The 72,089-nt window shown below is 32.1% G+C and overlaps 2 protein-coding genes and 1 long non-coding RNA gene across 5 annotated transcripts in view; 2 read left to right on the top strand and 1 right to left on the bottom strand.

Annotated features, from left to right (window-relative positions):
- The window catches only part of LOC143076776 (uncharacterized), a 12,262-nt gene extending 8,857 nt beyond the window's left edge, over positions 1-3,405 (bottom strand). The window contains exon 1 of the mRNA XM_076252649.1: positions 2,915-3,405. Coding sequence (XP_076108764.1) covers positions 2,915-3,051 — 137 coding nt within the window. The 5' untranslated portion in view covers positions 3,052-3,405. The remainder of the gene's footprint in view (positions 1-2,914) is intronic.
- A 10,696-nt stretch (positions 3,406-14,101) lies between these two features.
- On the top strand, positions 14,102-40,166 carry LOC143076775 (protein moonraker-like). 3 transcript variants are annotated; one of them, XM_076252646.1, is made up of 20 exons: positions 14,102-14,168; positions 18,326-18,483; positions 19,397-19,727; positions 19,850-20,011; positions 23,190-23,398; positions 23,796-24,020; positions 24,652-24,817; positions 25,288-25,338; positions 26,247-26,428; positions 26,851-27,101; positions 27,556-27,681; positions 28,293-28,314; positions 29,138-29,175; positions 30,052-30,136; positions 30,650-30,721; positions 31,814-31,984; positions 36,503-36,572; positions 37,301-37,376; positions 38,067-38,324; positions 39,049-40,166. In XM_076252646.1, exons 1-20 carry the CDS (start codon positions 14,111-14,113, stop codon positions 39,476-39,478), a joined length of 3,141 nt encoding a protein of 1,046 aa, XP_076108761.1. In that variant the 5' UTR covers positions 14,102-14,110; the 3' UTR covers positions 39,479-40,166. The 3 variants fall into 3 exon arrangements, with proteins under 3 accessions (XP_076108761.1, XP_076108762.1, XP_076108763.1); XM_076252647.1 differs by lacking the exon at positions 14,102-14,168 and adding an exon at positions 14,295-14,417; XM_076252648.1 differs by lacking the exon at positions 14,102-14,168 and adding an exon at positions 14,308-14,396.
- Positions 40,167-54,596: 14,430 nt separating this feature from the next.
- Positions 54,597-57,482, top strand: LOC143074854 (uncharacterized). Its single transcript, XR_012978127.1, has 3 exons — positions 54,597-54,851; positions 55,884-55,971; positions 57,004-57,482. It is a non-coding gene; the product is annotated as an uncharacterized LOC143074854 (long non-coding RNA).
- Positions 57,483-72,089: the final 14,607 nt, after the last annotated feature.

The following is a 72,089-nucleotide window of genomic DNA, read 5'->3' as shown; positions in this document are numbered from 1 at the left end:
GGAGTGAACAATGTAGTCATTCGTTTGGCATTTTTACATTTTCCTGTACTGACGAGTGCTGTTCCCTGGCTTGATACCTACTGTCTATATCGACCAGATTTGAGACATATTTATCAGTTTTACACTCCCCATCCGTAATTTTTAAAAATTAGTTCAAATCGAAAAAAGACAACTTCTGAGTCTGTCCTATTTCTTGCTCGCCAAAGCTATAAATATGCACATAAAAAGCTTCCGGAAAGTGTTTTAATACAGCCGTTGTAACATGTAAAGAATTATCAACTACGATAATTCGATGTTCATATGAAATACTGATATCAAAATATTTAAACATATTTTTTTAATCATGCCTGCATATAAAAAATATTCGTAGGTTAAAAAACTATTACACCAAGAAATGTTTGGAAAACTGACAAAGTGCAGATCACATTTTGCACGTGTTCCACGTGCATCTCTTTATTCTCGTGGCAATTACGGAATAATATCAACATTCTTCATCTGTATCGCGCTCAGTAATCGGTCTGTACAAGGGGTTTGTCATCAATCTTAGAGTTATCAAAGACATGTCTTAGTCACAAGTATAATCTTTGAAACCTGATGTGAATAAACACTAGCCTAGTGTGTTCTGACTGATCTTCGAGGCTCTACATGGAATAGGACAAACGTGAATTATTACTGAGTTATGATTATAGACTTTAAGTAAACTCCCTGGAAACCGTAACGAAGTAATCATGATAAATAACTGTCTTGGGTTGGGAGGAGGACAATATACTGTAATAATGCGTATCGGATAACACGTTTTGGGAAGATGTTACTCTGTAGTTTGATTCTAGTTTCGATCCTTAATTAAAACAGTGACGGATCCAGGGGGTTGGGGTTGGGGTTGGAACTCTCCCCCTTTTTTACGATCAATGTTAAATGGTTGGGCTGTGGCAACCGTTGTCTTGATCGAAGTCTTCATAAAGCCAATAAATTTCTATTTAATAAAGATAGACCTGCAATATCCAAGCATCATCACAACAATTGTGCAGGAATGTAAAACAAGTCGAGTCATCGATCAAATTATAACAGTAAGATGAAATATGAACGCATTGTTGACATACTAGAAATGCCATCCCGGTCGTGACCTTCACACATGCAAAGTGTGCGTATGCATGCTAAGATTTACATATAGAAACTACACATCAATTTCATATAGAAACTCTACAAGTTTTACACATGTCTATCATTAAGACAATTTTCTTGTTTACAAACAAATTGGTTTTGCTATGTATACCTTAAGTAACTAATAATACAAGTGATTTTGATCAGATTGTATGATTTCCCTAACAACAAAGCTATGATTAGTCTCCGCAGAGATATAAAATCACATCACACTTAACATGCTTAAAGTGGTGATAAATTTCATGTTAATGAGCAAATCAATTGCATTAGCCTGACCCCCATAGGAGATAGGTGTAATTAAAGCTCGCGAATTGGTTTGGTTTATTGTAGAGTGTTGTGTTATTTTACGTGTAGGGAGCGATAATTGGCAGGTTGGGTAACGGGTACATTAGTTCGAGAGGTAATTAAAAACCAAAGTAAAACCAAATATTTTGTTCGATTTTTCTCATTCTTAGGGAACAACCATTTAAATGATAAAAGGGGGGTTTGGTTTTTGTCTCAGTTTACTTTTTCGTCGCTATCAATCAAATTATTTGTTTCTTCAACATTTAACACTATAAGGTATGGTGAAAATTTGGATTCAGAATATTTTGTTGTCATCTGCTTGATCACAATATTTATTGCGTCAAACTAGGGATCAGAATATTTTTTTAGGAGAAAAAAAATAACACCCCCCCTTTTTTTTTTTTTTTTTTTTTAAAGTTCCCTATTATTTTAGAGTGTTCACCTATGTTTTTAACTATACATACAAACAGCAACAAACATTGTTTCAATATTTTGCTAATATCCTAGCCATGTAACGACAATCAACAGCAATCTATCTACTAAAAACCCAAAAAGACAACTAGAGCTCACTTTGCAGTCTCCCAAAACAGACAGGTGATTAGAGCCACAAAAATATATACCTCTTTCTAAGTAGAAGCTACACTGCACCTACTTAGAAAAAAAGGTATATATCTTACTTCAAACTTTTTAAAATTTAAATGCAAACCCACTTTTACGTATACCAGCGACATATGTCTGCTTTTACGAAAATTTAATTTATATACCATTTTATATACTGCATGTACTGGTAACCATGCCGTGTTTATGAAGCATGTGTTATTTTTATTACAACGTTTACTACACTTGTATGTTATTGATATGCAATAAACAATATACCACAAAAAGTAAATACCCTGTGGTCAAAACCAAATAGGCTTATGTTCCGATTTTATTAATAGATAAAAATAAAATATTTACCCTCGGTCATTGTGTATTGATATTTAATGTTTTTTCTAACCTACTTTTATAGATAAAAATATTGACATTAAATACGAGTTTGTTTTCAATGTAAAGATAGATCTGTCTTTCATATCAAACATTAAAGGTCTCTTACATGTTTTAATAATTGTTGTTTTAATATCAATTGTAAAGGGGGGGTACATGTTTTGAAGCATGGAGTATACACTATTATATCAAGCTCATACTTATCCGCCACATTCAATACAAAAGTTGTTGAATTTTATAAGAAGAAAAAATTGAGGAATCTAAAATACGGCATTGTTTTTTTTTAACTCCAAAGAAAAGGGGGAGAGAAAATTGTTTAAAGTTGTGCCGTTTTACTTGAAATGTACAAGGAAATACTGTTATAACATGTTCAAGTCAATAAACATTGAATACTTTTCAGAATTGCAAGATTGCATTTATCTATAAAAAAAAGTATAAAACAGTTTAATCTTGTTCTTCGAAAGTACTCTTGGTCTATACATACCTTCCAACGGCGAGAAAAACGGTTCCAAGGAAAACAAAAAGACTTCCAAACGAAATAAAGGCTAGGACAACCTTCGGAGGTATTAGCCAACCATGAAAGCTACATATCCGTTCGTACTCCTCTCCGGGTACCCTCATAATGCTAATTTCCAGATTACAAAAACAATTGGAATTCTCTACAGGTCGTCATTTTCTCAAAAGGTCAAAGTATTAATCCATAAATGTCATATTCAAGTCATTATAGTAGCTCCGTCGTCCCGACTGTGGAGTGTAAATTTTTCCCAGTCAATATTAACCTCACTAACGTTTAAATACTTTTGTTATTGGAGATTCTTAACCGTACACAAACTATTAATATCAAACTGTTCCCCAGATAAAAGGATTTTGATATAAACTCTCAGGACAACTTTGGGCGGTGATATTTTATGTACACAGTTATTCACGCGTTTGTAACGGATTGAAATGAAACAGTGATACGCTATCTCCTTCACATTTCGAATGACTTTCTCAATTATATTGTTGCTATGGTTACATATTTTGTGTATGGGACGTGGTTGTGAAAACGATTGTTTATGTCTGTTTTACAAGGAAATTATTGCCAGCTTGCACCAATCTGCAGAATAAGCAAGCTAATTAATTTACGGCTTGTATAATAAATTCGATTATCAGCGTTATTACACATTAGGTGAAAAACTGTTAATAATCCAAAGGAGAAATTAAGAGGTTTGTGTTTTAGGAAAAATCTTCATATCTTTTTCACATATTTCTAAAAGATGTTTTCCATAAAACTTTTACCTAAAAAGGCGCTAGTGAAAGTAAAATTTAAAGAAAATATTATTGGCATTTTTGAAAAGAAAGATTGGCCTTTAATGTCCGGCGAAAAAAAACACGTACTCGTATTCAGGACGACATGCAGTGATTAAAAGATAAATCAGAAATCTTTTTTTTTTACAAGACTCCCGATAAGATAAGCAGTATTTTTTCGCGTGCTTGATCACAACAAAACCTTCCAGACCACAGGAAGAAACCACCTACATGTATATTCTCATCGACATGCCACTAGCATCTTGACCAAATCTTATATACTTCGTCGATAGGGTGATAGCGTTGGCAAGTAGTGAGCAAGAGCCCGCATTCATAAACCACTAGAGTTGAGAAATCCAATGGTAGTACTAATTTATCGTTGGACATGTGGAAAAATGCGTCCGTCTGGAACAAATCTTAACTTAAGTAGTTGTATGTTTACTGGCCCCGGACTCCAGGCTAACTTGCCGCGCGTGCTTGGTGGAGAAACAGCTACTATACATTTTAATGTCTCTATATATGCAGGCTGAATTGCCATTAATCGAACTCCCGGTCTCTCGACTTGAGGATACCACGCCACACGATATGTATCAAAATTATTTTCCAGTACATTGATAGCTAAAACGCAAAGCGTCTCAAAGGAATTTCAGGGCGTTTGTCCAGTTAAATCCGGTATTTTGATAGATAATTGATCACTATATTGACGTAGTTCGTGTTACTCAATTTGTCAGTTTTCACTGTTTTGGGGACATGAGTTTGTCGATTCTCACTGTTTCTTATTGAGGTTGTGTTTTTTCCATCGGTTTTAAATACCATTATTTGTACACCCTACTTATTATTTGTGTAGTAGAAGATTTTTTACGACCACACCACGTTCGTGTCATCTTCGCTAGCCAAGGGTTACGATCCACTCCCGTTATTTCCACGTTGAGAGAGCGGGAGTGGATCGCAACCCTTGGCTAGCGAAGATGCGTTCTTGTAAGGAAGAAAAGAATCAAACTTATGTTTTCTTTATTTGGTACGCAGGTTTTTCTATTATATAAATATCACCTGTTCTTGTTTTGATACCCGTTTAATATTTGTCAATGGACATTTAACACTACTCGTCATCATCATCATCATCATCATCATATATTTTCGTCAAATGTTCATGTTCATGTATCTCGCGTTAAATGCTTAATATTTTTTTTTTAAATCATTTTTTTTTAATTTCTCAACTCGCCAATGTATGCATTTTAGTGAATTATCCATTACTTCATTTAAGTTCATATAGAATATTTTGTTGTAACTTGTAATACACGTATACACTGTTATATATACAACACAGAGGTGGCTTGCATTTATATAAATAATTAGAAAACACACTGTGTTCATTTAGTGACTTGAGGATGTTTCCACCTTATTAAACATAGTAACAGATTAAAGAAAAAAGATGTTGTCCACGGGCTACCTGAATTGATGACTTTATGAAACATTACGCAAATATCTTGTTTAAGGTTACTGTAAACATATTTTATTAAAGAAATCATTATATATATAGCTACAAAGATAAAGACATAAATACGAAATATACAAAAGATTCAATAACTGGGATTAGGAAACAAGAGCAGTGCTCTTATATAAATCTGTCTCCCTAAATTCGAAAATAAAATTACAAGCTATGAACACATGCTGAATAGCAAACGAAGAAATATGTAACAAAATACAGTCAATGATTACAATAACAAAAGGAATATTCACAAGAAAAAATATATAACAAAGGAAGGGGGTGAAAGGCGTTTTTAGAAAAATGAGAGTGTTTTTAAAGAATGAAACAATATTTTTAGCTCACCTGGCCCGAAGGGCCAAGTGAGCTTTTCTCATCACTTGGCGTCCGGCGTCCGTCGTCGTCGTCGTCCGTCGTCCGTCGTCGTCCGTCGTCCGTCGTCGTCCGTCGTCGTTAACTTTTACAAAAATCTTCTCCTCTGAAACTACTGGGCCAAATTGAACCAAACTTGGCCACAATCATCATTGGGGTATCTAGTTTAAAAAATGTGTGGCGTGACCCGGTCAACCAACCAAGATGGCCGCCACGGCTAAAAATAGAACATAGGGGTAAAATGCAGTTTTTGGCTTATAACTCAAAAACCAAAGCATTTAGAGGAAATCTGACAGGGGGTAAATATGTTTATCAGGTCAAGATCTATCTGCCCTGAAATTTTCAGATGAATCGGTCAACCCGTTGTTGGGTTGCTGCCCCTGAATTGGTCATTTTGAGGAAATTTTGCTGTTTTTGGTTATTATCTTGAATATTATTATAGATAGAGATAAACTGTAAACAGCAATAATGTTCGGCAAAGATAGATTTACAAGTAAGTCAACATGACCGAAATGGTCAGTTGACCCCTTTAGGAGTTATTGCCCTTTATAGTCAATTTTTAACCATTTTTCATAAATCTAAGTAATCTTTTACAAAAATCTTCTCCTCTGAAACTACTGGGCCAAATTAATCCAAAGTTGGCCACAATCATCTTTGGGGTATCTAGTTTAAAAAATGTGTGGCGTGACCCGGTCAACCAACCAAGATGGCCGCCACGGCTAAAAATAGAACATAGGGGTAAAATGCAGTTTTTGGCTTATAACTCAAAAACCAAAGCATTTAGAGGAAATCTGATGAGGGGTAAAAATGTTTATCAGGTCAAGATCTATCTGCCCTGAAATTTTCAGATGAATCGGTCAACCTGTTGTTGGGTTGCTGCCCCTGAATTGGTAATTTTGAGGAAATTTTGCCGTTTTTGGTTATTATCTTGAATATTATTATAGATAGATATAAACTGTAAACAGCAATAATGTTCAGCAAAGTTAGATTTACAAGTAAGTCAACATGACCGAAATGGTCAGTTGACCCCTTAAGGAGTTATTGCCCTTTATAGTCAATTTTTAACCATTTTTCATAAATCTAAGTAATCTTTTACAAAACTCTTCTCCTCTGAAACTAATGGGCCAAATTAATCCAAAGTTGGCCACAATCATCTTTGGGGTATCTAGTTTAAAAAATGTGTGGCGTGACCCGGTCAACCAACCAAGATGGCCGCCACGGCTAAAAATAGAACATAGGGGTAAAATGCAGTTTTTGGCTTATAACTCAAAAACCAAAACATTAAGAGGAAATCTGACATGGAGTAAAAATGTTTATCAGGTCAAGATCTATTTGCCCTGAAATTTTCAGATGAATCGGTCAACCTGTTGTTGGATTGCTGCCCCTGAATTGGTAATTTTGAGGAAATTTTGCCGTTTTTGGTTATTATCTTGAATATTATTATAGATAGAGATAAACTGTAAACAGCAATAATGTTCATCAAAGTAAGATTTACAAATAAGTCAACATGACTGAAATGGTCAGTTGACCCCTTTAGGAGTTATTGCCCTTTATAGTCAATTTTTAACCATTTTTCGTAAATCTTAGTAATCTTTTACAAAAATCTTCTCCTCTGAAACTACTGGGCCAAATTAATCCAAAGTTGGCCACAATCATCTTTGGGGTATCTAGTTTAAAAAATGTGTGGCGTGACCCGGTCAACCAACCAAGATGGCCGCCACGGCTAAAAATAGAACATAGGGGTAAAATGCAGTTTTTGGCTTATAACTCAAAAACCAAAGCATTTAGAGGAAATCTGATGAGGGGTAAAAATGTTTATCAGGTCAAGATCTATCTGCCCTGAAATTTTCAGATGAATCGGTCAACCTGTTGTTGGGTTGCTGCCCCTGAATTGGTAATTTTGAGGAAATTTTGCCGTTTTTGGTTATTATCTTGAATATTATTATAGATAGAGATAAACTGTAAACAGCAATAATGTTCAGCAAAGTTAGATTTACAAATAAGTCAACATGACCGAAATGGTCAGTTGACCCCTTAAGGAGTTATTGCCCTTTATAGTCAATTTTTAACCATTTTTCATAAATCTAAGTAATCTTTTACAAAACTCTTCTCCTCTGAAACTAATGGGCCAAATTAATCCAAAGTTGGCCACAAACATCTTTGGGGTATCTAGTTTAAAAAATGTGTGGCGTGACCCGGTCAACCAACCAAGATGGCCGCCACGGCTAAAAATAGAACATAGGGGTAAAATGCAGTTTTTGGCTTATAACTCAAAAACCAAAACATTAAGAGGAAATCTGACATGGAGTAAAAATGTTTATCAGGTCAAGATCTATCTGCCCTGAAATTTTCAGATGAATCGGTCAACCTGTTGTTGGATTGCTGCCCCTGAATTGGTAATTTTGAGGAAATTTTGCCGTTTTTTGTTATTATCTTGAATATTATTATAGATAGAGATAAACTGTAAACAGCAATAATGTTCATCAAAGTAAGATTTACAAATAAGTCAACATGACTGAAATGGTCAGTTGACCCCTTTAGGAGTTATTGCCCTTTATAGTCAATATTTAACCATTTTTCGTAAATCTTAGTTATCTTTTACAAAAATCTTCTCCTCTGAAACTACTGGGCCAAATTAATTCAAACTTGGCCACAATCATCTTTGAGGTACCTTGTTTGAAAAATGTGTCCGATGACCTGGCCATCCAACCAAGATGGCCACCACGGCTAAAAATAGAACAGGGGTAAAATGTAGTTTTTTGCTTACAACTCTGAAACCAAATCATTTAGAGGAAATCTGACAAGGAGTTAAATTGTTAATCAAGTCAATATATATCTGCCCTGAAATATTCAAATGAATTGGACAACCGGTTGGGTTGCTGCCCTCCAATTGGTAATTTTTAAAGAAATTTTGCTGTTTTTGGTTATTATCTTGAATACTATTATAGATAGCGATAAACTGTAAACAGCGATAATGTTCATCAAAGTAAGATCTACAAATAAGTCCACATGACCTAAATGGTCAATTGACCCCCTAAGGAGTTATTGCCCTTTATAGTCAATTTTTAACAATTTTCATTAATTTGGTAAATTTATGTAAATTTTTACCAAATATTTTTCTCTGTTACTAATGGGCAAAGTTCATTATAGATATAATTGTAAGAAGCAAGAATGTTCAGTAAAGTAAGAACTTCAAACACATCACCATCACCAAAATACAATTTTGTCATGAATCCATTTGTGTCCTTTGTTTAATATGCACATAGACCAAGGTGAGCGACACAGGCTCTTTAGAGCCTCTAGTTTATATAGGAGAGGAGTGAGTGATTAGAATTATTTGATTGTGGATGTGAATCGATTGCTACTTATAATAAAGTTTTGCACAGCTTTACATATCAGTATGTTTTGTTCTACTGTGAGTCTAGCTATCGAAGCCAAAAAGTAAGACATTAGTAGAAATTTTGATTGGAATCTGTATTAGTTGTGAATTTGTCTTTGGCGAGGTACATTGAATATTTTGCATTTTAATAAATAGTGATCCGTTGTTTCAGGGTCTTCACAAACACACTTCGGGGATTGTATCAAGTTTCTGTCATAGGTTAGCATTACTATGATAGTTTTTGCATCTGTAGTGTGTAACGAACAGAGGTAAAATACTCATAAAAGTCACATCAAGGCTGATAACCAATATATCAGCCTTATATATATATGACGTCACGTAGTCGGGCTGATATGGGGTTATCAGCATGGGCGCGTTAGTACATTGGTAACACTACTAGTAATGCAGGTCCTTTTTCATGTCGGCCCGGTCATCATTCCTCCACCTTTATATATATCGGCTCTTGTATAACGTTTTGCTTATATATATAGGGGTCTCTGCATGGATGATACCCGTCCCGATTTGGAAAATTAAGGCGTAATTAAAACTTTTATCACTTTGTCGTCGTCATAACATAAACGTTATTAACAAAAAAGAAAAAAATACCATATGACTGCTTTCCTTGAGGTCTATTTTTTTATATTACTTTTGAGTCACTTTTAGGAATGTATGTCGGTCCATCCGTCAGCCGCTGTAGTTTGTTCTCATCGGATTGATTAAAAAGTGTCTGCTGAACGCCCATCGGTAATTATAATATACAGTCTTAGATGCATGATTTTTTATTAGTTGTTAGTGGCTTTGAACTAGCTGTCAGATAACTGCGAGTACTCTCAGATCTGTTTTTGTGTCTTTTTGTGTCGGGATGTATAAGTACCCGGCCACGTCCACTTGTATTTTTGTCCATCTGAAGAGTTAAGCCTTTTTCAACTGTTTTTATAGGTCGTTCTTATGTTGTACTGTTATACCACTGTCCCAGGTTAAGGGAGGGTTTGGATCCCGCTAACATGTTTAACCCCGCCACATTATTTATGTATGTGCCTGTCCCAAGTCAGGAGCCTGTAATTCAGTGGTTGTCGTTTGTTTATGTGTTACATATTTGTTTTTCGTTCATTTTTTTTATATAAATAAGGCCGTTAGTTTTCTCGTTTGAATTGTTTTACATTGTCTTATCGGGGCCTTTTATAGCTGACTTTGCGGTATGGGCTTTGCTCATTGTTGAAGGTCGTACGGTGACCTATAGTTGTTAATGTCTGTGTCATTTTGGTGTCTTGTGGACAGTTGTCTCATTGGCATTCATACCACATCTTGTTTTTTATACATCCAGTATGAGAATATGCTTACATTGTAACAATAGGTAAGACCTTGGCAATGTTACATATTCGTAGCCACGACTTACTAATTCGTGGCCGATATCTATCTTTTTTTTCAAGAACATATATAGAATGACCCAAAAGAGCTTTTATAGTTTCATCATAGGCACTTGTCTCAGAAAAAAAATCCTGTATACTTTTTAAAAAATTCTGATACAAGTGCCTGTGAGTCAACAGTCAATTTCCGACTCATGCGAAGAGTTGATGTTTGGAATCTTTTATTTATGAATGAGACCGGACATATAGTGTATTATATACAATGTACTTATGCGAAAAAATATGAACCTAGTACCAAGTGTCCAGAGACCAGAGAGAACCTCCCGAAAAATCTAGATACCCACACAATTGCATATACTCAAGCTATCTTAGGGAGTAGTTTCTTTTAAGAAACAAACACTAGACTGTGGTATTTTCAAAATTATTAAAAATGATAACAAAGTTTTAAAAGTACATGTATCATGTATGCATACGCCACCGTCTAATGTTCAAATTGTATTCACATTAAATCCTATTTCTTAAAACTAGTTAGTAGCTGATTTAAGTTTTTGGCGGTCCATCAACTTTTTTTCGTTTCTTTTTTAATTATATAAACTTTGGAACCCCTTTTTAAAATCGGTGGATCAGTGCCTATATATGTCCATCGGTAAACTAAGAACTTTTAAACTTCAATTACGAAAAATTCTATCTAACAGTGACGTCATCACAATCGTGGGAAGAAATTCCCAATGCACTCAATTTTAAATTCATCAATGTGTCTGGTTGCATAGGAGCAAACTAATATTTACAATGTATGAACATTGCACTTTTTTTTTAAAGAGATTCTCTCAGCTGTTTTATAGCATTTTGTTTTTAGATCGCTATCATATGATATACACATCAGGTATATATATAATTCAATCATCTACTTTTTACTCAAATCTGAATCTAAAATCTGATTAACCATCACAAGTTTATGTCTTTATGATGTATCTTTTTAATCATAAATATATTTTATTTTACAACCTCTTTTAACTACGAGTAGGATAGATGTAGTCAGAGATGAATTTTTAAATGGGGGCGTAATTCCATAAAGGATATAAAGAAGATTTTATATGGAACACATATATATTGAAGATTTTATGCTAAAAGTCATATGAATCGTGAAAAAACATGATATAACAATTTGATAATGTCTAACGAATATGCAGACCTTGCAATAAACAATTATACTAAATATACTTATCCTAGTACTCATCATAAATTAGTATTTCACATAAAAAAAAAAGGTTTTTTTTGACAGACGGAAAGTTCGTAGCATTAGGCACCTACATATACAAGGTATGAATATATACAAAAGAAAGATGTGGTATAATTGCCAATGAGACAACTCTCTACAAAAGACCACATGTCACAGAAATTAATAACTATAGATAACCGTACGACCTGCAACTATGAGCAGAGCCCATATCGCATAGTCAGCAGCTATAAATGGCCCCTAAATGGCAAATGTAAAACAATTCAAACGAGAAAACAAACGGCCAATTAATGTACAAATAATGAACGAAAAACAAATATGTAACACATCAACAAACGATAAGCACTGAATTACAGACTCCTGAATTGGGACAGGCACATACATACAGAATGTGGCGGGGTTAAACATGTTAGCGGGACTCCCCCCCCTCCCCCCCCACACACTTATAATTAAACTGGGACAGTGGTGTAACATTACAACATAAGAAAAAACTACAAAAATCAGTTGAAAAAGGCTTGCCCATATGCATCAGATAGGAACAAATAGAAATGAAGCCTACATGTCTTCTACCTTCTGAAATAAAAAGCTATCTTCATACACATAGTTTACGCCGCCGCCACCGAATAGTAATCGTCATGCCTCGTATTCTTTCGTAACAGGCGAGACAAAATAAATAAGCATGCATAAACCCGTGTTCAGCTAACTTTAGTAGATTCATTCATAGTTGTTGTCTCATTGGCAATTGCATTTTAATAGTGTACTTTTCAATCATTAGTACTAATTTTAGAATTTCCTAATGGCAAATAAATCCCAACTCAGTTTATTAACAAAGAAAGAAAGAAAGTTATTTTCATTAAAACAAACTGGATCTGTTTAGATTGAACCCACTTTATGAGTGTCGCCCATGGAGTCCTAGTCAAGAATCGGATTGACCGTGGATATAGTAGAAATAGTAAATTTGGTTGTCCACTTTCGAACGTTCCCTTCTTATCCATGGTCACGGAAAGCCATTAAAAAGTTGTGAGTATTATTGCTAATAGCATTGAACAGTCTTAGTTGTCTACCACTGTAGACCTTAATTACCATGTGGCTTCCGGGAAATGCATGATTCGGCTCTCAGGCAAAATTATCGCAATGACTTTAAAATACGGTCGAAATTCCAGTGCGAGTCGCACACAATATATCAGAAAAACGGGAGTGCTGAGAGGTTTGAATTTTAATCAGACTAATCAATAGGAATTACAAAATCGGGACTATCGTCTCAACTTTGAGATATATACTCCATGTGCAGGTACTGCTGGAATGCAATTGTAGCTACATAGAAATGTGAGGTTAACAATTGGGAAGTGGAAATCATATCTTTTTGAGTAAAGTTTGGTTTTAACAAAAAATATTGTCAATTTCTAGATGTAAGTCAAGATGTGAGGCCTACATAACTGTATCTGCATGTTGTGTTTGTTGTATCCTTATTTCACAAGTTCGATGGACATAAATTGTTAGATATTATTTTTATGGAATATTTGTACATGTATGGTAAGTAGGAACACGAAAAAAATAATGAAATATAACTAGCAACACACTACCATTTATTACAATTAAAATATGGTCAAATACAATAACTTTCTTCATTTATAAAACATTTGATATGTTTTTGTTTATAATAATTGAATTTTGATTAGCGACCTGTGTTTTCTGTACGATATGAACAACAGATTGTATAAATTTTCCCCTTTCCTTTATTATCCTTTATTCATTCTTAGGGTCTAAATCGGGAAGTTATGTTAACCTGATGGAATTCAGTAATAAAGGGTCTATATAATATTAGCAAATTATCAGCAATATCATAGTTCCTTACAATCAAAATTATATTCAGCGCTTCACAATGCTGTAGAGGACAATATTGAAACTTGTGTCTACCAGAATAACCTATAAATGTCAGTCTTTATAACGATTGACATCCTTTGTCTACAGATTTCTGGAAAAGTTGTGGTACGAAGGTTTTTACAATAGAAAGTATAATGAGGACCAGCAGCTTTTTTTCCAAGAACACCCATCAGTGATTTTTTTCTTTCGAGAACTCTGTACATAAACGAATATAGTGTCTGAAATACAATATAGAGATATTTCCAATAAAATTGCAGTTATACATGTTTATAAATGATATTGACAAAAATCTGTTAAACTGAATTCTTAAATAAATGTTAATATACTTATCATTACTTTATATACTTTTATTTTATAAAATGTTCGGCAATAAAACACAAAAATATATTTTTCCCGAATCATATACACATATGAACGTATGACACTGGGAATATTTATAAATGAAAGGTCAAACGTAACTGATAAAAAGAAAAAAAAAACTGCCTGACCTATTTTTTATTTATTCAGACTTAGACAAGTTTTAAAGACAATAAAGTAAATCAAAGCATTTTATTTATGTGTGCTCCTGTCATCTAGTACAGTCATGCACCTCCTGGTTCAAATATAGATACCAAAATTTCTGCCAGAATTCTGACATATACAGGCCTATATACTGATTTTCCAAATATATGCTCGGAACATGTTGTGCTGGTTTTAGGCCACTTTTTTTGTTTTGTTTTCAGCGTTGTAAGTAAATTACTTTTTTTGGTCCAATAAAATAGTAATTAATGCGAACAGTTAATTATTCCCTTCTAAACAATCACGCTAAAATGATTGGTTACATCACTTATTGTACACTTTTAAATTTAAAATGTTTGTTTACAACTTTTCAATGATGTAAGCGGGATAATTTTGTAACTTGAAATTCGGAAATCAGCGATAGAAATACGACAACTGAAGTTTATTTATGTTGAAGCATGTATTCTTCCAACAATGGTAACATAAATAAGTTAATGTGCTTTCTAAAATTAAGTTTCGATGTTTTCAAATTAATCGAAGTATTGCTTTTTATTTAAAAATATATCTTGTAGCCTAGTTTTCATGTCCAAGCTTGTTTTGCATATTTCGTTTCTCCTCTCAGGCTTTCATATTGATATACAGTTCAATCTTGGGTTTTCATTTAATAGAAAAAAAAGTTAAAGAATATATGAATTATGGATAACATTAAATTTTTATGAATCAATTTCCTTTGAATCCTTGATATATACATGTATTAGTCAGAGAAAATGAATATAAAAGTCTATGATTATTATGTTTGTTTTGCCCTTTAAAATTTACTCAGGAGTACAGACAAACCTCGACGTCTGCAAACTATCAACTGAGATTGCTCTAAAGTCCAATAACAGCTGTGTTGCCAGACAAGATGGGGTGACACTACCATGACTACCCTAGCTTGTATGGCAAAACAGCTATACACCTTACCGCTATTCCCGTCTGACCCAAGAATCTGCCCTGTTTGAACTATTGAGTCATACAACAAATCACTTATCCATTGTGGCGTCAAATATTTCATATTGTAACGTTAAAATTTTACGGGAACCTGTGTGATTTCCAGTAAAGGCGGACAAATATTGATAAGGTCATGAAGGTGCATGAGATGCTTTCGAGACCAACGGCCATACTTCCATGACGGCCCTAGGATGTGTCGGCCATACCGTCATATCGTCCATGGGACATATCGGCCACACATTGTGAGACGTATCGTCCACACTTTTAATTTTCTTTTATTTAGTTTATTACATAAAATATAATACAAAAAATAAGTATTTGTTCATAATAATAACATAAATATGATTGTGTAGTACTTTTTTTCTGTACAGAAGATTTTATTTATTCTTGTAAGAGTTCTCTTTGCTTGATCATCATCGCTCGTGTTTACAAATAAGTCTTGTTGCGGCCATATTATGTAAGTATATTGATTATTTCTTCATTATCAGTTGTAAACATTTTCTGAAGAATCATTTTTATTGTAATGTGATATAAAGGCATCATATTTTATATGAATTTTAAACTATAGGAATGTTCACTGTCGCTGTCAATGACGATATATGATATATAAATACAAGCACATGTTACAGATCTTTTTATTATATCTGTAAAAAATATATATTATTCTAAACTATAAAAATCTTCTCAATCTCAGTCTTGGTGAAATTAAAAACAGGACTCAGTGTAAAGGTTAACTCTAAGGAAGGCAATTCATCAAGTTCTAGTTATATTTGTCATGATCATCAGACACGTTGTTTAATAATTCTGATTTTTTTTTCTTTCTTATAGTTTAGAGTCATTCTATTTGCTGAACATCTTTCCAAGACAGAGACTACTGCAGAATTTTCCAATAACATAACAAATTACCCGTAAAATCTGACAGGAATGTGCACCCGATTGGCTAATTACATGATAAAAGATGGCCAGTTTCATTTTTATCATACTGAATGTTCTTTTTGCTTTGTTCATTGTGTTGAATTGTGTTGAATACTATTTGTTGACAATTTAAATGTTCTCATTTTTGTGCATTTGTTGATCATGGATAATTGTATTATGGGCAATCATACCAATATACTCTAGTATAAGAAACAAAAAGATGATATTTTTTTAATATATTTTATTTATTCATTCAGTCATACAGATAAACAAATATAGTACACCAAACATATAAACCTTCTTCATACATACAACATACACAAACCATTCATATATACATTTCGTTCATACATGTAGGACATTCATCTTATATACATTTTTTAAATTAACAATCTCGTAAGTTTTCTCTCATATCTCTTGTCACTCATTCATTTATTCCACTGCATACACATGTCTCCCAATATTCAAACATTTATATTCACACTCGCACATATAACCTATTTCATAAAGCACTAAAACATAAAAGTCACAACATAAACATGCAGTTATAAAAGTCACAACTGAAACAAAACCCCTAAAACATACCAAAATCATGCACTATATTACGATCATGAACTCATTAAAGTTACTATTTTAACAAAGCACTAGTATACACATAATAAGCACAATCAATATGTTCATCAAGTCACTACAATTAACACTTAATCAGACTCGTAGTCGGAATCTTCAGAGTCGGACTCTGGGAGGGTCTCTGGTTGAGGAACAGGTGGTGCATACAGATGGCCTACGGAACGGATAAAGTCGGATGTTCTGATACTGTCTTCCTCGTACTGGTCCCACAGTGAAGTTAGACGGCCTTGAAGCTGCTTGTATGTGTCTCGTCTCTGGAGCCTAAACGAAAAACATATGTATAAAAGTCGTGAAACAAAATATAATTGTGTATTTTTGCACAAAAGAAAAGTAAAGAAAAACGTCAAATATAATATTATATTATAAAAAATATTGTCAAAATATATAAATTCACATTAATATTTGTAACATTGTTTGATAATTGGCAATCACAGAAACCAATTAAAGGATTAACACCTCCGTAATTTGTTTACTTTGCATTAAATAGAGACACGCGCCCAATGATTGGATTAATATGATTTATTATCGGTCTTTTATAGGTAATCATACATTGTCATAAGTATAACGGTTTGAAAACAAAATGTATCAAATATGACCGAAAGTACGAAATATGATTCAAAGGAAAAACTAAATTAATAATAAATTTGTAAATACCTGTATTGCAAAGCCTGTGTTGCCATTTATCACAATCTTCACATTGGAGAGCTTGTTGTCTTGGTCGGACTTGCTGGTCACATAGCACACAAGGGTACGACATGATGAACAACAATTTCCCAAATGAGTGCCACCGACATTTCTGGTTACTTTTATAAAGCAAGGTCGGTACATCAAAAAGACTGCTCAAACAGCTTGTATTTTCACAAGATTTTCACTACCAAATGTATTTTTTTACATTACGCTTGAACTCAGCTTGGGAGTTGTGTTTTTATAGTGATCTTGAATTGTATTTCCTTTACAATTTCTTGACAAAAGCATAATTAATACTTGTGTTCATCAAAGAGGTAATAATAAGCAATCAACAATCTTATTAAATTTCCAACTTAATCATTACTTGATTTCAGCTGATTACCTTGTTTTATATTTCAAAACTTAACTCATTGTTTTAATTATGACAGAAATTAGTCTCCCATTCGGATATAGTCATTAATATTTGTTCAATTCGTTCTATTTGCTATACGCAAGATATCAAACAATCATTTAGAAAACAATATGATATTTTAATATTTTATTAGATTAAACACATTCATTTACGTAAATATAAAATGAGTAAACAAATGATATAACAAAAATTAAGATGAAAAATAATGTAAAAACAGTATAATTTATTTAAAAGTTATAATAATAACCATCTATAAGTATCAAAATAATTCATCTAGACTATAACATTTAAAAAAAAAAAAAAAAAAACCATGGACGATACGTCTTTACAAAGTATGGCCGTTTTTGTACTATGGCCGTTTCATCTTTTCGGGGTATGGCCGTTTCATCCTATGGCCGTCATGGTAGTATGGCCGTTACGTCTTGCATCGCATGAGATGTACAAATGATGTACATTGTATTATTTTTTTTTTTAATTTTAGAATTTAAGTTTTCGAGTTTTGGGCTTTTTTTATATATATGTATATATACATGTTATCTATTGGGGAAGTTTTTAGGTCTATTTTCAGCAGGAATGAAATCCTTTTAATCTGTTGGAGATGTACATGATCATTTACAAGTACATGTTGGTGTGATTTAAAAGGTAGGGCAAGTTGGTGGATAGTTGGGCAGTTGCCTTAATTCTTCTGCCTTTGGGAAAAAAAACACAAGTCATTGCTGTTGTGTATATTTGTGATTTTTATCTATTACAGCTATTTTACACAGTAAAGCATCAGTGATGATTCCAGGACAGAACCAGTTACTGTTTAATCTAGATGCACATCCTCAACCTTACAAATCTGCAGTCCAGTTTTATCATCCCAGAGCAATAGTATTGGACAAAGGGGGACCAATGGCACCAGACTTTCAGGTTAGGCACATTTTTGATAACCATAAAATCTAATACTGTAAACATGAAGTTTTGATGGGTTGTTATTTTCACCATTTCTAATTTTCTATGCATAAAATGTACAGGGGGAGGGAGGAGGGCAGGGGTTAATTTGTAAAATTCACAAATTATGTACATGATGTACAGGGAATGAAATATTTTATGCTTTATATATATGTGATCATGAAATAAGTAAAAAGACAGCCATGCCACTTAATTGAAAATTTCCATGTTCACAGTTTTGAAATTACATGTTCATATGAAGCAAGCATTATTAAATGTACTTTATCTCATGATTTCACCAGTAAATATGGTTAAGAATATGAATAATTGAATACTGAAATATATACATGAGGCCAAATAAAATAGTATGTGTGGTTCTAGTTACATCTGAAAATAAGTTAGGGTAGGTAGGTAGGGATTTTTTTTTTATTTTATGTTTTTTTTTACATTGAGTCTATGGGAGCAATATTCTGACTTTAACAGTGCTTGATGAAAAATGACAATAAAATCTAAAGTTAGGGTAGGCTATTTTTAAGACAAAAATGTAGGGACAGTAGGGTAACTGGAACCACACATATATTTTTATTTGGCCTGATATATACATTGTGTACATGTAAGGCCAAATAAAATAATTTGTATGTTTTCTATTACATCTTTGAAAAAAATAAGGTAGGTAGGGATTTTTTTTAGTTTTACATTTGGCCTATGTCATGTATGTGTGAAAAATTCTGACTTTAACAGTGCTTTTTTGAAAGTGACCAAAAAAACTTTTAAGGCAGGCTATTTCTAAGCTTTAAATATAGGATAGGTAGCTATAGGAAATTAGGAAACACACATATATTTTTATTTGGCATAGAAATGATTTTATATATTTTATATATTTTTTTTTCAGCATATTAACCAGCGTCATCTCAATGAAAGTTCTCAATCAGTAACTGGAGGGATGAATTTCTCATCATTATCTGAAGATCGTTTATCATTAGCTGTAAAACTAGCCCAGAGAGATTTAAGGAAAAAGAAGGAAAGAAGTCAACAGCGAAGTCGATCACCTTCTCCAAAGGGAAAAACCAGAATTATTCCTGGGAAAAGATACTGGGACAAACAGCAGGCAGCAACAAATAAATCACGGCAAATGAAGATAAAAGAACATGATAAAAATCGTCATCCAAGAGATGCTAGAACACAAACACCTCCCAGAATGCAACAAAATAGAGCATTTCCTGGTTTGTATTGCACTAGACTTTTACATTCTACAATATTCTTTGCATTTGAAATTTAATGCTTTACCATATAAAATTCCCCTGCTACTTACAATATAATTATACAATAACTTATTCTATTTCAGCAACAACAAATTCACCTCCTTCTAGAGATACAGATTTTAAGTTGTATCCTGTCAAACGATCAGCACCAATAGATCAGCCAGCTAAAGAGATAGAGAGATTACAAAGAGAGATGGAGGGCTATTTACAACAAATTCAGGTCATTGAGCAGAGAGTTCTTAGAGGTTTGTATACAAACTATCATGACTGTCAATTGACAAGAAATTGCACACCTAAAACATCTGTATAATTAGCAGTCTTCTCATCTGTGTCACTGTGTGAATAGTTAAAATTGAAATTGATTCTTAGTTGTTGATTTTCCGTTTTACAATGATAAAAACCAAATTATCAGCAGTTTAGTGTTTTTGAGTGAAGAAGAATATTTACTTATATTACATGGTTGTTTTTATTATTCCCGATCTAACAGAAGAAAATTAGTTTTAATCATATACTTATTAGTTTCCATATTTTAAAAGCAATACTAAAATAGCTTGAAATGGTTAAATATATTGATTTATACTATTTAACGAGAAGACCTCATTTTGTGTGTCGCTTCTTTTCTTTCCACAATAAATTAATCAACACGCCTCTGTGTCCTATAGGTACAGTGCATAGTCGCATTTGTCATCCATTCATATGATTAGGCCTAAATTAAAATATTGTTTGTTTGCCCTTTTCCGACCCTATGTTTTGAAACAGGGTAGGTAGGTAGGTAAAATATTTTATTTTTTCCCCAAAAAAAATAACTTGGCTCGGTATATTATTTTTCATGGGTAGGCAGGTAGGTTTAATATTTTATTTTATATACAAAATCAGCATAATGTCATTTTTTAGATATAGAAATATCATTTTTGTCTGTTTTGTTTTTGCAAATAAGTTTTCTGGGACTATTAGTTTTGAAGAAAAAAAATATCACGTAGAATGTGAAGCACATATATTCATATGCACTACTATTTTGTTTTCAAATATCAAAATATAGAGCTGTGCCTCATATCTTCAACTTTTACATGCCTGGAACTTTGAACTTGCACTTATATTCTGTACTACGTACCTTGTACGCTTACCTAAGGTTTTCTGTAAGAGATAACTTTGTACTGGTAAGATATGTCCGGACAGACATACATTACTTAAGTAGAAAAAGTCCCTAGAGTGTTAAAAATTTCGTGTGTGCCTTTGTTTCCAATAAAAATGCTACAAGAATTAAAACTCAATTGTCACGTAGTTAACATCGCATTTATAAATGATTTGTATGGAAAACTTGGCGATTTTACTGCCAGATATTCTCTTCTTTACAGGGTTTTGTCACTTTTGGTTCATGTCAGATATAAATAATATAGCGGCATCGTTAACTTAATCATCCTGATCTGCGCATCACAAAAGGCCATTCCTACATAGAATACAACGTCCGTTTACAAATTAGTTTGTACACATGTAGATAATTTTGTATCAAACAAACTTTTTTTTATAAATGAACCCTGCTCTTTAAGTATAAAGCCTTAAGATACAGAGTAACGTACGTTATATCATGATTTCCTCAATCTCAAACAAATGCTTTGAAACTTCAAATGCAAGTGTTCATGTCAAACGCCCAGGTGATACCAAGCGGACTGGACCTTATACGTTAAAGATAAAACCCTAGGATTCCGGTAAAAAAGTTTTGAGCGGGAAATACAAATATAAGATTTTTGGTAGGAACGAAAAAATAAAATAAAATAAAATCTTGCTGGTAAATACAAATAAAAGAATTTCAGGCGGAACGAATTTATAGGGTCGGTCGGTAAAGGGCAAACAAACAATATTTTAATTTAAGCCTTATTCAGATTGAGTTATTTTGGGAGAAAAACGACAAAAAAGGAGTCCGGATATGATTCCGTCATCAGACTGACTTTTAGTCATAGATAAGACTTCCGGTTTGAAACATGCACAAATACAACCAATCGTATTATAGATAACAAAAATGTGAAATAGATAAGCCAATCAGAGCGTTCTCTATATCATGGTGTTTAGATCGCAAGAACCACAACTGTTATACCTCTTTAGAGAGGACAATTATTTTTCGCGTTTTATATCTACATGTAAACTATGATTATACTACTTTAGTATATAGAGACTCTCTGTATTCTGTCTTCCTTTTTTTTTTTTTAAATATTTACTATTTAAGGGGTCATACCAGTTGCATTTATATTAAAATAAGTAAAACATGTGACACAAGTACAACCAATCGTAGAGCGTTCTCCATATCATGGTGTTTAGATCGCAAAAATCACAACTATTATACCTCCTTAGAGAGGACAAATAATTTTCTCGTTTATCTACATGTAAACTACGATTATACTACTTTAAAATAGTGAAAAAAAAGGGAAAATAGTGATTTGGCAAAAATGAAAGTAAGGTAGAGATTAGAGGGAGGCAGGACCTTTTTCGGGGCGTCGGGATCGGGTGTTTTTAAGCTCGGGATTTTGGGATTGATCCTTACGGGATCCGGGAATATATTTTTTGATTTCAGGATATGAATTTCTTTAAATTCTGCATCTCTAGATTTCATGGTTTTAAGCCCAGTATTTCGGGGTCAGGGCCCCTCTGATCGACAACCCCTCAAATTAGCCTTAGTCAGTATTAGTCATTTGTACATGATTCAAATTCTACCATTGGCATTTAATAAGGCTCTCAAAAAACAAAGCACTGATGGATTGTCATAGAAGCATATTTTTAGATGATAATGGTCTATATATTAAGCAGTTACATTTATTTCAGGTTTGAAACGGTGCAAATTTTTAATTTGATTTGACTTTTACCAAAAGAAGCATTGTAGCAAAGAAGACGAATAATTGTGGTCGTAGGCCAGAAACATGATTATAATTGAATTTAACAGAAAGGAAACAATTATCAGACTTTAGATAAAGGGAGATACCTTTAATGTAATTCTCCATACATAATATCTTTTACAAAAAATCATCCTACAATAGTTCACAAGCTGTATATGCCCGCGATTTCGTGGGTGTGTTCTAGTAATGTTTAAATGAACTGATTTGGTTTTTCTAACACACAAGTTTGTTTTTGAATGAAGGTTGTCAATTTAAAATGATATGTCCATTAAAAAAAAAACCACCATGTCAAAAAAATAAAGATCAACAACAAACACAAAACATAACACATCTAACCAAAGATTGAGCTCTATGAAAACCCACTAAAACCGGGTTAAATCACATATACCCAGGACCGGTCATTAGTTTATACATGTAGTAAATTTATATATACATGATATATATAACAGAAAAAGTAAAAATAATTCCCTCAATTGAATGTGTATCATCAAGATATTAAAAAACACTGTACAATGTATAAAGAATAATTTTTTTACAGATCAAAATGTAGAATTTCTCCAGCCTTCAAAAAGTCGTAAAAAAGATGGATACTTGCCACAGGAAGAAGATGCAGTGAGAAAGAAATTACGATCAGAGGAAACAGCTACTCGTGCTGCCAGACAGATGTACGTGCTCCGTCAACAAGTTCGACAGATACAGCAGGAACTAACAAAGACAGGCACCGATAAAACTAAACACACGAAAAAGGTATTATAAAGTTTGTACAGTCAGCTTTCTGGATGCCCTAATTATAGAAAAGCATATACAAAAAACACCTTTATTGCAGAATTTTAAATGATTCTCAAGAGGATCAGTTGAAAGAGACTACTTCCACAATCATTTGACAGATGATTAAAGTTTCACATTTCAACTATTCAATGCACATTAATACATACAGATATGCTTTAAGTAAAAAAAGATCTTCAGGAAAATGTAGGTAGAATTGGTTAATACGATATCATATTTTTTTAACATAAATTGGCAGTGATATATATAATTTATTTATAGGGAATGTTAAGAAAATATTTTTAAATGAATTAATAAAAAAGATTAAATTCTATCAGATTTTTCATTTTAATGATAAATGTTTATAATTTAACTACAGAGTCAAGCCATGGCAAGACTAGCAGCAGCACATCGTTATGCAGTGAGAACTATCCAGGCATTTGTAACCAACCTACCCAACACAGATTTACACAGTGGTCTCCCCTCTTCATACCATGAGTTAGCTCTTTTGATCCGCCAGATGTCACTACTCAGTACACAGCTCAGTAGTGATGGGAAATCAACAGTACAAGAAGACCTAGTTAAAATGTTGGACAGAGTAGATGTAAGAAAGTCATGCATTTTTAATCAGCACTTGGCTGCCATTTTGAAACTCATAAGTTATCTCCCCTTACCTTATTTTGTCAAACAAACCATATTGCTCAGTTGACCAACATGATTGTTAAGATTAGACCCTGATAGGTTTTTTTTTATCATTTTTAGAAAATTGATTTTCAATTTTTGCTTTCATAATATGAGAATTTATTGGACTAAATGCAATCCTTGAATACACGTATAAATTTCCAGAAGTCTAGCAAATTGTTAGATGCTTACGTTTGTATTCAGTTACTTAGTACTAAGATGTGGTATGAGTGCAAATGCGACAACTCTCCATCGCTATCACAATGTTTTAAAAGTTAACAATTAGAGGTCAAAGAACTCCTTCAACACAGGGCCTTGGCTCACACCCAACAGCAAGCTACAAAACGTATAAAGAGCCCCAAAAATTAAACTTTATATAACTTTTAAAAGTTCAACTGTTTATGTTAAACCTAGAATTTATTACCTTAAACCCCATTCTCAAAGAGAGGCTTGAACTAAAAATTATTACACAGAAAAAACAGAAGCAAGAAATAAGAGTAGTGATGAAAGATAAATGTATATATCACTTATTAAATTATTATTCCATTTTAAAGGAGCTGAATAAAGCATGGTGTGTAGAGGTCACCAAGCCACCTGTTATTGAGACAACACAAGAAGAGGTTACCAGTAGAAGAAGGAAGTCACCTGTATCCCGACAACTACCTCAGCCTTCCTTCAGACCAACTCCACATAGAGGGAAGGAAAATAAACCTGTCAAAGGTAAATAAAATAAAATGGAAAAGAATATTTATCTTTGCTTGATAATATGAGAATGAGAATTTCTATTATATTTAGCAGCAGATTTATTGAATGAAGGAGGTTGCCTGATTTGTTTCAAATTAAAAAGCTTTTTAAACAACAGTTAGAAAATGATAGTTTATAATAACAAAACTAAAAGTGAAAATATAAAGGGTCGGTGTCCTTGTTAATGAATAGAAGCTGTTAAAAATTTGGCAAGGTATTATTTTCACTATACATTTTACAAGAAGGGGTTAGTGGGTAGGTTTGATGTTTTATGTCACTACATGGAGAGGATTCTAAATGTCTGACAAGAGGTCAAAATAAGGCTTAGTTTGATATAATAAATACAGTTTATGTTTTAAACATATGCAAGTAATGTGTACATCACAATTATCCACTGATAATTTAATATCAAATTTTATTGTAAATTGTCCATTTATTTGTTATAGGTGTTTTAAAGAAGCCAGCTATTAAAAGAAGTAATGTACAAAAACAGCAAGGTAGGAACAAAAAATAATTAGTGAAGTGAAAAATGACAATTGAAATGGTAAAGGCATATTTAAGATGGTACTTAACACTACAGGGAGGTAACTCTGTAAAAATCAAATTCTTTTGTGAAGAAAATATAAATATTCTCAAGGATTAAAATATGTGTTTGTCAAACTGCTACATATCTAATAAAATTTTCCTGATAAAGTTTGTGGTTCAAGTTTTTGAAATTTTTATATTTTTGTCAAAAGGTGAAAGAAAATAATTTGTCAAAATTTTATAAAATTTACATAAAAGAGCCAAATTAATTTTAGTCAAGGTGTTTAGTACTACCTTGAAGCTTTATATTATAGAAATTGATGATAAAAATAATTTAAGGATAAATTCTTAGACAGAATGAAGAAGTGAAAGTCCATATTTCAAGACTAGAAGAAAATGTTTCGATTCAATTGTTGTTTTGGTCTAAGGACAACAAGAAAGTCCATAATCTGTATCAAAAGATTGATGACAGATAAGATAGAACGTTGTGCCATAGGTCAAAATCCTTGAGTTTCTTCTGGTATTATATAGAGAAATTGAGATATTTTTATTGTGGAAATTATTGAATTTACTTACAAATAGAGTAGTATATCATTTCAATATAGAAAAGAAGAGTGAACAATTTTATGACAATAAATTATATTAATTTTTTTGACAAACTTGTGTTTTTTGTCTGTAACTAATCAGCATTATATAAATTATGTAAATTTTGGGATATTGCAGATTATTGATTCTAGAAAAAGAGTAGTGAATTAACTTTTTGATATAATTTTTGTTTTGTTTTATAAAAATTTGTTTCATTTGATTTAAAAATTAATATAAAAACTCTGAATATAAAAATGTTTTGTATATCTTTTAATTAAAAAAATACATCTTACAGTTGCCTGGAATACAGGAACTCCAGAGAGAAAGGCAATGCTGAGGGCAGGTATAGAGGCCTTGATGGATACCAGTGATGTCCAGCAGGGCAAAGCAGGAATGGCATGGAATGTGCCACTACAAGAGGAACCAGTTAGGAAACCAGCATCTAAAACAAGTCTGATATTACCAGGAAGATTACAGGTAAAAAATGTGCCTAGTTCACATTCTATGCTTGTTTGAGTTTTTCAAAAGACAACCAAAATCTTAGGAGCCAATTGGGCCCTATCATTAACAACTTAAGAGCCATTTTTTAAAAATTTAAGTGAAAGGTTGTCTACAGTTTAATTCACATTCAGACATAAAGATTATTTTAACATGTCACCTACTAACAGCTTCTGATGAACAGTGACTTTTTAATCTTAGTATATAACACAGGATGTAAAACGATTATCAATTATTTGAATTGAGCAATTCTATACTTAAAATTACTTTTATTACAGTTTTCTTTTTCTAACAATAAAAGAAAAAATCTTCACAAATTAAACAAAAAAAAATCAAGAGAAGTCATAATCTATATACAATATTTTATGTTTATGAGTGATTACACAACCTATTTTTTTTAGAATCAGCGAATTAAAGCTCAGAGAGCTGTTAAACAAGTTCAACAGCATCAGCAACAGCAGAGATCATTGGCATGGCAACCACAGAGACCAGCACTGTCCAAGCAGACGTCAAAGCCTCATTATGAATCAGACCCAGATGTACATTACAGAGACCCAACACTGTCATCAAGTTTGAAGGCTTTGGACGCTAGAGATAGATCTTTGTCACCATATAGATGTGATAGGTCATTCTCAGCTCCACCATCTCCAAGGTAAACAATACTTGTTGTTAAGAGTGTGGGGAAATCAATAATTTTCTTGCATTTAGTCCTTTTTGGGTATATAAGTCCTAAAGTTGCAGCATATTCAGGCTTCTCTGGCCATCAAAAATTTAGTTTTGAGCATTCCTGATGAAAAGTATTCAGAAAAGTGTGTCAGAGACACATTAATTTAGTGTTTGTTTTATGTTGTAAGAAATATACAATATTTTCCTAAAATCAGATTTTGGAAGCATGGAAACATATTTCTTTGTGACCCTGTGTGTATCCGTCACCATATAAGTTTTAGCCTGTCTTAAAAGATACATGCATTTAAAAAGGACATGATTGGTATCCCCATGTTGAACCCCTTTCAAGATTAGTTCCCAAACGCAATATATTTTTTAACAAATCCATCTTAATTTTAAACAGATGTATTTCTAATGAGTGTTTTTCTTAACATTAACAGCTCAGAGAGAGGTCACAGCCCATGGATACCAAGTGGTAAACCTAAGGGTCACCAGAGGAGGTCAAGGTCACAGAGTCCTTACAATTCATACAGATATTTAGATCTTGATGGCAGTGATATAGTTAAGTAAGAATTGATTTTTCTTGCAATTTGGAATGCTGACTTTGTCATAATCATGAAATAAAAGATACAAGAAATTTCAATTTTTCAATAATCCTCAAAATTGGTATTCATGAAAGTAAATCAATATACAGCACTTTAATTTATATCAGAGACTAGATTTTAATTTTGGATGTCGTTGAAGTGCAGTGACCTTACTAAAATTCCTCAAGTTAACTAAAGAGTGATTGATTGGGTTTGAGCACAAAAAAACAAGAGTAAAATAGAACATTTGTTGTCCTAGTGCACAAGAAAACAATGTTATTAATTAAGCATGTCAAGTGTTGCTTCCAGAACAAAAAATATTAAATAATATCTTTCAAATTCAATTGTAGTAATAACTTGTTTTTATACACCCTTAACGGGATGTATTATGGTATACCATTGTGTGTCTGTCCATCCATCGTCAATATGTTGGACATTAATTTAAAAATGCTTTAATCAATTTGCATAAAACTTTAGTGACTTATTTTTATTTTTGACGTCAGCTTCCTTTCGCTATTTTAAATATTTTGACTTTAGGTTTCTGATTTATGGTATTTTTAGTCTTTATATTTTATATTTTATTGATATTTCAGGTCACTTTTCCAAGGAGGTCATGTAAGTTACCTATACTTTGTTATTCAAAAAAGAAAAATGAAATTTGCATAAAACAAAATGGAATAAATACATTAATGCAACAACAATCCAAAATCACAGAACACATTTTCAAGACAATATATGGTCTTCAACAAATGGGACGAGTGTCAAATCAGATTAAAATTCAGATCCTCCCTTCAGCTTCACAGATCTGATATTACTATTTTGTACTTTCTGTTCTGGTGATAATTGCATAAGTCTATGAAAATTCAGCCTCCAACTGATTGAAAGTGTGTATCATTATGACAAAACTGGAGGATCAAATTCCTCTTCAGAAATTCATTTTAGAAATAAATGATAGAAATTAGTTCTAATTAAAATATTATGCATTGTCAGCTATATTTGTAAAGAAATGTTCACAACAGCCAAACTATCATATATCAAAATGTCGTTTTGATTTCACAAACACAAAATCTGGACAATGAATTTAATAAAACATTATTAACAAGATAATTTTGTATATTTAAAATATTGTAAAACATTGTATAAATTGCATTTTAAAAGTAATTAAAAAGACAGAATATTATGAATTTTGAATTTAAAAAAAATAATTAAATTTAAGCTTTATAAAGTTCTGTACCTTGATTGGCTTTCTTTGTTTATACGGCAATGTTTTAAACTGATTAAGAGGTATTCAAATATTGTTTGTATGTTAATACAAGTTGAAATGCTGTGAGAATGACAATGTTGAAAAATGTATTTTTAATAAGATTGTGAACTTTTGATAACATTTTAGTTTGTTTGATGCTTGGTTACTTATAGATTTGATAATCATATTTTACAGGAAAGTAGACCAAGAACAAGAGGAGGATCACCAGATAGGTAAAACTTTACCGTTACCTTCACTATTAAGTCATTGTAAACAAAAGGGGGGGGGGGGGGGGGAGAAACAATCTAATGAATGTTATTACATCTGTGTCAATGGAGAGTTAAAATTTTCTTTTCAAAAGTTGTTCTATAATAATAACATTGCAACTATACCAAGCAGTCACCAAGGCTTATTTAGTCTAGAGCTTCTTATAACAATTTTACAAAAATTTATATAATGAAAATAAATGTTCATATTTTCTTCTTCCAATTATAAATTTTAGATTATATAGTATACATAATATATTATGCATAGTCAAGTTTTAGCTCACATTCCCCAAAGGGCAAATTTAGCTTTATGCCATCACAAGGTGTCAGTCGTCATCCTTATTCACTGTCCTTTTACTTTTACAAAGATTATATTCTCTGCCACTACTTGACCACAATCATCAAGGTGGTACATGTATAGTTTGAACAATTTGTCTGATGACACAGCTTGCTGACAAACACGGCTGCCATGGCTTAAAATAGAACATAGGGGTAAAATGAAATTGTTGTCCATCTGGAAAACTGATGCAGATAGAGAAAATCTGACAGGGCAAAAATTTTAAAAACATTGAGATCTTCATAATGTTTATCGACATCAAAACTGTTAAACAACTTCTTGTAGGATTTTTTGCATTTTTGTCTATCACCTTGAAAACTATAATCTATAGAAAGATACAAATTTTAAAGGCAAACATGAACAGCTAGACAAGATCTTCACATAAGCCATACTGGCAGAAATCTTCAGCTATTTCATTATTTCATTATTGCTCTTTAATGGTAATTTTACTATATATTTTGAATTTTTTGCCTTTTATCTTTTATTTCAACCAATTATATTTTCAGAAATCTCAGTTTATCAGAGAGAATGGTGAGAGATGCTGAAAAGAAAATACAAGCTAGACTGAAGCCACTTTTACAAAAGGCAGAGGTATAAATGAAATGTACATTAAAGATAGTTGTCTTGTTACGCATATTTATACTACTACTTTTTTTTCTGTATCCTCCTCCTGCTAATGAGGAGCACATCATACATTCTTATAAATGATTGTTGTTTAAAATATGACTTCAATTCAGCTTTGACTACATGGTATTTGGAATCTTTTAACTTTCTTTGAAAATCCATTCATACTATCTTTTGGTTTGCCAAAAATACAGTCTTTGATGAATATCTTTGTCACAAAAATTGTCACATTGTATACCTTTTCAGTGGTGGATCCAGTTGGAATCCCCCTAATTTTGAACGATCTGTGCATTTGAATATCTTAGTTTGGGAACCCCCCTTCCAAGAAAATGCAAAATTGGACAGAAGAAAAAAAAAAAAATCCCCTGAATGGCTTACAAATTTATTTTATTGTTAAACTGACTACAGCATATTTGTATATTGATTAACAGTATGAGTAAAGATTGAATAATAAACTACCATTTTGATTTATATTTTCAGATAATAGCTTTTCAACAAGAAGAGAAAACCAAAACAAAGAGGAGGCAAATGGCTGATAAAGCTCTAGCTAGTGTTAGTATTTTAAATTAAGGAAGCTGGCTTGTCATGTTTTAGATTTTTTGTTAGATTTTCGGAATCCTCTGGTTTTACCCATTTGAATCCCTTGAAAAAGTTTGCCCGGTAACCCCCATTTTTCTTTTTGTAAATCTTTTACATGTATAATGATAAGTCATCTGTAAAAGTCTTATAAAATTTTAATTACTTTTTAATAGGTTTTGAGAACTTCAACTTGTCAATGATAAAGCTATGAAAAGTCAAGAGAGAATATTTTCCCACCAAAATTCAAATGGCTAATATCTTGAAAACAAGCACGGTGATCTATATATTTTTTTTGCTCTTTGGATTCCTTTATTAATCCCCTATCTATATAAAACTAGTGTTTTGAAAGTTAATTACTTAGCGAACTCCCTTAAATATACTATATGTTACATTTCATTTACTAAATTTTCCCTGAAAAAGGGAGAGGTATCCACTGTAACCAAATTTAGAACAAATGAGGTAGAAGATAACTAAGGGGCATTCAGAAATTATAGGATGCAACATTTCATTTACTAAATTTTCCCTGACAAAAAGGGGCCAAATTTAGTAAAAAAACAGGTTGAAAATACAAAGGAAAATCAAAATTTAGAAGTCAACAATAAACTGATAAGACCATGACAAAAAGTTAAAAATTATGAAAAGACAAGTCTACATATTATTACTGTAAATTCAGAAATAATTGGGTACCTTTATTATTTAGATTTATAGAGATTGGATAAATATGTGAGATTAATTATTACAATTGAAGGACAATCTGAATACAGACATCTTGTGATACTTATACCAAGTCACATTATTCACATTATTAAAAACCTCACAATAAATTCTCAATTGACAGTAAATAGAAAACTAAAGACTAAGTAACACAAACACCACCAAAAGCCAAAATATCCTAGAGTAAAAAAAAAAAGAACTATTGAAATAGGACATTGCTATCCATGTGCAAAATTTTATATATGAATAAAAGACTTTGTAGAAATTTGAATGAGACAACAACCCAACAACACACAGGTTAATTTTGAAAGTACAAACTGTTAAAAAAAAGATTGCGATGTTTTATTTTAGTTTGAGGACAGTGGTGATGATTTGACTAACATGATACTGGGTGAAGTACTGGATGATACAGCCAAAGAATATCAGAGGTTAGAGAGAGACGAACATGTCCATAGAGAGGCTGTCACCATGCAGGATAATCCAACGTTAGAAAATATATACCAGAGATTAGAACAAATGGAGGTTAGTACTTTGTTTGAAATGACCGAGAAAGCTTCAGATTTATGAACACTAGCCAATATAGAAATTAGAAGATGATTGCAAATGAGATATCTCTCAACCAGAGACCAAATGACATAAGTTAATATATATATATATATATATATATAGCCAAGGTGGACGTGTGGTGTAGCATGTCAGTAGCATGTCAGTAGCATGGGTCGAATCCCGGCGATGGAAGAACCAAAAATTTGTGAAAGCAAATTTACAGATCTAACATTGTTGGGTTGATGTATAGACGATTTGTATATATATATATATTTGATGTGAAATGTAGTTTGCGAATTAATTTTTTTTAATATATATATATGTAACACATATCTCCGTCTCAGGCTGACATGGGGGTCTCAGGATGATAACAGGGCAGATATGGAAAAGGCCATGTATTAATCTCTATATATATACGTCACTTACAGTCTTTAACAATGAGCTAAATGCATATATGGTTAGCTCTAAAAGGCTTTGAAATGACATATATACAGCTCAAAGGAGAAAAATAAATGCCTGATTTATATATAAACAATCAATGAAAAAACAAATTTGACACATAGCAATAAACAACAATCACTGAATTAAAGACTCTTCATATATGGGGCAGTTGTTTAACAGAACAAAAAAGAGCAAATAAAAAAATCGGTTCAAAAAAGCATAATTTATCATATTTGATATAAAACACCCACTTACAAAAATAACAAGAGACACAAAGAACAGATCTGAGATTACTCACAGTAACTGAAAGCGAGTTGAAAGCCAATAGTAACCAATAAAAAAATTATGTATCTAAGACTACAATATCAATCTACACATCCATATTCCCAAGGAGTTAGTGTAAAGATTTCATTAACAGTCAGAGAAATTGTGCAATGCCAAAATATAGGTATAGACAGATTGCAGGACAGTGAATGTACACATGTTATAAATATAATATTTACTTGGGTCTAATTTTTTGAGATCAAAATTTATACAGATCAAAACAATATTCAAATGTTCAATTACAGCAATGTTGAATTGGTAACTTTTGAAAAAAGTTTGTTTGAAGGATCAATGAGTTTACCTGGATTGTATCAAAAGTTACGGACTCAGTAAATAACATCACCTTTAAAATTAAGAAGTGCTATCCAGTTTGTAATAAATCCAGAGTACAAAAATGTATGCAAAAATTTATACATATTCTTTCTTTTTCATTACAAAGCTTATTTATTACACTGTTATGTTCTTGTTCATCAACTCAAACGAACATAAAATATTTATAAATAAAAAACCAAACACTATTTGGGATATCAGCTCGCCTGGACAGTACAGTTAAGCATTTTTATTCTTTTTATTTACAATATATGAATATTTGTCTGCACGCTGCTTCAACATATTATTTTCCAATTATACACAATCTACAAAAGAAATAATTTTGTTAACAATCTTTTCAAGCATGTATAATCTTTAAAAACATCCACATCAATCATAAGCATGAATACATCAATTTACAATATTGACAAAATAAAAAGTGGGTGGGTGGGGTCAAATGACCAGACTGAACTGTCAAAAATGTAAGCGTCGAATGACACATAATTACACACAGATTGACCGTTACAATTCTTCCCGCTAATATTAGCTTGTGAAATACTCATTACTCTAAGAGTGTATATTAAACCGGTATATCTAGTCATGTGACAAATGTCACAACAAATACACGTGTTCTTTATAACATTGATAAATACATTTAGTTGTTACTTTATGATATGGTACAAAAATCAACCTAAAAAGATTGATTCAATTTGGTCACAGATGTCTTTTAAAATGTTTATATCATTGAAAAAAGTCCAAATTATCTGCCTTTGGTGCAAAAATGTTTTTTTTTTAAAATTAAAATTGAAATATCTTTTTAGCTCACCTGGCCTAAAAGGCCAAGTGAGCTTTTCTCATCACTTGGCGTCCGGCGTCCGTCGTCGTCGTTAACTTTTACAAAAATCTTCTCCTCTGAAACTACTGGGCCAAATTAAACCAAACTTGGCAACAATCATCATTGGGGTATCTAGTTTAAAAAATGTGTCCGGTGACCCGGCCAACCATCCAAGATGGCCGCCATGGCTAAAAATAGAACATAGGGGTAAAATGCAGTTTTTGGCTTATAACTCAAAAACCAAAGCATTTAGAGCAAATCTGACATGGGGTAGAATTGTTAAACAGGTGAAGATCTATCTGCCCTGAAATTTTCAGATGAATCGGATAACCCGTTGTTGGGTTGCTGCCCCTGAATTAGTAATTTTAAGGAAATTTTGCTGTTTTTGGTTATTATCTTGAATATTATTATAGATAGAGATAAACTATAAACAGCAATAATGTTCACCAAAGTAAGACTTACAAATAAGTCAACATAACCGAAATGGTCAATTGACCCCTTTAGGAGTTATTGCCCTTTATAGTCAATTTTTAACCATTTTTCATAAATCTTAGTAATATTTTACAAAAATCTTCTCCTCTCAAACTACTGGGCCAAATTAATCCAAACTTGGCCACAATGATTTTTTGGGTTAGTAGTTTAAAAAATGTGTCCGGTGACCCGGCCAACCATCCAAGACGGCCGCCATGGCTAAAAATAGAACATAGGGGTAAAATGCAGTTTTTGGCTTATAACTCAAAAACCAAAGCATTTAGAGCAAATCTGACATGGGGTAGAATTGTTAAACAGGTGAAGATCTATCTGCCCTGAAATTTTCAGATGAATCGGATAACCCGTTGTTGGGTTGCTGCCCCTGAATTAGTAATTTTAAGGAAATTTTGCTGTTTTTGGTTATTATCTTGAATATTATTATAGATAGAGATAAACTATAAACAGCAATAATGTTCACCAAAGTAAGATTTACAAATAAGTCAACATGACTGAAATGGTCAGTTGACCCCTTTAGGAGTTATTGCCCTTAATAGTCAATTTTTAACCATTTTTCGTAAATCTTAGTAATATTTTACAAAAATCTTCTCCTCTGAAACTACTGGGCCAAATTAATCCAAACTTGGCCACAATGATCTTTTGGGTTAGTAGTTTGAAAAATGTGTCCGGTGACCCGGCCATCCAACCAAGATGGCCGCCATGGCTAAAAATAGAACATGGTGTAAAATGCAGTTTTTGGCTTATAACTCAAAACCCAAAGCATTTAGAGAAAATCTGACATGGGAAAAAATTGTTTACCAGGTCAAAATTTATCTGCTCTGAAATTTTTAGATGAATCGGACAACCCGTTGTTGGGTTGCTGGCCCTGAGTTAGTAATTTTAAGGAAATTTTGCTCTTTTTGGTTATTATCTTGAATATTATTATAGATAGAGATAAACTATAAACAGCAATAATGTTCAGCAAAGTAAGATTTACAAATAAGTCAACATGACTGAAATGGTCAGTTGACCCCTTTAGGAGTTATTGCCCTTTATAGTCAATTTTTAACCATTTTTCGTAAATCTTAGTAATATTTTACAAAAATCTTCTCCTCTGAAACTACTGGGCCAAATTAATCCAAACTTGGCCACAATGATTTTTTGGGTTAGTAGTTTGAAAAATGTGTCTGGTGACCCGGCCATCCAACCAAGATGGCCGCCATGGCTAAAAATAGAACATGGTGTAAAATGCAGTTTTTGGCTTATAACTCAAAACCCAAAGCATTTAGAGCAAATCTGACATGGGGTAAAATTGTTAATCAGGTCAACATTTATCTGCTCTGAAATTTTTAGATGAATGTTGGATTGCTGGCCCTGAATTAGTAATTTTAAGGAAATTTTGCTCTTTTTGGTTATTATCTTGAATATTATTATAGATAGAGATAAACTGTAAACAGCAATAATGTTCACCAAAGTAAGATTTACAAATAAGTCAACATGACCGAAATGGTCAATTGACCCCCTTAGGAGTTATTGTTCTTTATAGTCAATTTTTAACAATTTTCATAAAATTTGTAAATTTTTACTAACATTTTCAACTGAAACTAATGGGCCAAGTTCATTATAGATAGAGATAATTTTAAGCAGCAAGAATGTTCAGTAAAGTAAGATGTACAAACACATCACCATCACCAAAACACAATTTTGTCATGAATCCATCTGCTTCCTTTAATATTCACATAGACCAAGGTGAGCGACACAGGCTCTTTAGAGCCTCTAGTTTAACTCATCTTTGGCCTATATTTTTTATTTTCAAATAGGCTGTACTTAAACTAAACAATTGGCAACAGCATAGACCCTTTGCACAAAAGCAAACAATTGAATATAAATTCAAATCATATAACCAATTTGATGTTCTTTGACTACAGTCATTCTGTGTCAGAAACCTATTATGTGTCTAAGATTTAGTTACAATCCAAATTCAGACCTGTATATCATGTCTGAATATAATGTCCATTTTGGCCCCAACTTTTCAGGGTTGGACATCTGTGACCCTTTCCAGCTGCGCTCAGCAAAGCAATTTATTACATTTTTTATACACATGTTACCTTTTATAGATGGAATCACACAATATCAGAAGAAGATGGGCTACAGTACACTTTGAAGATGTTAAACTTACAACAAAAGGTAGTTAAATTACCTCGTAAGATTACATACTGTAAATACAGATGTATTTGCAATGTTTTTATTATTTTGAAATATAGGTCACTGTTAAATCTTAATAGCATTGTTGGTTACTAACATTTTCTGTTTCTGTTGCAAATATAAAGCATCGTTTTATGGTATTTGTATAAATATATACTATCCTGCAATGTACAATTTGCTCTTACATTTGGTTCAAATCATGCACACAACTAAATTATAGTATTACTAAGACAATTTTTTAAACAGAAAATAGGAAAAATAGTGGAGATATTACACCATAAAATATTTTTGTCTGATAAAAAGGTGCCATAATAGTGCAATTGGAAGTGTTCCTAGTCAAGAGTCATACAACAGTATTGCTCTGACAAAAATTGTTGAGTAGAAATTAGTTTTGTAGATTCATTATTATTTGTGGGATTTCATGGATTTAAGGTTATAAGTGAACCACAAATTTCAATGTTAAACTAAGTATAATTTTCTATAAGTTTGTATGGAGACTTTTGTAAAACAACAATTAAATCAAATATCTACCAACATACATTTTTCCTCAATTCACAAAAATCAGTTGCCACAAAAGATAAATGAATGCACAGTATTATAGTTATATAGGGAGAGGGATTATTATGCCTTCATCTCAAATAAACGACAATTTTCATACAAATTTATTTTAGTTCGTATTTCATGAATATTGATGAACATTTATTTTGCAGTTATCAATAATCCAATTGCACCATTTGCCATGGAAATATCTAAATCAAAGGGACCTGTTATACAAGAAAAACCGATGTAAGTAATAGAGATTTTTATGAAATATTAAAAATATATTGTTTGATACTTATTCCTTTTCTTGTTTATGAAGTAATACTTTTTTTATTGTATTGTGTCCAAAGTGATTTTCTTGGATGACCTTCATCAGGAATTCTTAAATTTAGAATTTGAAAGCAAGGGATGTATAAATACATGAGCTATATGATAATAAGGAGTCTATAAAGAATAGGCCAAACCATCTAAATAGAGTTGACACCTTAATTTCTAATTCTTTTCACATTTGTTAGCAGAAAATTTAAAATATGTATGTTAGCAATCATGTCAGTTGCAAAGCAAGGAATATTCACAGTACCACAAAATGAAAGTTATACTCAATAAGTTTGGTTTGTCTGAACTAGTGTATTTATCTTCATCAAAAACCATTTTGGAAAGTAAATAACTGTTCACAAAAACATGTACCGGTAATGTAAATGTCTACATTAAACGAGAAATTTTAGTATCAGTGATATATGATTAAAAAGTTTAATGCCACCATACTACTGATTAGCCTACCGGTAATTTAATAATTTCATAACAGTTTAATCTTTTTAATTCTCACATAAGAATTTTGTTAGTCGTAATCTTAAAGTATTTAATTTTTTAATGAAGAAATCCCATATTAAGGCTTTTATTTTTCCAAACAAATATATTTATTAATGTTTATTTCAGAGAATACAACAAAGATAATTCAGATGTACCTATCATATTCACAAAAACAAAGGGACTGACATTAGTCAAAAATAGAGTCTTGGAATTAGATGATCTGATAGGGGTGGAGTCAGATAGACAAGCTCCTCCCACCTTTATATCACTTTCTGATGAGGTGATGCGAGGCATCTACAGCAGCCAGGAAGCATTTGACAGACATTTGAAGAAGACGTCTCATCATCCTTTAGGAAGATTTGATCCCTGGGTATTGGCTGAAGAGTAAGTCAATTATTTTGTTGTTTATTTATGGGTATACCAATATTTGTGGATTGACGGAAAATTGTATTTCCGTGGATATTTTATTTTATAGTTTTGCCAAAATCAGCATACAAAACTATACATAATTTGTACAGTGTTAGACATCTAAATTTATTGTTTACTTACATCCCCACAAAAATTGGTATCCCACAAATAATAATTTCAATATAATTAATTGATTGTTGCAGAGGATTTGGTAAAAGAAAAAAAACACCATTGTAATTAGGTCAAATTATTACATTTTTGTTAGCTAAGTTACAACCACACTTTCATTTTCCTATTCTGACTCAATTGTTACTCTAAAAAGACATATATGGTAGAAACAAATCATCCCTCTGTTTGTTCTCAATATTTCAGAACTTAGATAATTAGATTTTAGATCTGTATCAAATTTGAATATGAAAATAAAATCTTGATAAATTTGATATTTAAAATTTAGTATAAAAACAAAGATGTTTTATGATTACCAATGAGACCACTTTTCACAAGAGACCAAATTACATAGAAATTAACTACCATTGGGTACTGTACGGCATAAGTGACTATAAAAGACAGTGAAATGACAAATGTAAAGCAATTCAAACAAGAAAACTAATTTAACAAAATTTTAAACTCAGTTTAATTTATATGTTGATTAAATTAATGCTTAACACAAGTTCTAATTATTTAAAACCAATACTTGTAGGGTCTCAAACTTAATATTAGAGGAGTGTTTAAAAGACATTGCTGGTGAATTGGAGGACACAAACGATGCCATTATGAACCAAGTATGTAAGGCAGAATTTATGGTTGGTAACGTCAGTCAAGACGTAGAATCTCTTCCAGAAACAAAAACAACCACATATGAAACTGACCAGGCAAAAATTACTACTTATGAAACGGGACCAATATCATCACCTAATAGACTATCTCCTGTACACAGAGAACTTCTGTCACCGCATAGATTATCTCCCTTACATAGAGAAATGGTTAGTCAACATCAAGACGATTCTGTTTCATTTAATGTTGATGAACAGTATAGCGAAGACGCATTTGAGGAAGATGATAGCGAAGAAAATGAAGATGTTACTGATGATGTTGACGAAGATGATGACGATGATGATGATGAAAATTGAAATCGTGTGTTTTAATGCATTTATTGACATTGTTACATGTAATATGTGTAGTTTTCAGATGGGTTCATGTACTTGATTTTCAAATTTAAAAGGAAAAATTATGTTTGAAAACATTTGTTTCCCTATTTGCAAATTTACACTTGGATGGCAGAAGTGAATACTTGAGTTTTTATTGGAAGACCTAATTATTGCGTACAAAATCTGAATTGAAATTGGGAATATTGATTAATATTGAAATTCTTGAATTTTATCTTGTTAAACGGGAAATGTCTACATTTTTCATTGGCTAAATCTTGAAATAAGTAAAAGTTCAACAGCCCTACATATATCAATTTACTGAATATTGTTTAGCCTTTTTTGAGACTTCACTTTCCTTTTTCGTCTGAGAAATTCAACATTACAATTTTTATAGGTCTCCTTTTTTTCAAAGTAGATGTAAACTTGAAAGATATATGAATGCAATGTCATGGATATTGATTATGTTTTGTACTTAAAACTAAATTTTAAGAGAAAATTAGTCGAGGGTTATAATCATTATTATTTAAAGACATTTTACAGATATTGTATTAACAACTAGATCATTCAGAATTGAAACATATATTTTTATTAATTATCAGTGCTTCTATAATTTATACTTTGTAATCTGTGATATTTGTTTTTAAATGTAGAAAATAAACATGTTTATGGATATTATTTGTACATTTTTGACATATTCAGGTACTCCTGTGAAACACACTCCTATAAAGGTATGGGGTTATCTCTGTATTTATTGGTCCATATTACAAAAAACACCTCGGCCACAAACTCAAAAAATTATGCCTCAGTGGCCAAGTGGTCTTAAGTAGTCAAACAATTGTATCACTAGCTTGTAAACACTGAGGTTGCAAGTTTGACTCCTACTTGTGGCAGCTGTACTTGTACTCGATATAATTTACTAAGATTGTCAGTTTTCCTACCAAAGGTTTGTGGTTCTCTCCAGGCACCCCAGTTTCAACCACCATTCAAAACCGACTGACTGCATAATAGTGCTGACAGTGGCCTTTAACAGTGATCAATCCATCAAAACTCAAGTAAGCCTTGAATGATTTAATTCATAATTTACCAAATTATTAAGAATTATGATATAAAGGTCAATTTACTCTTTAAAGCTTTTCTTTTTTGTTATTCAAGAGTTATGGAACTTTAATCTCTTTAGTATTAGAGAAAGTGATTTATTTAGTTTTGAAGCTTGTCTGTCCAGTTTCTTTAGCAGTTGTTATTGCCTTTGATCCGGGTTTAATAGCTGAGTACTCAACAAATGGTAATTTATGTGTTTTGTCTTAAACTTGAATTATTTTCAGAGTTTATAGTTAATGTGAAATATCTCTGTATGGCTAGGGCTTTGTGTGCACCTAACATTTCACTTCCATAACTCAATAAATAATTAATATAAGTATCAAAAAGTGATAACAAAGTGACATTGTTTAAATACATTCTCATGGTATTTCTTCTTAAAGCAAACACTGCAGTCTGTTGTAGCAAGGTAGGCAGAATTATCAACAACTTCAATTTCTTTATTACCTTTATACCAATTCTCATCAACATGAACTTTACCACCTTTTCTAAATACTACAATTTTAGTTTTATAAATATCAACACTCAATGAACATTTACATGTATGTTCAGTCAATGTACCAATCACTTTTTTGTAACCCTAAAATAGATTCTGAGGAAATAACCATTACATCAGCATACATGAGTAGGAATATATTCAATTCTTTCAACTATGAAAAATATTTACTACATTGTATTAAAGAAAGCAATTTCACAATCATTAACATATACAGTAATGAAAAAAGAATGGGAGAGAACACTTCTATCTGCATTAAGCCTAATTCATTTTTAAAGTAATCAGAATAAAAACTTTCAACGCAAGTTACACATTATACAAATATTTAATAACAGATATAAGTTTACCTTGGGTACTATTTATTGACAATTTATACCATTTATTATATACTTAGTAGTAAATACAGATAAATTGTATGTGTAATACAATCATTGGCAAGCGTGCTGTATCAGCCACCCATGATGATATCGATATCAGCACGGTTGCAAAGGCTTTATTACGCCCCTTATCTGTATGACGTCATTTCAAACCTCCTTAACTCTATGACGTAATGTCACAAAAAATTCTACGTGAAGTATATGTATATAATAAAGTGTATATGATGTGGCTTTTTCAATATCACACACCATATCAACCCTCAACCAGAGCTGTTGGGATTATATTGGTGTCTCGGGTTGATACGGATGTGATATTGAAAAAGCCATATGATATTCTCTATATATAGCATAAGTCTTTAACCCGTATCGAATCCATTTGTGTAATCAACAAAACAACAATAAAGTCTACACTAGATAATGATAATTTGGACTTTAAAATTACAAAAATTAAAGCAAAAAATAAAAAATTGGCAACTGCAGTTCCCAAACCTTGGTGAAAGCTGGAAATGGGCGTCAATTATAACATCAAAATGCTCCGGCAAAAATAGCAATCTATAAAGAGATTTGCTAATTTGTCAGTCTACGTTAAGAATTTCAGTATATAAATTAAGAATAGAAAAAAATTACAAAAAATACACTGGAATAAGAATATCTCTAAACAAATATGTCTTCTTTAAAACAATTTTACAAAGCATTAATATTAAAATTGATATACAAAAAATATATGTAATACATATCAAGCAAAGCATGCAAACCCATATAAAAAATCGACATTATAATTCGAACTTAAAATTAAAATATCCCATTACTAGCAGTTGTGAAATAAAAAGTTACATTCAACACAATCTCAAATTTTTTACAAGTGTAAACAACTAGCGTCTTGCTTTTGATGCATTCTTAAGTCTTGTACAAGAAAGACGCTGTTACTGCAGACATGAACTAAATAACAACGGTTTCTTCTGTGTTTGCAACTCTTGCAGAAATTGCAGTTATATGATTCTTACTAAAGCGTTGCAGTATACTATATAAGGAAACGTGACTGTTTCTTTACAGGCGGAAACCCGGTTGAAATAAAACAAAAGAATCGAAGCTCTGTGTTAGAGGAGACGATAAATGCTTACTGTAATGTTTACTATAGTAACAAATATTTTAAAAGTTAATAGAAACAAATAAAATGACAATTCTCTTCTCAATTACGAAGTGTTTTATTTTAAAAACACTATTTGCATAAGTTTTCAATTTATCCATTGCATAGTAAAGCAGAACAATTAGATATAAAGTCGATGACATATGATCTATCAATTTAGATGTAGAAAATGCATAACCTCCGATTTTATTTTTAAAAATTACCACGGATGGAGAACATATCAATCTATTAGTTCAGTATTTTTAGTGTCTGCCCTTCCATTATGTGATTCAAGAAAAAATTACAAAAAATGGCTAACAATTGTATCGAAAAGAGAAAATCGAGTACATCTTTTTATGTTAGGACGTGTTTGAATTGAATATTTTGTCTCGAGAACGTACAAAGCAAGAATATTTGAAAAATCATCTCGCTTCAGATTCTATCATTTTAATATATCAAAGCTACAGGTTGACTTTATAACATAACAAAAATCACAGTACTAAAAGATGAAATATATGGGTCAAGTGAAATACCTATCTAATGAATCACAAAAGTAGAGTAGTTGTGTTTAAATAGCTATTTTTTTTTAACTAAAAGTACTTGACGACAGTCTTTCAAGTTGGATGATGGAAATGCATATCTTCGAAAATATATAATTTTCTGTGTTTGATATCTAGGGTTTATAGTCTTCAACCACTTAACAAATATAGTCTGCCCTTCCACGAAATATTTAATAAGATTTTGTTTTAAATGTTTATGAATTTTCGAAAATTCCACCTTACAACCGATCAGACAATATTTTTAATTTGAATCAATGCAGACAAGATCATTAACTGGTGCTCATTAGCTAGTAGATACATTTGTCTTTTAAAATACACCTGACATATAGGAATCGTAATGGTGCTATGTGGAAAAATTTACCGGTTTACAAGAGGAAAACTGGCAACGCGGCATCCCTACGATGGCTTCCATTTCTACGATTGTGAAAATGAACTGGCGAAATGGGGTGATAATTTTGACGAAGTAGAATCCCGACTGTTTATCAAATGAAAGGACAAATATACTGCTACAAAACTGTTATTTATCATACATACTGGTTGTTTAGCAATAGAAACTAGACCTGTAGTATTGGCGAGTCAGTGATGTTTAATTGTTTTTTGTTTTTCTTTTAGAAAATAAATATAAGTTTTGGCGCATTTAAATACGTGCAACTATTCTTTTTTCCACTAGTTAAGAGACAAGTGTACTATGAAAGACTAACTTGCAAATAAACCGCGATTATAAAGTAGTCGATGACGAATTGCAAATTGGTCACGTGACGAATTATCTACCTTTACTGATTGTTAACTGATTTGACAGGTTTGTTTAATGTCTGATATAACACTGTTTAAAACACTTAAAATGACACTAATGATATGTAATTGATCTGTGCTGTGCATATTTAATCAAATGAAAAGAGTTGAAATACAAAATATATTTGGAATCATTGTGAATTATTGACTTTTCATTCTACTTTCGTTTTCCGTCCACTTTTACCTGATTTAAATGAAATAGTGAATAGTTTTATTATTAGTATTTTTCCAAAATACTTTTTTTCCCGGTTTCTATAAATTTAAATTATTTCGCGTTTTTCTGTATTATATTGTATTATCTGATATTGACGAATCTCGTTAAATATTTCCCAAAACTTACGGTAATGATATGACTATGTCCGTCAGTTAAGGTATTTTCATTTCTTCGTTCAGATCCACGTTTTGACATACACATTTGTTTTTGTTTGAAACATTTTATGTCTAATGAAATGTTGATCTTTCCCTTGAACCGAAGTCTGATAAGAAAATCCATAGGGAAATAAAAAAGTTATTGAAATTTAAATAAATTCGAATCGTTTATCTTCAGGTCTATTTAGGTCCTTTCAAGGCCACGTTTAGGTCTATTGTGTCACCTGATTTTGTGGGTCGAACCAGTAAATCGACATTCTTTTCCTGCTCATAATTGAACACGCCTAATTCATGTGTAACCTATCTCTAGCTAAGGGGTTACATTTTTTCAAATGAATACGAAGGTTGAGGTCTTGGGAAAATGTTACTTTTTTATGACTAACTATTCTCTGCGAGATAAAACCATCCAATCGGTTGTGAGAACTTGACATACATTTTGTAATCTTATAAATGTGAACTTTCAAGTCATATCATTGTAACAGTAAATGAATTTTTTGTCTCTTCTGTTTTGTAGCATGTCGGGTAAACTGACTGTATGTGGAGTATGTGAATACCGCAACATCAACAAATCCTAAGTTGTCTCGTGTTCAGAATGCGACGACGGACTTTGTGAGGAGTGTAAAGAGCATCACGCAGCTTCGAAGGGGACCAGAGACCATAGTACTGTTCCAATCTCCGAGTACCAGAAGCTTCCTTCCAATATATTGGAAATTACTCAATCTTGTCAAAAGCACAATGAAAAATACGTTATATTTTGTAAGAAACACGATTGTCCATGCTGTAGACGATGTGTTGTTGAAACACATGATGATTGCAAAGAGCTAAACGCTATTGATGACGTAATAAAAAATGTTAAATCATCAAATGCATTCTTGGAAATGGAATATATGTTAGCAGAACTTTCAGAAAATTTACAGAGAATAAGAAAAGATCGGCAAGATAACATTAAAAGTCTTAAGGAGAACAGGATCAAAATAGAAAAAGAGATTGTACAAACACGAGTATTAATTAACAATCATCTGGATAAACTACAGGAAAGTCTGATGAAAGAATTGTATGTCGCTGAGGAAAAGGAAAACAAGAAAATAAACTGTTTAATTTCATCCATACAAGAGAAAGAAAGGGAGATTACAGAATGCCAGATCAATTTAGATAGAATAAAACAACATGCTTCAGACCTTCAGGCATTCTTGGCTATGAAATACATCCAACAAGATGTATCTAACAACGAACAATTCATAGAATCCATGTTGAAAGAAGACAATATGAACCATGTAACCCTTTCTCTTCAAAAAGAAATCACTTTCGAAAATCTACCTACTGCTTTAATCAAGATGGGAACCATTATCTTGGATACCAGGTCATGTGATACAACATTAACAAGACGGAAGATTAAACAAGCACAGATAATGCTGCCTACCACACACGTTCCTACCATTGATGATATAAAACTTACTTTAAAACAGACCGTGAAAACAATTGGAATAGATATCACTGATTGCTCATTACTACCTGATGGCAGAATGATAATTTCCAACTACGGTGGCCAAATAAATGTGATGAAAACCGACGGGTCGTTAGATTTTACATTACAGACAGGATCGTGTACATCTCATGAAAACTAGAAAAACTGAAAAGTCGTTTAAAGTCGGGTCATGGATTTATGGAATAGTTCATAAAGATGGAAAATTGTTCTACAATGGATGGTCAAACGGATTATGTTTTGTAAGCTTAGATGACGAATCTATTAAACAGCTAGTTAACGATAAATTGTCTCGATACAGCAGTATTACAATATGGTCAGATCAACTTTATTATATGAAAAAGATAATTCAGTATCATGCTGTGATCTTCAAGGTAAACTGAAATGGAAATCAGACCTTCTAGCATTTGTACAAGGTACAGAAGGTATTACAATCGACAGTTACGGACATATTTACGTAGCAGGATCAGTGTCTAACAATGTCATTGTTATTTCCCCAGATGGAAACCAACACAGAGTGTTGCTTTTAGAGAAAGATGGTTTTAAAAAGCAGCAAGCTGTGTTCTTTGATCGAAAAAATAACAAGCTTCTAATTGCGAACCGAACAAATGAGGCATTTCTTTATGATGTTTCAAATTGATGAATTTGTTCAAGATATTCTTCTAAAAGGAGCAATACAACAATTCTCCTGAATTCTGATATATTCGATGTTTATACCAAGCCCCCAGAAATGTTTGTTACCACACCTGATTTAGTCGTGACACATGTATTTTATCTAACATAAAATAACAGTGAGAATTTAAAAAAATAAAAATTAAAAAAAATGTTAAGCTTGTATTTTTTTGGTTCATTTTTTAGATCAAGTTTACCAAAACGTGATTGGTATTACGATGTAGATTATTTGGAGTCGCTCTTGTGGAATTTTGATTTATTTAATGTACTGAACATTGTTGAATCATAGGGTATGGTTCTAATTCTAAAGGCCATATTATGAAACTGATGGACGTTTAACAATTTAGACTTAAGTATGCTAATGACATTTATCTAATCGAACTATATCGCAAGTGTTTCCCATTTTGTTTTTTCGGAGCCTTTTGAAACGTGCTATACAGTATGGGGTTAGATATGGCGGTATGTTCAGAGACAATTCAAATGGAAAACATAAAGAAATCAATTGTGAGGAACGACCACCGATAATGAGAGCAGACTAGCTGTGTTACTTTGTTTCACGTTATTAATTATCACACCGATATGAGAGTCTCCTGTGATGCATGTATCACCACCATACGAATCCATACTCTGTAGAAATATCACTATCAGGAATAGGCAAACTTAAAGATTGGACTAATTGACTGATAGCCTAAGATCTGTGCGTAAACGTGTCGAAAGAGAGCTGTATCATTACATTTCATATCGGTCAACACATGTTGACCGTTACACTTATCAATTATGGGTTTCATTCATTTCACATCACAACGCTTTTTGAGCAGTGTTTGTTTAAGGAACACACTCATGTTAATAGTGTTGGTAAAGTGTAAAGAAGCATGAGCGTAACGTTGTTATGGAGATTTGTAAATGCATCCAATAAGACATCGGTTATATTACTGCTGAACAAAGGGAAGCTGGCAATGTAGTTAAATAAAGGCAACAATAGTATACCGTTGTTCAAAAATTCATAAATCGATAGAGAAAAAACAAATTCGGGTTATGAACTAAAACTGAGAGAAACGTATCAAATATAAGAGAACTACGACACAACAGAGACACAACACCGAAATGTAACACACACAGAAACGAACTATAATGTAACAATGGCCATTTTTCTGACTTGGTACAGGGCATTTTATAAAAACATGGGGGGTTGAACCTGGTTTTGTGGCATGCCAAACCTCTCACTTTAATGGCAGTGTTAATTAAAATGACAACATTACACAACAGGGTTACAATTAATAAACAGATAAATGGGAGAAAATATAGGACAGAGAAACAAACGAATAATAGCCATCAAAAGGTAACAGGTTAAAAAATATTTTTATACGCCAGACGGGGCTACGTCCAAACAAAACGATGCTCAAATATAAAAAGTTTGAAAGCCATAACAACTACAAAGTTGAAGATCGCCGAGGACCAAAAGTTCCAAAAAGTTGTGAGGCCAGGGTTATCCACCTTGGACAAAAAACATTATTTTATTTCTTTAATAACCAAAATATACCCAGAAAGGATAAAGTATGAGTACTAGTATCCATTTCTATGGTTAAATTTCAAGCTCTGTTTAGATTGTGAAAATATCGAAAAAATTGTTCTTCATCCGATTGTGTCCAAGTTATACAGCAGTCGTCTTGTATATCTCTTCCTTGTTGTTAAAAATGCCCTTGGCATTTCTATTCAAAAATTGTCCTCAATTTCCTGATATAATGTCTGTTGTAAAAGAAAACCATCTCTTTGATAGCGTAAGTTTGGGCAAGTTAATTGCTCAAAGCACATCGAAAAGGCTTTTTATGATTTTTGCTAGATGTGAGTACAAAAATCAAGATGATCATTTTCGTACATTGCATCCCTAAGTACCACTTACAGATCATATACCTTATTGATTTTATTGTTAATTTGAATTTGTGTTTTGTCTTGAAAGAGGTGCGAAAGATAACAAAATGACAGTCATAGATCGAAAATAAACTGACAACACCATAGCTTAAACAGACAAATAATACTACATAAGACACAACATAGAAAACTAAAGACTAATTGAGCAACACGAACCCCACCAAAAACTGAGAGTGATTTCAGGTGCTCCGTAAGGGTCCGCAGATTCTCACCCGTCGTGATGCTCATGAATATGTATAAGATGATTGCCACATGAAGTGAAAGAAACCGATGATCAATCAATCGAGTTACTGATAACACTTATCTCATTCTTATCAACAGATGGTAAATCAAAGGAAAAACTGTAGAAACATATATCATTGTTTAAAATTTAAAACAAATATGCTAATTGGTATAAAACAAATATGTTAATTGGTATAAAACAAATATGCTAATTGGTATAAAACAAATATGCTAATTGGTATAAAACAAATATGTTAATTGGTATAAAACAAATATGCTAATTGGTATAAAACAAATATGTTAATTGGTATAAAACAAATATGCTAATTGGTATAAAACAAACATGCTAATTGGTACTAACTCATAAGATACCATATCTGATTTATTATTACATTAACTGCATCATTGTGACCGATATAACTTGATTATCCTATTCCAACCTAGTGTTACCTATGATAATCATGAAATGGATCCCTTTTTTTTGAAAATATCAAAAATGTAAAAAGAAAAAGCAGACACTCCCCACGCGCATTTTGCGTCGATAGGAATGATACCTTATTCATTTAAATTGTTTTATTTTAAAATAAAATGGTGAAGCCATTCAAGGAAAAATGACTCTCTCTATCATCAAATTTATGTTGGCATGTATAGTCTATATTGCTAACATAAATTGAATTTTATAAACCAAAATATCTCTATTGCTACTTTAATATGATATATGTTACTAATCTGATTTATAACCAAAAGTACAAATCAGGATGAAGATATAAAATAAAGAACTAAAAGGAGCATGAAACAGGTAAAATCATCTATCTTTAGATATGTAGGACTCTAAAGTGCGATTGGGACGCTAAATTACAATGGTCACGCTGAAGTGCGATTGTCTACACTAAAGTGCGATGCCTTTACACGCTGAAGTGCGATGGTCCGCGAAAGTATAGACTTAATAAATGTAGTATGGATTATGACGTAAATATTCGTTTATACAAACAAACAAAAATGAACATGCTGAAAGATAAATGTAGAATATTTGATTAACAACTTTAAACCAAATGGTAATGACTTATTTAATTTAAACTTAACCGTGCTTTGTCGGCTTAAACAAATGATTTTTTTTCTCGGGTGCTTGCAGTCGACTATTTTACTATATAGTTTTAAAAAAGAAGTATACACATAAGTATCCGTTATCTTGTTTCTGACAGATACCTTGAAGTCATTGTTTATGTTGCAGTTTACGTTGCGGTCCCTGTTAAAATATTGGCGATTTTATTGAAATTAAATTCGGTAAAAAAAAGGTACATGTTTTCATGCGTAAATCATGAATTGTCCGCTAAAACAATATTTTGTTCATTGTAGGAAAATACAATCTGTATTTCAATTTTGTACTTGCTGTGCAAAAGGTGAAAGCTCGAAGAACATTGCATTTCTCTCTCATTTAAATTAAGATTTTTTTAAACAAATTTATGTTATACAAAGAAATTGTTTGTAATTTACAAAGACAACTTTCAGGGGAGATGTTCACATTAGTAATAGACTGTGTGAACGGCAAGCTACGCAAATTATCCAAATAGTCGATACCGGTCCGAATTAAAAAAAACAAATCATATCCAGGATATATAGATTTTTGTCCCACCTAAATTACCCATTTAGCAATTATTACGCTGTTCTTCTTCTTATTTTAGAAACAATCACTACCGGTAATTATAAAGCCTATCATATGTTAGAAAACCTTAGCTTAGTAGTTTTTGCAAAAAGGTTATTTATTAAAATCCGTGTACTTTAACTTTGAACAGTTACAATATGAAACATATTTAACCCCCATCTAATCATTTTGAATAGGAAATATTTGCCGCTTGCCGTTTAACAATCAACAATACATGAACCAAAATGCAGATCGATTACTTTCTAAATAAAACAATAAAAGCACAGGTAGTTCTGACATGAACTATTGGTTCTGTTATACATTGCAATATATCATACACTCGTAATAATTTTTTGTGCCGACCAATTTATGGTCTCGTGGTTGTTTGGTTAACATATATATGTTTGTACGCACTGTCACTTCCTTTTTTTATTCCACGCGCAACGTGATGCAGGGAACATAGAAATACCGGGCATCTTTTCATCTGTCCGTCATTTCGTATTTTTCGTCTATTTATCTATTCTTTTCTTATAATTCTTAAGAGGGGGGGGGGTCTTTTTTCATGTTGTAGTGGAGACTAATACTCTATAATGTAAATCTTATCCAGGTCCACATCAAAGTATGCCTACATCAAATAAAAACGAACGTTTAAAATTGTGAATGACATTTTGTCAGCGTATATGTGTTCCTCCTAACAGAAAGTTCTCTGGAAACTGTTATAAATGCTATAACATGTATAATAGCTAATTATTTAAGAAAACAATCTGTAACTTTTATTCCGACACAAATATGAATTTAATAGATACACATGTAAAAACAACAGGACAAATGTGTAATAGTCGATGCCATCCAAATCTAGTTTGTAAATAAAATGTTTATATTTAAAATATTGTGCATAAAATTAACATTTATCAAAAAGATTGTACGCATAAAAATAGTTTTGATGACAATTTCAGTTAAATTCATATCTCAACCTAAAAACAATTGCTAAAACAATACGATAAAAAAAAAATCATTATGCCATTTAATCATGTTAATATTTTAATACTAACTTCATCAACCCGCCCTTGTGAGCTCGCTTGATATTATTAATACTGATACAGTAAATATCAAAAAGGGCTCGCTTGATATTATTGCTGATAAAGTCAGTATTAAAAACAAAACATCAATTATTCAATATATATTGTGCTTATCATTTAATTATATTGTGCTTATCATTTAATTATGCCATTTAATCATGTTAATATTTTAATACTAACTTCATCAACCCGCCCTTGTAGGCTCGCTTGATATTATTAATACTGATACAGTAAATATCAAAAAGGGCTCGCTTGATATTATTGCTGATAAAGTCAGTATTAAAAACAAAACATCAATTATTCAATATATATTTTGGTTATCATTTAATTATATTGTGCTTATCATTTAATTATATTGTGTTTATCATTTCAATATTTTTGTGTCTTTCATATTAATATATTATGCCTAACGTGATACATTATTAAGGGTATTAGTCTGATATGAGCCAGTCCATGAGAAAACAGGTACACAAACGAAAATTTTACGAAATTCTAAGAAGTGTGCATAATTATTGGTAGTAGACTTGTGATTTATAAAACACATTTACTTTTCCTCATATTCTTAAGCTGTGAGCTACACGCACCTGCAAGTGTTTAGACCCCCCTTTAGTTTTATCAAGATTTTTAATGACTTATTTCATATATTTCAATCACTTTCAAAGTACAGTTTAAATGGCTTGATTTGCCAATTGATAATGTTAACCCCTGTAGCAGTGGGGATAAGGCTCTCGCTAACGATGCAGATATCAACGCAATCAGACCGGGCAACGGAACGAGTCCCGTGCAACGATGGTTGATTTATATAATATTAAATAACTTAACTTAACTTAACTTCGGTTGATTTATATAATATTAGATAACTTAACTTAACTTAACTTCGGTTGATTTATATAATATTAAATAACTTAACTTAACTTAACTTAACTTTCAATTTCTAAAACACAAGAGGTCATAGTTTTTGTATTTTCCCTCATGTTTTAATATTGTCTTACTTTCCTTAAACCGGTAAAACTGAAGAAAATTATTGACTTTTGTCTCTCTAGTGTCGTAAAACTTTAAGTTTCTGGTCGGTATAACATTAGTCCGGGGAACAAATGATTTTACACTTGCTCAAATACCAAAACATTCAGATATTTCTACGTCTTTTGCTGTTTTAATTGACAAATTCGGGATAGAATTGACAATCTTATGAATGTTTACATTAATGTAATATATATATATTTTAAATAATATAAAAACATACAGGAACAAATTTACTGTCAAATTTTAGAAAGACACCTTATCATTACTAAACAAACAACCCAATAATTAACAAAAATAAAAAATTTAAAAAGTTGGATAAATGGGAAGACGCCGTTATATATTTTAGTATCATTTCAGTTATTCTGTATAATCCCTGACGTTTTTTCTAGTGATTATACATAATCCCTGAAAATTGTAGTGATTATATATAATCCCTAAACTAACCAGTGATTATACATAATCCCTGAAAATTTTAGGGATTCTACATAATCCCTGATTATACAAATTCACTGTCACATATCTACATTACATTTACAACCTTTTTCATGTGTTCAATCGTATATGATATTAACAAAAGACATGCGATATAGCGATTCGTATGTTGTTTGTTTTAATATCTGTAATGCTTTTCAATTTGATTACTATGTTAACTATTCAGAAACAAAAACAACATTGTCATCAGGCAGAAGTAAAAAATAATATTTTCTGATTGAGAGAGTTTGCCATTTAATTGAAATACCAATGCCTAGTCCCTGGCAAATAGATTTGCGATTTGCATAACAAAAACTATAAAAACTAAATCTCTAAAGACTAAATGGTCTTTTTCTTTCTTGTTTTACAATGTCATAATCATTTCAGTTTATTAACTGTACATACGTTAGACTATCAATAAATGAAAAATTCATTATATCCATATCGATTCAATTTCTTATTTGACTTAATTATTTAATTAGATAATTTTAAGCCACTTTGTCATCAATTTCACCCAAGACGTTGCTGCAAAGAGTTCTATTTGTCGGAGCTCCTTTTTATACATTTCTCAATTTATTAAAGGAATGTAATTTAGTACTTCTTTAGGTAAGGTAAATGAGCGATGACTGACTGTCTCATATGTCTCAATGGCAAGCTGGCATATTTGTTAAAGAGGGGCGAAAGATACCAGAGGGACAGTCAAACTCATAGACCGCAAATAAACTGACAACGACAAAATTAAGAGAGACAAATAATAGAACACAAGACAAAACATAAAAAAGTAAAGATATAACATATCGAAACCCCGCCAAAACTGGGGTGATATCAGGTGTTCCGAATGGTTAGCATATCCTGCCCCACATGGTGCACCTGTCAAAAGGCTCATGTAATTACAAACCCGGTGTAATTAGTGTTTTTCGGTAGGTCACATTCGGGAATTGCAGGAACGACATAAGGAACATATTCGATATCATCTGTGAAATGGTTATTCCATGACGGTAAACCAAATCGTGACGGCGTCCGTAAAATTCACGAAGGGATAATTTCAACTTCATCATTTGGAACATTTTTTTAAATAGCCTCTTTGTGAGCAGCCGACCCTCATTGTCAATTTCTAGATGTTAGTCAAGATATAAGGCAGATGTAACTGTACCTGGTGTATCCTCTATCTCTAGCTCGTTGGGATAGATGCAATCCGCATAGTCACCAAACTTTGAATTATTTAATGAGAGAATATCATCTATATAACGGAAAGTGAAGTTATAGGATTAATTGGTTTCCATTGGATTGCCGACAGTCTGTTGAAAAACACGTCATTCGAACATAAGAAATATGTTGTCGATCAAGAAATCAAGCATCTGGGTAGTCATGGTATTGTCAGTGTCATATTTTGTTTGTTTGAATCAGACTGATTCTTTACAAAGTAGGAAATTATCCCTCCCTAAGACAAGATACTGGTATCTACGTTGGCCATATCTTTTATGAAACAAAGCAATACCAACTATTTCAATATATCTTTTAGTTTGGAATGGGGAATACTTTGTAAAGTGTAAAAAAGTCAAATGTTTTTATACTTTTGCAAGATGAAAGAGTCTAAGATTGTATGTATTTTAAAAGATATTTGGATTTTTTGGTACACAGGGCTGATTATTGACGAGAAATCGATACACCTATATTGAATAATTATAAAAACAAAATCTTTTCTAATTAATATAAACTCAAACTTATCACACTTCTGTTTTGCCGCATGTCGAGTAAGTTGACTGTATGTGGAGTATGCGAATACCGCAACATCAACAAATCCTCGGTGGTCTGGTGTTCATAATGCGACGAAAGACTTTATCAGGAGTGTAAAGAGCATCATGCAGCTTCGAAGGGGACCAGAGACCATAGTATTGTTACAATCTCAGAGTACCAGAAACTACCTATCAATATATCGAGCTTTGTAACAATACAACGGGATCTTTCGAAAAAGAGGCCACGGGTTACTTCTATAAGGATGTAACATCAAAGTGAGGCGTAAGTTTGCTTTTGGTTATATTAGATTATTACTATAACAAGTTTAAGAAAATACTTATGCTGCAAGGCAAAATATTTAGCCCCTTGCGCCTAGTTTTCTTTTTATAAAAGACTTCATTAGCTCATAACAGACAATTTACCACAACTAAAGCAGATTCTAGATTTCTTTTCTTTCGATATGATTAGTTATTTGCTAAAATATTTAAAACCCAAATAAATCAATGCAAATATAAGGTAAAAGTCTAAATAAGCCTTTTCCCGCCATTTAAAAAAAAGTATCTTAATAAAAAAATTATTTTATCTCATGTTGTTCCTTAACTTATACTCTCCTGACTTAAACTATTAATTTTAAGTTCTCGATTTCTTTTTATTTCACCTTTCTTTGGAAAAGACAGAACGATGAAAAAAAGTAGAGCTCATGCAGTTCACACATAATTTAAGAATACACGGAGCACAACCTTAAACACATAATCCACAAATATTGTTTTAGACGTTTTAATTTTATGGCAATAATAATTATTGGCTAATTTTCGGGAATGATTGTTTTAATTCGATGAAGGCACCTCCGCTTGAATACACTTCTGAAATTACACAATGAAACTTAAACGTCAAGAAAGTGCAAGACAACAACAGTGGCTGAGAAAAAACGAAAAAGTCCACAAAAGGGTAGACAACGGCATTGCCCGTAGAAAACGACAACAGTCCGTCAACACCTCGCTTCTGGCAGATAACACCAATGTCCGTAAAAAAAGACAAAAGTCCGTCAAATAGAGCATACAACATCATTGCCTGTTTAAAAAGACAAAAGTACGCCAAAAAGACAGACGACACATTTACCCGTAGAAAAACATCGGAATTAGCCGAAAAGGGGCATATTGAATATGCTTATCAATGTTATTAGTGCAACCAAAAGAAAATTATATACTTTTTTAAATGACGTGGAAAAATCTTCTGGCCATAAATTTAGAGAAGGGAAATATTTTTCCATTAGTTTGAATATGAATGTGACCACGGTTGCTATTTTTATTTTAGGGACAAAACGATCCATGCGCAGGCACTACCTGCTGCACTGGTGAAATATGTATTGTTTTATACAACAAAAGGACAGTTGATATAATAGGTACGTATAAATTAAGGATGTACACCTCTGAAAAGTGAAAATTTTCTAGAATTAAACGTTTTTTTCTAAACCTGATTTTTTGATTTATATGACTGTCAAAAAATAATTGGTGAAGAAAAAATCATATGGTGGGGCGCTTCTTTTTTTGCTACGGCCCACTGAAAGTACATAATTTTGATGATTAAATCAAGTCAGTCTTTTTGAGTGAAATTTTGAAGAAAATGGGTGAGGGGTACAAAAAATGATTTAACCAGAAACATAGACATTCCATATAACTTTTTCTTTTCAAATTTCACAGATATGTATTTTTTTCAGTCATTTATAAAAAGGAAATACACAATTCTTTCACAGAGTTAAGTTTGATTATGATAATTATCAAATTCATAGCTATTTTCCATTTATATCACATGTTTTGGAAATAATTCCAGAACAAGACTTCAATGAGACTTAACGAGACTGAAATGTCAGAAGAATACATCCTTAAAATAAAGAATTTACTAAATCACTCTGTCTAAAAAAATTAGATTTCTTTAACGTTCATGATAGTGGCATTGGTACGTTTAACAGCACAACTTTTATTGCTTATCCGGTTTTAAAGGACTTCTGTGTCGTTGAGTTGCTGGCTCATTGATATGACTACATTTTCTCACTATAAATTGTATTTTAGAGCTTGGAAAACACAAAGTCCGTTCACCGTTGATTTTAGTAGGTAACTGATTATTAAGTAACAATTTCCAATGTAGACAACAACAACAAAAAAACAACAACAACAACAATATGAATACTAACACTAAGACCATTCTTCATTCTTTGGAGGGGGGATTTTATGTTAAAAATATGCTGGCCTGGTAATATCGGAAGCTAAAAAAAAGTGTCATTACTTATTTGTCTAACAATATGCAAATTAATGCAGAATACAATTGTATACAAAATAAATGTGAATTCACACCAATTTAATCGTGGTTTTGCCGTAGGTAAATTAACAATACTAGCAAAAAACAAAAATGAATCATACATTTGTTTATTTTACAGACGGTTGACAGTCGTCGGCAGAGACGATTCTAGTGAGCTTTGCTCGCACAGAACACCTAAGGAATTACATGCAACTCTTAAAAATCAGCTGAACGTATTCTTTTATTGAAGAGTAATCAATCTTTTAAATTATTCAACCTATTTTTTGTCAACCTGCAATGTATCTTAAGAAACCTGAGTGTAATTTGTGTGGTTGAAATTTCTGAAAATTTCATATTTTTATCAACAGGTCAAACTTATTCTTTGTCAAAATTTAAAGTAAAATTTAAAGAGCCAAATTTGTATTAGTCAAAGTATTTGGTACCTCTTTTTATACGATCTTTTACCATAAAAATGATCTTATACGATATAAAAAAACACAAAAAACCAAAAACGATCTTATACGATAAACACGACGAAAGGGCCACTGTATGTTAATACACAATTTTGTATGCAAGTGTAATACTTTGTTATCTTACCTTATAAAATATGAACTATTATTTTGAGTTTGTTATAAAAAATGAATATCAAAAATACAGTTGGGTTCAACTTTTAACTCTCTGAAAAAATGCAAGAACAATCTTTCGTAGAACAGCTCCATCGTACATCTGTACATTCGCCGCCCAGACACAACACAATAATCACAACCTTTAAATATTTAATTATATGGAGAAAAAAAATCATGTGTTTTTATCCGTTATGATCTGTTTATATTGATCTTTAATTATTTAAAAATAAATTGGATTGGCGCAATCCGTATTTTACTGCTCGTTAAAAGTCCTCGGCGAAATATAAAAAGAAGTATTTCAACAATTATAAAATAGAATATTTAAATGAAATTATATCGTGTTCTACAAGAAAGAAATATGTAAAAAAAAATGTGGATCGGATTTTTACGATCGGCAAATTTTCATAGAGGATCTCTACCAACGCCCATCAGGAACTGAACGACATACATCCTGTTTTCATCTACTATTAATATATAGTGTTGACTATGGACGTATAAATAATGTCCGGTTTTATGTCCTCTGTTGACTGAGAAACGTAAAAATAAAAGGCTGATGTTGGTTAATTTAGAAAAGGAATACAATTTAGAATCCGGTTAATCAATTGTAAAAGTACCTTCTAGATCCTCAATCTTAACGCACACAAATTTATGTCAATCATTACAAAGCAAGTTTAAACCTTGAATGAATTTTCCCACGGTTATCCAGAAAGGTCACCTGAGTTTACTGTTACATGATACTATTTCCCGCCAAATAAAAATCTCGTGGACAAAATTGATGTCACTATTTTTAGCATTCAATATTGTGAGCAAAGTCAAGTTCAAGTTCAACTACGCACTGTTGATCACTGAGATGCGTATCGTCTTCCCACGGCAATTAATTGCTTTAAAAATATTTAAAGATCACTGTTCTAAATACAACACAAAAGTTTACATTCATTGTGCGTAAATGAATATTATGCAACGACGAGTTGATGCAGCTATAGAAGTATTCCTGTTGTAGCTGAAATGTATTATTTATCCTAAAGTAATGCGGGAAGGTGTAAAAGGCAATACAGAGATACAAGATACGAGATACGAGATACAGCGATACGAGAAACGAGATACGAGATATGAGAAACAATTATAAGTAATATGAAAAAATAAGTCAAGTGTGTTGAACTACACTAATTTCATTTAGACAAACTGTTAAAATTGTAAACTCTGGGAACTCATGGTGTATCTATTATAATACATACACTATATAGTACCTGTCGCGAGACGGGAGGGTGTAATTTTACTGGTTGTCGCTTGTTGCTGTTCCTCATATTTGTTTTTCGTTTAAAGTTTTTTAAATAAATCTGGCCTTTGGTTTGTCCTGTAGGAATTGTTTTACACTTATTTTGGGGCCATTTATTGCTTACTACAAGTCTTTGCAGTGTGAAGCTCCATGTTGAAGGCTGTGACATATGATTATAACCTATAATTGCTTATATTTACTTCTATACATGTATGTATAGGTCTTGGACGGAGGGTTGTCTTATTGGCAATCATACCATATCTTCATGTGTTTATATGTATAAAAATGTTAGGTAGATATTTCTGTTAATTTTGCATATGCTGACTTCACAGGGTCTGATAGTGTTAATGAACCAAATGTGCAATCATGCACTATTATTTGAATATATAATATTTGAAATTTATGTACGTTCAGCCACACATTTTACACCCACCATGGCAGACATGTTTATTCACCTTTCAGGAACAAATTAACAACACTTAAAAAGGACATTGACAGGAACATATCTGCAAAGTTTGGTGAAATTATATTTAGTGGTTCTCAAAACAAATATCAAATCATGAAAACTTAAGGAATGACACAGACGACAGACTTCAAGTGATGACAATAGCTCACAGTGTAAAAGTCTAATAATAAGAAAAAAACTTACCTTTCATTTCTCGTTCTGGTAAACCCCAAAGGGCTTCTGCATAAGTTTTCTTTAAAAAAAATTTCTTCGACATGTTGCTTTGCTGAACCAGTATCTAGCAGTGGCTTATTTATTGTCCAACATTGGAACCATTCCCATAACCTCAGTTTATTATATTTTTAAGATGTAAAGTGACACTATTAACCTCTGTACTGTTTCAAAATTGTTTAATTGCTGACATTGTGATAAAAAGTTTACTGATAAAAATGCAATTTTATTACCTTTTCCACATACACTTTCAACAAATTGTCAGTATATTTTTTTATTTTTGAAAGGGACCTATGGTTTGTTAATTTGATATGCTACATTTCATGAGTGTTACAAGGTTGTGTCTTAAATATTGAAAAACATAAAACATTTTTTTTTTAATTCTGATAACAACAATTAAATGTATACATATTATGTCATTAAGATAAATATGATTCTTCAATTCAAAATAACTGAAATAATTGATAGATATTCATCAATGCAAGTTTTTATCTTGCAAGATCTGTCACCAAATAAGCAATTTTATATAATTTTTTTCAAATGAACCATAGAGAATTTAAAATTATTTTTTTTTTGCATAAGACTGTGTCCTCTTTATGCCATTGTATTAGAATAACTGAAATTTGTAAAAACATTAATATCAATGATTAATGCATTAACAAGTTTCATGTATTTCCATAATATACATTTTTTTAGCTTTAATTAATTATTATATAATTTTCAGTTATTTTGTATCTCGTATCTCGTATCTCGTATCTTGTATCGCTGTATCTCGTATCTCTGTATTGCCTTTTACACCTTCCCAAGTAATGCTAACAAATCGTGAAGAGAAAATGCCGTAGACTTATTAAGCATAAGGAATGGTGAAAAGTATTTTCTTTTTTTCTTGCATATACAAGTTTTAAGAAACGTAATTTTCTTTCTTTCTCACATTTTATACCTTCAGTGTTAATTTCCGTTTATTTTCACGCAAGTATGTCCCTTTTCGTAAGTTATATAAATTACCGATAAAAAAAAAACCCGAGGTCATAATCAAGTTTAGATTTTTTTTTATAAAACTTTAATGCAATTGAAAGCATTAACAACAACCTTTAGCTTTTTAAAACTTTTATTTTGTAATCGTAAATTGGAAATGGCGTAGACTTATTAGCATAACAGATAGTGAATAATATTTTCTTTTTTACTTGTATAAAAAACTTTGAGACGTGTCACTTTTCTTTAAACTACCCTAATTTATTCAGCGTTAGTCTCCGTTTATTGTTACACAATTATATCTTTTTTAGTAAATTAAATATTTATTTACTGATAAAAAACGGAAGTCAAAATCAAATATAGTTGTTTTTAAAAATTGATTTAAATGTACAGAGTAATTAAAAGAATTAACAACAACGTTTTGATTTTTATTTTAATCTTTCATTTGTTTCAAGCAATCAGATATAAACTGATAATCAATAGACAGGAAATACAATTGTTTAATTACATTAGAAATCTCGCATACCTTGACTGTCGCGTGCCGGCATAGATCAGAAGGATTAGGGCAATTAATTACCTGGTGTGACACCGCGTCACTCCAGACTGGGAGAGATGTCGCTAATACAATAAACAAAAGGTAACGGATTTACGCGGAAGTCGGAGGGAATACTCCCAAATTTCTCCGAGAATTTAGGGAGTGATGTCGGAGTTTCCTGGTGTCACACCAGGAAAAAACTCGGTGTATGGAGTTTGAGATGGCTTTCGCGAAAATTGTACTGTAGGACAACTCTTACTAAGAACCTTTGTGCGTATGTCCTAGGGTGGAATTGTCAGAATCTGTTCTAGGGTGGAACTATTAGAATTTGTTCTAGGTTGGAAATGCAATAATGTGTTCTAGGTTGGAACTGCCATAATCAGTTCTCGGTTGGTACTGTCATTATCTGCTCTAGGATGAATTTGTTCGAATCTGTTCTAGGATGGAACCGTCAAAATCTGTTCTCAGGTGGAACTGTCAAAATCTGTTCTCAGGTGGAGCTGTCAAAATCTGTTCTCAGGTGGAACTGTCAAAATCTGTTCTAGCGAGAAATTGTCAGAAACTGTTTTAAGGTGGAACTGTCAGAATCTGTTCGAGCGTGAAATTGTCAGAATCTGTTCAAGAGTACAACAGCCAGAATCTGTTCTAGAGTGGAACTGTAAGAATCTGTTCTAGAAGGGAACTGTCAGAATCTGTTCTAGGGTGGAACTGTCAGAATCTGTCCTAGAATGGAACTGTCAGAATCTGTTCTAGAGTGGAACTGTCAGAATCTGTTCTAGAGTCGAACTGTCAGAAATTGTTCTAGGGTGGAACTGTCAGAATCTGTTCAAGAGTGGAGCTGCAGTAATCTGTTCTAGGTTGGAACTGCCAATAGCGTCTCTAGGATAAATTCGTCCGAATATGTTCTAGGATGGAACTGTCAGAATCTGTTTTCGAGTGAAATTGTCAGAATCTGTTCTAGGGTTAAATTGTCAATATCTGTTCTAGGGTAAAATTATCAAAATCTTCTAGCGTGAAATTTTCAGAATCTGTTTAAGGGTTGAACTGTGAGAACCTGTTCTAGAGTAGAAATGTCAGAATCTGTTCTAGATTGGAACTGTCAGAATCTGTTCTTCAGTGGAAATGTCAGAATCTGTTCTACAGTGGAACTGTCAGAATCTGTTCTACAGTGGAACTGGCAGAATCTGTTCTAGATTGTAACTGTCAGAATCTGTTCTAAGGTAGAATTGTCAGAATCTGTTCTAGAGTAGAACTGTCAGAATCTGTTCTAGAGTGGAGCTGCAATAATCTGTTTTAGGTTGAAATTGCCATAAGCTGCTCTAGGATAAAATCGTTCGAATATGTTCTAGGATAGAACTGTCAGAATCTGTTTTCGAGTGGAATTGTTCGAATCTGCTCTAGGGTTAAATTGTCAAAATCTGTTCTAGGGTGAAATTATCAAAATCTGTTCTAGCGTGGAACTGTCAGAATCTGTTCTAGGTTGGAACTGTTAGAATCTGTTCTAGGGTGGAATTGTCAGAATCTGGTCATGGCTGGAGTTATAAAACTTTATTCTAGGCTCAAATTATAGGTCGCCATGCGTCTTTCAACCCTGCGAAAAATCCAAACCTTATAGTAAACAAAGTGATTGTTTAACTTATTCAGGTGACATTTCTTCTGATTTAATTACTTTTTCGCGAGATTCATTTTCAAAACCTGATTCAAATATTTAATTTTTCTGCGCTTATCATATTGTAACTATTAAAATTGCATTAATAAGTACATGAAAATAATTTATTGGCATTTTGACAAACCACATTATCTGATAATATTTTAATCAGTGTAATGTTGGTTTGTTATAAATGTTAATTCTGTCAAACATATAAAACTTCAAATATCACAGTGAAACTAGGAGGAGATCATATTGCCTATTCAGCCTTGATAAAATGCGTCTAGTCTTTTTCTCTGCAATTTTAGAAATTTGTACAATTACCAATTTAGTTATTAAGAATGTTGATGTATCTTCTGAAAAAGCAGTAGCAAACACGTATGATGATGGTTTATATTCAGACCGGACTACAACATCCAATTCTGACCATGTGGTATCTTCAGGACTAACAGCAGCATACATGTATGATGATGGTTTATATTCAGACCGGACTACAACATCAAATTCTGACCATGTGGTATCTTCAGGACTAACAGCAGCATACATGTATGATGATGGTTTATATTCAGACCGGACTACAACATCAAATTCTGACCATGTGGTATCTTCAGGACTAACAGCAGCATACATGCATGATGATGGTTTATATCCTAAGCGGACTACAACATCCAACTCTGACTACGTGGTATCTTCAGTAAAAAAAGCATCAAAGACGTACGCCGATGCTTTATATCCAAAGCGGACTACATCATCCTCGTATGAATTTAATTTATACCCAGATATGACTATAACATCAAACTCTGACCACAGGATATCTTTAGGACAAACAGAAGCAAACACGTATGACGAAGGTTTATATCCGGAGAGGACTTCAACATCCTCGTATGAATTTGATGTATACCCAGATATGACTGCAACATCAAACTCTGACCACAGGATTTCTTTAGGACAAACAGCAGCAAACACGTATGAAAAAGGTTTTTATCCGGAGAGGACTTCAACATCAAACTTTGGCTACGCGGTATTTCCAAATGGTTCCCTACTATACAGGCATGATCATCGTGTATATCCAGTTAGTTCTACACGCTTTAAGTATGAACAAGGTGAATACCCTAGGAGGGCTGCCAATAGTGTTTATCAAGAAAAGATGTCAACGTCAAAGTATACCAATGACCTAAACCACGAACGTGTAATCAAATCTAATGTTTACCATAGTGTGTTCCCAGAGGTATATGCTAAGAAGACAACAACATCCAAGTATGAACATGGTGCGTTTCCCGATGGTACCACCATGTATGACTTTGATAGGACTGAAGATAAACATCATCAGGGCCAAAGTAAGTGTTTAATTCTAATGCATTTTTTTTTGTAAAACGTTTTTCATTCGGCTACAACTGACCATCAAAACCACAGTTGATATGTCGTAACAAACGATGGACCCGTCATTATGAATTGCTTTTATCAACAAATGTTCGATTACTGCAAATTATCGAGAAAAAAAATTCCCTCAAAATCGCCGTTTTGAATGTTTGTTGTGATTTTATCCAAATTTGAATCGTATAAGTAACGTAATAACCTTTAGTTTGTAAGTTTTCGTTTGTATAAAAGTGACGTTTAGCCATGACGTCTTTGCGCCAAAAACACTCACCAAGATTTGCAGAACTTAAATTTTATTTCAAAGGAGTAGGTCCGGTAAGGGCTCATTTTGGCCTCAAAATTCTGGTTCATCGGATGAAAGATTTTGTACACTTTTTTTTATCACCTGAGTGGCTACTTCAGTCGATGCAATTAGTTTGTGTGAAAGATTTAAACCATTGTGGTGACGTCAGCCTATTCATTTACCGTGGATTCTTTTTCTAGAATCAACGCTTCCTAAATCCGTCGCTAAAATTGACTCACCAGATTATATTCTATTGTTTCCTTTGTGTGTCTAATTTCATTAAGGTTGAATTGACTATTTTACTGATTTCTGTTCACTAATGGAATTATTTTAAAAACTTACCTTTAATTTTTGTAATTTCTATATGCCTTCACTGGGAATCGAACCGTCCATGAATTCTGTTAAATGTTGCTGACTTCAACATATCGATGAAACCTCTGGGCTACCAAGTGGTTACGATATATATGTTTATTTTATATATATATATGAATAAATGATATACATCGGTTCAACATACACACAGGGGGCTTGTACCTTTATATATTAATAATAAACGTACAATATGAGTTGGTAGCCACGAGGTTTCATGGTTAAGATTAATGAGTTAAAGTTTAGGTCTTGTCTGTTTAGGTTCGAATCCCTGAATTCTCTTTGTTGTCCATAATCTCTGGTTTTCCAGTTTTTGTTTTTGTTCTTGTTTTGTATGTTATTGTGGATATTTTGTGTAATAAAAGCGAGTTTGGTCTTTTATAATCGGATTAATGTTGGCTATTCCACGTCCACTTGTATTTCTGTCCATCTGATGAGTTAAGCCTTTTTCAACTGATTTTTATAGTTCGTTCTTATGTTGTACTGTTATACCACTGTAACCGGTTAAGGAGGGGGCGGGGGGGGGGGGTGGGGGGGGGTCCCGCTAACATTTTTAACCCCGCCACATTCTGTATGTATGTGCCTGTCCCATGTCAAGAGCGTAGCTGTAATTCAGTGGGTTTTTTTCAATTTTTACATAAATAAGCCGTTAGTTTTCTCGTTTGAATTATTTTACATTGTCATTTCGGGGCCTTTTATAGCTCACTATGCGGTATGGGCTTTGCTCATTGTTAAAGGCCGTACGGTGACCTATAGTTGTAAATTTCTGTGTTATTTTGGTCTCATGTGAAGAGTTGTCTCATTGACAATCATACCACCTCTTCTTTTTTTATATTCCACATGTTTGAAATAAAAATTATTACATTCTTTTTGTCCATTATTGTTTTATAAATTAATATAATATGATTTCATCTGTTTTACTACATAATTTTACAAATGTTAATTCGCAAATTCCTATGCTAGAAAATCGTTATGTGCCTAGAATTAGGCTTCGTGTTAAAAATTTCGGAAACACACTTATTATATGCACTATATGTATCTTCTTTGTCGGGTTGTTTTCGATTTGATACATTCTCTATTTTCATTTTCAATTTTGATAGAAATGAGTCCGAATAGAACTTATTTTGTATAAAAAGATAATATTCAGATACCTGATAAAATGAAGATCTTAAAGGGCAGACGTGTTGTGTAATAATGTATTTGAATTTTTAAACATTTATTTGTGATATTTAATGTATTGTAATGGATCGTTTGACACGATAACATGGTTATTTAAACTCACTTACAATACCTTCTAATTAAGAATAGGCGTTAATTTTGACAAGACATTAACACAATAGTTTAAGTTATAGATACAATGGATAAGCGTTGATTCATGAAAAACAAACCATTCGCCCTCCGGGCTCATGGTTTCTTTTTCAAGAATCAACGCTTATCCATTGTATCTATATCACTTACACTAGTTTAGTCATTTCAGACGCAGACGTTTAATTCCTTTTTGTTATGCATTATACAGACATTTATTCAAATAGAAAACTCTCTAAAATCACTTTTTCTCACATTAATACTCATTTATCAGAATTACAATCTTAAAGAAATCACTGCGCATACTCTAAGTTTTCTTAACTATACATTTTATAACCCCTCCCCTGTTTCAAGTTTTTAAAGAATTTGAAAACAAGACTTTAATTATTGAAAGCTTACCCTATTTGCATATTTTCTGATAAAATGCCTAGAACCTGTTTAAAACTGTTTTGATAACATATTGAAAGCATATCAGAATACTATAAATGTAATGTTTAGCAGTCAATCATTACAACATTCAAGATTATATAAAGTATCCAATCCAGCCTCTGTCTCCAGTCCACATCTTACTATATGCCTATTTGACAATTAAAAAACACATTTTCTGCCTCAAATGGTCAATTTAGAATTCTTGTCACAACAGTATCATCTGTAACCATATAACTGACACAATTTAGCTAATATATATATACTAGAAGTGTTCAAACAAAGCTATATTAGCAATAATTGTATGTATGCAGATACCAGTCTGAGATATAAATTCACTTAAAATGATGTAGAGATGACTGCTAACATCTGATTTTTGCATAACTTCCAAGTATAGTTATTGTTTTGTATATCAAGAACTTTTAAATCATAAAATCATAGAATTTACAAGTTAAATTATTTGTTTGATGACCCAGGAGGTAGGCAATTTTTTTTAAGGTTTTGGGCCCTTGGGGCCTCAAATTTCCTAAATCCTTCTGCTGTTTCTAGCAATTTGGAATATTTAGTACATATTCAGGATAGAACACACTATTGTAAGCTTTCTTGAGATATTTTTGTTTTTCTAGCTTTTATTTTTTATGCCGTGGTGACAAAAAAGCAGAATTAGGTGTTGTGGCTTATTTTTGGGTTATGTAAAGGACACACATACCCCATAATCAATATTCAGGAAGGATCTACCAGTTTCAATGACTGCGAAGAGTAAATATAGGCTCTTCTTAATAATTTTACTTACAAATATGCAAATATTATGAATTAATTTTGTATCCAAGACTTTACGTAAACTATGCATACTGTTAACTGTGAATTTATGCTGAGTCATCATATTTAAGGCCCAGGATTTCTTTCAATCTTCATCAAATATTTATAAAACTTCATATTTAAGTTAATTTCTTTTAAATCTGTGAAATAAAGCAAATTTGGTTAAATTCTGAATATTCCCCTTTTTCACCCTTTAAAGGTTGCATTTCTGTAAATATTGACAATACAATTTCCCATAGGAACTCCTTTTACGGCTAAAACTGTACCACTTTTACTATAAAGTTTTGAAAAAAATCTTATTCTACAATTGAAAGTTCATATGTACCATACTTTTTTTCAAAAGTCAAAATATAGGGCTGTGCGGCATATTTCCAACGTTTATATGCCCTGAACTTCTCAGAGTTTAAACTAACACTAATTTACTTAATTAACTACCCCTACCTCGAATAAAAGGTTACCACAGATTTCAATGTAAACAATATGCACATGTTTATTTACTGGTAACATTCCCAAGTTATGTCTCTGTGAGATGGAACACAGAGAGCATAACTGGGAACCAGTATGTAAACAAAATTAAATTTTTATGAATATTCAAGTTCTCCCCCAAAAGAGGAGGGTTTTGAGAAACAGCTGTATTTACAAAGTGCACCTATAATCAGAAACACAGTACTATTAATTTGACGGTTGTGATCATTCAACTACAGTACTATTATTCCTCAAATATAAGTCTTTCAAAAATCGTCCTCGAATCTGGTCTTATCGTATCAATTGTGTTTTTTGTATGAAAGTTATTGCATTCTATAAATTGGTTAGATATAAGATTTGGCCGTCAACACTTTTTTTCTCTAAAACGTTTTACCATTTCAGTAAAATGGAAAAATTTGCTATCTTAAATGAAAAAGCTTAAAGGGTTATCATCTGATTCATCTTTTCTATGAAAAATGTCATTTTGTTTTAAAGTTAAGATATTACCCTTATTACAATGTGATATGCCTGTGCAAGAAAGGATTCTTTTTTCAAAACCAATATGTTCTGTTGATATTAGTTTTTGAAATCGGATCAGTTTTATATGGCTAAAATAACATTTATTATAGTTTAAATGATGACATTTTGAATTCATATATGTCAATTGATGTATGATTGACATGTTAGTTTTGACACAAGATCAAGTTACTTACGTCACTCTTTAGAAAATATCGAATTGTTTACTAAAAAAATATTTCCAATTCACATCAATTAATGCACATATGCACATGATTTTTTTTTATTAGTTATCCCTTTTTTTTTAATGTAAATTTAAAGTTTCTTTTATTTATAAAAACGTTACACATGTTTGTGACTGTTTTCTGCCCTTTGGTCTGGTTGTTGTCACTTTTACCCATTTCCAATTTCAATTATCAATTTTCATTTGACAGATACATGTATAACAATGGTGTATTTTCAGGGCAAACCATAACAAACAAGTATTCCCTTGGTATACATCTTAAGCGATTTAAAAGATTCATGTCTGGTTATGGTGTGTATCCAGATCAAATCACAACTTCACTATTTGACAATAGTATGAAACTAGAATGGACCACAATATATAATAATGCCCATCGTGTATATCCCAAGGGATTTAGAGCCTCCAAATATAGTCATAGTGTAGATCAAGATAGGAGCACAGAAAATTTGTACGAAAATAGTGTTACAAGAGACCCTGAGGAAACAACAAGTGAGTGTCTTTTGAAACGGTATCCGACAAAAGTTGATATTGTCGATATGTTTTGTTTTAGTCAATTATTTAATTTGAATAGATATTTGTTGTTTGTATAAAGCTCATTACTGTCATACATTAAGAATAGAAAGAAAAAAAATCAAATAGAGATTGTTAAAACAAAAATTTAGTATTTGGAAATATTTTGACGTGGTAAAACTCTTTAAAGTAATGATTTTAATCATTCTGTTTTAATTTTGTTTTCTTATTTCAGGAATTGTGAGAAATGGGGTTTACAACCAAGAATTCAAAGAATTTTTACAAGAATGCAAAAACGGAACAGTTATTCAAAAGTTATTATGCTACCCCACCTTAACATATAATATTAGTTTAGTCAATGGCGTTATTCCCTACTTTTCCGATTTGCGTATTTTCTTTGCTGATAATTTTCAAAACTGTAATGACCTTTTCAACAAATTTATTAAAACAAAAAATAACGTAGTATCAAACGCGGACGTTCATGATTTTCTAACGAATGATTCTACCTGCTTGGAATTTGCTTCCTTTACTAACAAAAATGTCTTTCTAATAAAACTAAATGACAGAGGAAGCCTTTTCTCAGGATTCACATTTCCGTATGAAAAAACAAGCAATATAAAATTGTATGTTATATTGAGGCAACATTCCTGTAGATGTGGTTTTAATCACTGCGTTAATATGAATAGCACACAATTGTCGGACGTCATCAGTATTGATAAGTTAATTGATTTTTCTCAAGGAAATGATTGTGTTGATGTTCGTTTTTTCTGCAACAAAAGGCATCACTTTTATGATAATTCAATTTTTGTACCAGATTCTGAGGCATTATATTTACACATTGGTGTGGCTGTTGAAGTTACGATAGTCAATGGCTTTGTTTTATTTATATTTCTTCAAAGAAGGAACCGAACACCTGTCACCATTCTTCTGTCATTTTTAGCTGTATCAGATGTTAATATGGTAATCCTATTTATTCTTCCAGCTTGTATCGCCCCACAAGAACATGTAGAAAACTATTCAGGATTATCTTATCTTTATCTTTTTGACTTTCCAAAATGTTTAATTTATACTTTTATTGATGAGTTAAAATACGCATTCCATTTATCATCAGTCTTTATAACAACACTTTTATGTCTTCAAAAAACTACAGCTCTGCTTTTCCCAATGTGGAGCAAACGGCGTTTGAATAACAGAGTTAGTATCATATGTTCTGTTGCTGCCTTTTTCATAAGCATTTGCATTTATTCACCAAAACTCTTAGAACAAATTCTCAGCATTAATAATTTCAACGGCAGATGTTGTTCAACTTTGTCGTCTGATACATTAGATTACCATTATACTATAACAAACATTTGTTTCCTAGTTTCTTGTTTGGTGGTGGCTTTATGCACTGTTTATATAATATGCAAATTAACATACTTGAGAAGAAATCTCCCATGGACCGATAGTCCTATTGTTCAGAAAAGAAACCGTATGTCAGCAATTACAGTTGTAGCCATTTGTATCATATTTCTGTTATCTGAGTCGGTGCTAATTGTCACCTCTTTCACTTTTATGCTTGTTTTCTTCAAACCATCATACGTGGAAATTTATAGAAATATGCACTCTGCACTGAGACGATATACGGACCTCATTCTCATTTTCGGATGCTCTTTGAACTTCATAGTTTACATTGTAATGAGCAAGCAGCTACGCGATAAATTAGTTTTAGGCGTTGTAAGGATTGTAAGATGATGTTAAATTTTTTTTTTTGAGAGAGAGAGAGAGAGAGAGAGAGAGAGAGAGAGAGAGAGAGAGAGAGAGAGAGAGAGAGAGAGATGTTCGTTTTTTCTGCAACAAAAGGCATCACTTTTATGATAATTCAATTTTTGTACCAGATTCTGAGGCATTATATTTACACATTGGTGTGGCTGTTGAGGTCACGATAGTCAATGGCTTTGTTTTATTTATATTTCTTCAAAGAAGGAACCGAACACCTGTCACCATTCTTCTGTCAGTTTTAGCTGTATCGGATGTTAATATGGTAATCCTATTTATTCTTCCAGCTTGTATCGCCCCACGAGAACATGTAGAAAACTATTCAGGATTATCGTATCTTTATCTTTTTGACTTTCCAAAATGTTTAATTTATACTTTTATTGATGAGTTAAAATACGCATTCCATTTATCATCAGTCTTTATAACAACACTTTTATGTCTTCAAAAAACTACAGCTCTGCTTTTCCCAATGTGGAGCAAACGGCGTTTGAATAACAGAGTTAGTATCATATGTTCTGTTGCTGCCTTTTTCATAAGCATTTGCATTTATTCACCAAAACTCTTAGAACAAATTCTCAGCATTAATAATTTCAACGGCAGATGTTGTTCAACTTTTTTGTCTGATACATTAGATTACCATTTTACTATAACAAACATTTGTTTCCTAGTTTCTTGTTTGGTGGTGGCTTTATGTACTGTTTATATAATATGCAAATTAACATGCTTGAGAAGAAATCTCCCATGGACCGATAGTCCTATTGTTCAGAAAAGAAACCGTATCTCAGCAATTACTGTTGTAGCCATTTGTATCATATTTCTGTTATCTGAGTCGGTGCTAATTGTCACCTCTTTCACTTTAATGCTTGTTTTCTTCAAACCATCATACGTGGAAATTTATAGCACTCTGCACTGAGACGATATACGGACCTCCTTCTCATTTTCGGATGCTCTTTGAACTTCATAGTTTACATTGTAATGAGCAAGCAGCTACGCGATAAATTAGTTTTAGGCGTTGTAAGGATTGTAAGATGATGATAAATTTTTGAGGAGAGAGAGAGAGAGAGAGAGAGAGAGAGAGAGAGAGAGAGAGAGAGAGAGAGAGAGAGAGAGAGAGAGAGAGAGAGAGAGAGAGAGAGAGAGAGAGAGAGAGAGAGAGAGAGAGAGAGAGAGTCCGTCGAATATTTAAATTGATTGCTAAAAAATTTGGCCGCTTAATGGACTTTGCCATCATATGTAAATACAGACGGAATTCATTGTTTCTGTGAATTCCTCACAAAAAGGGGGATATCTTGACTTTTTTTTTTTAAATCACTGAACAAAATGTTTTTATTATTTTTCGATCTTATTCTTATGATGTTTATAAGATTTTGCATTTTTTATACTGTTGACTAAAGTAAAAATTACGGTATTTGAATGATGA

This window comes from Mytilus galloprovincialis, chromosome 5 (assembly GCF_965363235.1).
Source record: "Mytilus galloprovincialis chromosome 5, xbMytGall1.hap1.1, whole genome shotgun sequence".
Taxonomy (NCBI): Eukaryota; Metazoa; Mollusca; class Bivalvia; order Mytilida; family Mytilidae; genus Mytilus; species Mytilus galloprovincialis.
The sequence above is the reverse complement of the archived record's forward strand: the minus strand, read 5'-3'. Positions and strand labels throughout refer to the sequence as shown.

Coding starts and splice junctions, on each gene's coding strand:
- LOC143076775 (XM_076252646.1), top strand. CDS start 14,111: ATGCTCGGAACATGTTGTGCTGGTTTTAGGCCACTTTTTTTGTTTTGT. Junction 31,985..36,502: donor AGAGATTAGAACAAATGGAG/GTTAGTACTTTG, acceptor TACCTTTTATAG/ATGGAATCACACAATATCAG. Junction 38,325..39,048: donor CCCTGGGTATTGGCTGAAGA/GTAAGTCAATTA, acceptor CAATACTTGTAG/GGTCTCAAACTTAATATTAG.